At 45.9% G+C, this 71,821-nt stretch overlaps 1 protein-coding gene across 6 annotated transcripts; it reads left to right on the top strand.

Moving 5' to 3' along the window:
* The first annotated feature begins 28,490 nt into the window (after positions 1–28,490).
* FOXA2 (forkhead box A2) lies at positions 28,491–46,261 on the top strand. 6 transcript variants are annotated; one of them, XR_009183163.1, is made up of 3 exons: positions 28,491–28,680; positions 29,662–29,731; positions 46,039–46,261. XR_009183163.1 is itself a non-coding variant. In XM_023584226.2 (3 exons), the coding sequence occupies exons 2-3, from the start codon at positions 29,663–29,665 to the stop codon at positions 32,042–32,044; spliced, it is 1,368 nt and encodes a 455-aa protein (XP_023439994.2). In that variant the 5' UTR covers positions 28,491–28,680; position 29,662; the 3' UTR covers positions 32,045–32,732. The 6 variants fall into 6 exon arrangements, 2 of the variants coding, with proteins under 2 accessions (XP_023439994.2, XP_023439993.2); XM_023584226.2 differs by lacking the exon at positions 46,039–46,261 and adding an exon at positions 30,746–32,732; XR_009183162.2 differs by lacking the exons at positions 28,491–28,680; positions 29,662–29,731 and adding exons at positions 35,223–35,448; positions 45,374–45,726.
* Positions 46,262–71,821: the final 25,560 nt, after the last annotated feature.

The raw sequence follows: 71,821 nt of genomic DNA, 5'->3' as shown, positions 1-71,821 counted from the left end.
ACATCAGTAGGGCATAATTCAGACTGAGTTCCCTCCCCCTTGGTGGGCTGATATAAATGGACATTCACTCAAGCAGACACAGGAAGAGAAGAGAACTGGGTCATTTTTGGTCCTGCCATGTGGTAGAAAGGAGAAGGCTCAAACAGCTAAAGCCCGGGGAAAAGAGATGAGCTTTTCACCAGATAATTTGCAGCTAATGAAAACAGAGCAGCTGAGAAGGCCCAGAAGGAAACAAGCCCTATGCCAGCCTACGGCTGAATTAGGAAAGGCTGGGCCCATGGAGCCTTACAAGGAGAGACCAGGCAGAGATCACCTTCCATCTTGCTTCAACACATGGCAGCTGACTTTGATGAGAAAGTGCCTCTTACAGTACCTTGAGTTGAACTCTTTAGGGCCTTTTAACAGTAAGTTTCTACCCCCAAATAAATACCCTTTATAAAAGCCAACAGATTTCTGGTATCAACATCCCTTTTGCTGACTAATACACTACCAATGGTCAAGAATGTGTCCCTGACTAAGAGCTAAAAGCACTGACCAGTGAGCTCAAAGAAAGCCTGTGAGGTGTAGACTTTTAGAAAGCCCTAAGCACTCTAAAATGTCTTTGTTTGAACGTGTCTTCCTGTTACAGTAATGAGAAAGGTGTTGCCTTAATGATTCATATAATGCAAATTTTAATAATAGAATTAAGTTTTAAGTAAACAGTATGAAAACTCAAATATTAGAAACCCATTTCTTAAAAGTTTGCAATAGTGACTTGTCCCTGTACAAGGTGAGCTTAAGTAAGATCATTTCCGATTATGTATACAGTGCTGAATTATTTCATCTAATTATATTAACATTTTGTTTTCATTAGGCTTTTTCCTAATGCAAGAATTCTAATAAAATTATTTTCACTGACATCCTCCTAATGAGCAGGCCTAGAAACTGCATTAGCGGTTGACCAAGTAGCTGTTTTTAAAAGGGTGATGCCTCAGTGGGACCAACCCCACCTCCTATTGTGATTGGGCTGCCAAGAGGATTAAAGGGGATATTTATGCAGATAAAGCACATAGCTGAAACCCTGACGAACATTAAGCATTTTTTAAAGGCTAACTCATATGAGTTCCATAGCCATCTGCCATTACATCACCTGTGGCAACAATTATGCCAATAGAGGAGCAGTTGTCAAGCTCCAAACTTTGCAGCTCTTTTGTGATGTAAGCCTGACAGTTCCCAACCACTGACCAATGCAGATATGAGAGATGGGAAAGCAGCTCCCAGAATTCTCTCCTACCATCTGGACTGAGTTCCTGGAGGGTATCATCATCCAATAATTGCAGCATTCAACTCGGTAGTGAGGAGGGAGTCCTTAGATATTACCAAGGCAAAAGCCAGTAGCAATAGGATGGCTCACAGCCATAAAGACATCAAGAAAACCGTCATGAGAAATTATTGTTAGGCCCAGGGCAACGATGGTGAATCCTTCCCATAGAGGATTCATGCCCTGACTAATCCCATTTTTTCTTCCAAATGTTTACTAAATGCTTACCATGTGCCAGGAACTGTTCCAGATCCTGGAAATACTGCAGTGAACAAGGGAAAATATGACCTCTGCACCCCTGCATCTTACCCTCTAGAAGGAGAAGCAGACAGTAAACAAGAAAATTACCAAACCAGAGAAGTTCAGATGATGATAACTCTTATGCAGACAAAATAGAAAATGAGTGGCAGAGCAGAGGTGTAGGGGGGCTAGCTGGACTGGGTGATAGAGAAGGTGGCATTTGATCAAGGAGCCCTAATTACTCATTAATTGCTGTATAATCCCAACTTCCCACTACCCACAAGTCACTATCCTCCAACTCTCTGATTAGACAAGGGGAGGGGGGCAAAAATGGGAAAAGAATAAAATGAATCTTTCAACACAAGTTGACATCATCAGTCAAAGCCCAAATGAAAAGGAAATACAAGAATTAGGACAGGGTGGGTAGAAAGACCCCAGGGAAGTTGTAAGTGACTGGAAAGATGGGGACACTATTATGGAAAAATCATCTGTGGTTTTAAGACTATCCTGAAGGAGTTGGTCTTAGACTCCCTGAATGTCAATCATAGATGTCCATGACTGAAGACCTCCAATTATCCCCACCTCCTGGTAGTCAGGCCCTTACATAATCCCCTGCTCTGAGTGTAGGTGGGACATGTAACTTGCTTGTAACCAATAAAATACAGTAAAAGCAGTGTGGTATCCCTACTGTGATTACATTATCATTGCAACATTTGTCCTGCTGGTAAATCACAAGGCTCTTGCTTATAGACTCTCTCACTTGCTGGCTTTGATGAGCAAGTGACCATGTCAGGGAAGCCCATGTGGCAAGGAGCTAAGATGCCCTCCACCCAGCCACCAACTAGAAGCTGAGGCCCTCAGTTGAAGAGGCATCAAGGAACCCAATTCTGCTAACAACCACATGAGCTTAGGAGGGGCATTCTTCCCTCGCTGAGCCTTGAGGATAAATCACAACCCCAGGTAAAACTTCGATTTCAGCCATGTGGGAGATCCTGAAGCAGAGGACACACTAAGCTGTGTGTGGATTCCTGACCACAGAAACTGTGAGATACTAAGTGTGCATTGTGTTAAGGCACTAAATTTGTGATAATTCATTTTGCAGCAATAGAAAAATAAAACGATGATATTAATGAAGACAGGATTGCTGAGGTTTTTAGAGAACCCAGGATTAATCACTAGGGGTTTAAAATGTCAGAAGCAGAATCAGTCCAGTGTTGATTCACAGAACATTTATTTAATACCTTTTATATGACAGGGAAGACCTGAGCACAGAAACACTAAGATTTAATACTTGACCCCTATGCTTAAGGATTTCAGCCAAAAAGAGATTGTCAGAGAAACTGAGATGAGAATAGGCAGCATCAAGCGGTAAACACAAAGTGGTCTATATTAATTTAGTAGAGTAGAATCTTGGCCACAGCTGGACTTTCTGTTTAATAATTGATTTAGGCAAATTTGATTATACTAAAGGTAACACAAAAATATGACCTTTTAAAAACCAAAGTAACACAAAATTAAAAGTAAATTCTCTCTCCTCTCCCTCTCAGATGCCAGTTCCATATCTGAAAGATTGTTAGTTATTACAGTCTTATTGATTCCTTCAGAAATTTTCTGTACACATACATGCACATGTATACCTTTTTATCCCAATGGCTTTAAATTATATGTAGTACTGCATCTTGATTTTTAGAAAATTTCTTAGCATTATATCTTGGAGTTATTAGCTATCTCTCAATATCTGCACATTTCAATTAGCCCACCCTTTACGTGGCTGCATAATATTCCTTTGTATTTCATTTATGTTGCTCATCCCCTGTTGACTAACATGGAAGTTGTTTCCATGTGTTTGGTATTACAACAAATGCAATACATAGATCTTTGCTCACAAATATCTGTAGGATAAAAAACTAAACACGGAATGTCAAGGGTCAAAGAGTATATATTACCAAGTTGTTCTCAAAGGCTGCACCCATTTTACTCCCATGCCCAACCTCCAAGTCTGTGTTTTTAGATGAACTTTGACCAACTCTATATATTAACACATTTTGAAGTCTTTGCCAATTTAATAGGTAACAATGCTTTCTAGTTTTGTCGTTTTGCAATATCTGAACATTGTCAAACTCCTTACAGGCTAAATTCACTTAAAGGGTCCAAGATAAAGGTTAGATATTAAGAATGAAATCCTTAGGGGTGGAGGAAAAGAAGAAAGAATTGTTGCTTAAGAACATCTACTAAAAGATAATGTACCCAGCACCCCAAAAGTGATTGTGAACTTGGCAGACACGCCATCAAGGTTTAGAAACTTTCATTTCCCCCCTAGATTAGCAGTCGCTCTGCTTAGTTTAAGATTAGGATATTGCAGGAGAAGCAACATACATCAGGTACAATTAAACATACATTTGAGTACTTAACAAATGCCAGATATTATTGTGACCAGAATGTCCTTCTATGGAAGTCTTCAGGAAAGGAGAGTTAGGTTTCTCGGATAATTGCCATCCCACATGTGATCATCCTTGAAAGCAGAAAGAGCCCAGCTTCTCTCCCTCTCTTTCTAATTCTTTGGAGCTGAAGCTCAGCTCCACCCAATGAAAATGACTTAACAGGATCCCTCCACATAAACCAAAAGATGCTATTAAGAGAATAAGCCTCACGGATTTCTAGAAGAAAAAAAACAAAAACACTAAATTAACATGTTGAATTCTCTGTTTCCACTGTGTTCAAACTTTGAAGTAACTGATGAGCTCACTAAGCAGTGAGCTCACAGAAACTGCAAACACCCAGTGACAGCTAAGGGGCTAGTCAGGACTCTTGGTGATGGGAGAAACTATGCCAAAAGCTGGATTATTTTTTAAATCTATTTTTGCAGTGAAAGGAAGCCACAGGCATCTGAATTCTGGCTCTCCAGCCCAACACCTAATTTCTGCCAGGGCGTGAAGAGCGCCTTCTGAAACAGCACCTCTGGAATTTAGGTTGGTTGGAATTGAGATTTGAGCATTGGGCGGCTTTTGTTTTTGTTTTCAGTTCTCTTTCAGGCTGGTATTTCTTTTCTCCAAAGGACACTGTGTACTTGCCACACTCTCCTGGTCATCTCCAAACACAAATCCAGATTCATTTTTTAAAGACTAATGATTGAGGACTTGTCCTATATTTTTGTTTTCCCTCAGCTATAGTCTACCTGTGCCAACAAAAATGAGTGTATTCATTTATTTTTAAAAACCTCCTACAAACCTTCAGTGGCTCTTTGAGTATAAAATATTCATATCTTGACTTCAAATTACAGTTTGGAGCATAACCACTCAACGAGTACTTTCAGTTCAGGTTCATTTTAGATTCATACAAGCAGGGGAAGGAAACCTGTGGAATACAAAGTGTCCTTTGAAGGGAAGAAATCCTGAATGAAGAAATGGGTGGGAAAATACTGCCATTTCAAACCAACCTAAATGCCTATGCCACAGTTCCAGAGTTATTTAAGGTAGAGAAGCTGGCTTTGGCAACTAAAGAAGGTCCAACTAACCGCAGGGCAGGGACAACTGAATTGAGGATCTTCTTAAGCAATGAGCCGGTTTAGAGAATTAAGTGAGTCAATGCAACTTGGTGTCCCAGCTGCATCTACTTTAATCAAAGATTTTCATCATTTGTAGGAGTTATTTGGAGCATTTAGTCACATCTTCTCCAGACAGCTAGAAAGTTGATTTTACTATGGATTTGGATGCTGGGGAAAATGACCTAGGTATTCAAAACCCTACTTCTTGATTTCCCTGAAGTGCTACCAGATAGGTCTGGTTGCAAATCACTTTTCAAATGCAAATCCCATTTCCCAAAGTTTCAGGTTTTTTTCTTTTTAGTCTTCCTTGCCATTGTTTTAGCCCTGGTATAGATATTTTTAGATGCATAATGCTGCTTTGAGGTAAGCCTCTCAGACTTTTAGAAAGGAGGCATTTTGCAAATTGGAAACGATTTCATTTGACAGTGGTTAGAGGGAAATTTACCAGCATTTGTGAGGTGTGTGAGATTTTTGAGAGAGGCAAAGATAGTAAAAGGCAATTATTTCTGTAAATGAGACTATGCTTTGCTATCATGTTAGATAATCTAAATATATCCTTTCTGGGAAAAGCCACACCCCAAGCCAGAATCAGTCTGGTTCACAGCAGTACGAGCTTCAGGATCACATAACTGTAAGTCCAGAGGCTGGGAGTCTTTAGAGTTTATTTGAGCCAAGGGCCCAGTAAAAACATCATGGCCCTGGATTCTTTCTGTTTTTCTTGTTTTCCTTCTGTGTGGTCAGTTTTTTACAGGGTTTCAAATGGTAGCCAGCAGCTCTCACAAATACAAGCTTCTTCCACAACATTCAGGAAGGGAGAGTGGAAATCATTTCTCAGAAGAGTAAAGTAACTTTTTTCCCCAGACCTGTAAACTCCTACCTGTAGCCAGGAGGATAAAGTTGAGCTGATTAGTTCAGGCCCAAGCCCCCAAGCCACTTGCCAGAGCCAGAAGTGGCCTAGCATTCCCCAAAAAGCAAGGACCATCTGGAAAATGTATGGATACTCAAGATAAAGAGTTAGCAAGAGATCACCAAGGAAAGAGGAAATGGATATCATGGAGCCTGCTTGATTTAGAAAAAAACAGAGTCAGAGAGTGGGCCAGGAATTCTAATAGTTCCAAGGTCATCCCAAACCTCACCAGGTCCCAGAGTGGCCATTTGACTTCTGGAGCTGCTGGGAAGGCTGTGACAACTTCAGAGGGAGGCTTGCCTGAGTTCTCCCTTTTCACCCGATCCACCTGTGATCCAACTATAAAACCATCCTGGCCACCCTGTCTCCAGCTTAGACCAAAGACATTCCCAAAGAACCATAAGCAGGGCATGCATCCCTCTTTTAATAGCTCACTTGGTTGAGTCAGGCTTACCTAGGGTACTCTCCTTTTCATTAAATCAGAGTCAACTTATTTGGACTTTAATTACATCCGCAAAATCCCTTAACTTTTGCCATATTCTTTGGGTGGAAGCAAGTCCTGGGCCCTGCCTGTGCTCAGGGTATTATACTCAGCATGGACAGCAGTGGGTGGGGATCATGGGTACAATAAAAATTCTGCCTGCCAGAGGCTGCAATTTTTTTCTCTCTCCCTCCATCCCTCACCTAAATACAGCCGGCCCTCACCCCACCAATGTTTCTTATGTTCTGCCAGTATCAGGTACCTATTTTGGGATATGTTGCCCTGTATTCATAAAAATCAGGATATAAAGGGGAACTCAGTTGCCCCTATTTTCCATTCGCCTAAAGCCCTAATCTTTTATTATCTGTTTTCTTCCACAAGGATTCTGAGGCACTTAATATTTCCTTACCCTGTGCTTTCATGTGCATTTTGCAAGCACAGCAGAGCCTAGTAAAGATTTTTGACAATGCTTCATACACCAAAACCAGGGGAAACTGTAGGGCTTATGAGGTCGCCTATAGCCTCTTCTTTGTATTTCTAACTGTTCTCCAGATATCACGCTCCTAGACATAGATGGATTGGCATTGAAACAGAAGCCAACAATTTTCAAATAGGTAACCTTTGGAATTCTACTATATGGCAGTAAGAGCTAGGGTATTGTAAGTGATTATTGGAAAAAGTAAAATAGGGCTAAATAAAGCTTCTTAAATAATTGTACCTCAAGAACAGTATTGTCACATACAGTGAATGGACACAGAGAGCAGACTATGGGATAGAGGGGAGAAATAAATAAATAATAAATCTTAAAAAAAAAAGAACGGCATTGTCATCTATCAACGTAGCCCATAGGTCTATGAGTTTCCAATCATGTGACCCACAGTTAAAAAATGAAAACAAGCATGAATGCCCTATTGGACCTGTTGGTCTAAATACCATGGTGAAATAGAGCAAGTTAAGTAGAGCCCTACTTTCCCCAATCCTGTCCCTTCTGAAGTTCTTGTATTGTTAGCTGGACAGGCCCATGGGACAGCCCAACTACCTTACCTGGAGGCACAGGACCAAAGGTTCAAGGATCAGATTTCTGAGTCTTAACTCTGTAGGCAGAGTTGAGATAAAAAATCCAAACCAGAACACCTATTCCAGCACCCAGAGGAAGAGCAGAAATTTTTAGCAGTCAAACTCAGGCATCAAGAAATTGGAAAAGTTTCAGAATAAGGAACTGAGAAACCCAAGAGACTAGGGGAGAATGACTTGAGGTCCCATCAGGGTTTAGTTGATACATATCTATCTCAAAGTGCTAGAATGGGCAGAACACTACAACAGAGCCCTTATGCCAGCCACTCCTTGATAATCTCAATTCTTGCATCCTCTGAAGGACATTCACCTTTCAAGAACCACAAGACCCAAAGCACTATCTCTATGCAGTAGACTCTCAGCCAATGGGAAGATGAGATATTATAGTACAAATCCTGTTAGTCCATCACTCCATCCTGCTGTGCAATGCTGATAGCAACCAGCATGATGATTGTCACTCATTATTTTATCTCTTTCCCTGACCCACTAATTTCCTACCCACAATAACACTTTTTATCTAGATTCTCAAGGGCCGCTCTCTGAAACTGAGTTCTATTATAAATATGCTAATGATTCTCAGTCAGCAGAAGCAGTGAGGTTTATCCCAGTTAGTCTTAGAAAAGGCAAACACCTCTAGCTTTTTGCTCTTCCAAGCTTGGCAGGTAGCAATATCATGGGTGGGAGTCAGGTGCCAACCAATGTGGAAACATTTCATTTCCTCTGATAGAGAGGAAGAAAAGGCAAAGAAAGCGGCCAAGTCCTGAGTGACCTCTCTTCTCAGGCTTCTGGACCCCTCCCCACCTGGCCCCCTTCTTGGTTGCCTTGTGTCTGGGTAGCTGCAATGTCCTCCAGTTTTCCTCCTTCCAGTACATCCTTGCTCTGTGTCCTGGACATTTTTAGCAAATTAAGCTACACATTAATCACATGTTTCCTCAACTTAGAAAACGTGTTACTCCTCTGTTCCCCATTAAATAAAATCCAAGATTCTGAGCCTGGCATTCAAGGCCCAACCCAGACCAGTCCCTGACCTTTCTGCCCCAACTCCTACCACCTCCCTGTGCTCTGCCAGTCTTCAAGCCTGACGGTGAGATCTCCATTCCCAGAGTATGCCCTCACTTCCCCACCTCCACTTTTCACGCTCACACCATTTCTCCCAAATAAGATGTTCTTCCACTGGCCCTGTCCAAATCCAGCCTACATGCCCACCACCTCTCTAACCGTCCCCTCTGAACCACCCTAGCAATTTTAATGCTTCTCATCCGGCAGCCCAAATTCACCATATGCACATGGCCCTGGGTTGCTGGTCATTTTCTCCACAGTCTCTGATCCTGCCTGACTCACAGAAGACCCTCAGGCGATATTTGTTGAAGGGGTGAGCAAAGAAAGATTTACAATTCTAAGTCACCTCTTACTTAATAGAGCACTGTTTTAAATCATCATTCACTATAAAAGAAAGATACGTATATATAGATTATATATGCACATACATACACATCTCCTTGTTGTTTTTCTCAATAAACAGCAATGTACAAAAAGTACAGGTTAAAAAGTCTAGGCAAAGCATGAAAGCATGTGTATCACAAAGTTCAATTTTAAAAGACAATAAAATATCAGGTTGACTAATACTTGGGAAAATATGTATGCATAAGATATTCTGGAAGAAAATACACATGAATTAAACAGCTTTGTACTAAGGTGGTGAGATTTAATTTGTAACTTGATTCAATGATACTGTAGCAAGATTGATATTATACACTCTTCTTCCCAGGTGCCAAGAAAAATGTGGTTATTTCCTATCATTGAACTCAACTTCGCATTCTCTCCCACCCCCACTTCCATGAGCTCTCACAGCTTAGGGAGCCTGGCCAAGTTTGCTGACTAAAAGAAATGCAGTCTCCTCTATCTAAAGCAGCCTCTGTCAGCTAGTTACCTCATCTATTCCAAATCCATTTTTCCATCCAAACTGCTTAACCAACTCCTTCTGCCTCCAAGTTCAAGAAATGCTTATATATCCTCAGGTGTTGGGGGATGCCCCCTACTCCCTATGTAGGAGTTCCTCTCATTCTGACCAGCCTCCAGGTGAGGTACATCTCCTCACACTGATCTAGAGATATATCTCCTCATACCTGGTCTAGAGGTACATCTCCTCATGCCTGGTCTAGAGATACATCTCTTCATACCTGGAGTAGAGGTACATCTCCTCATATTTCATCTAGCAGCCTTAGTGCCACTGAGGCATAGCTGTTCCTATCTGCTTCTTTGGAAGGACTGTGAAACTTCTCTTAGCTGATATATCTGCAAAGCAAGTACCTGAATCGCAGCTTGGGGGTGGGGATCCACACACGTACTTCCCACTCATCTTTGGGGGGCAGTAGATCCACTGAGTACCAGCCATGAGCACCTTCAGTCCTCAACTTGAACTCCCCACCAAACACCTCACCCTCAACCTCACCACCTATAGCAGGCATGATGGATCTCAGCCCTTACCTCCTTATGCATCTTCCAACAACACCATGAAGGGAGCTGAGGGAGCTTCAAAAAACCAGGTCAGGCTGCTCCATCCAAAACCCATTTCCTTCCTTGATGTTCTACAGCTCCCCTGCCATATTGGAGGTAAGAGTGAGCAGGGAAGAAAAAAAAGCATGAACCCAGGTCTATGGAGTCTCAGAAAAGACTTTCAGTATGTTTCTATGTTTTTTCCTCTCTAACCTCTTAGTCCTATCCCTCTCCCTCTGACCTTCCTCTCAGAATTCTGGGCAGCTTATCATTCCCACTTTTTGTTTGGTGGGCCATGGTTTTATGTCAAAGGTTGCCATCTCTCTTTGCCACTGCTTGTGGTAAAGCTTGAGGTAAATCTATTGTCATTATTAATATGTAAAGGAAGATTTTAGAGTTTAAAAATCTTTTTTTTTTCTCTCCCCAAAGGTTGGCTTGCAACTGATTTCCTAGCTTATGGACTTCAGAAAGAGAGCTTTGAACCTCAAAGCAGGTCATTGCCCATTTTGTTCTTGGCCTTTGGCGCACCATTGGTCTCAGGAATGGACACAGTGGTAGCATCAGCATCACCTGAGAGCTTTCCAGAAATGCAAAATCTCACCCTGGAACTTCTGAATCAGAATCTGCCTGTTAATAAGATCCTCAGTTGACTCATATGCATAGTAAAGTTTAAGAAGCACTGGTTTGGAAGTGGATGTGGCTCAAGCAATTGGGCTCCCATTTACCATATAAGATGGCCAGGGTTCAATGCCCAGGGCCTCCTGGTGAAGGCAAGTTGCCCATGTGGCAAGCTGGCCCACACAGAGGGCTGGCGTGCGCAGAGTGATGGCCCACGCAGAGTACTGACCCCCTCCGGAGTACTGCCCCAGGCAGGAGTACTGCCCCATGCTGTAGTGCTCCCCTGCACAGGAGTGCTGGCCCACACAGACAGCTGGTACAGCAAAATGATACGCCAAAAAAAGACACAGAGAAGAGGTGATAAGAGACGTAGCAGATCAGGGAGCTGAGGTGGTGCAAGAGAATGACTGCCTCTTTCCCACTCTGGAAGGCCCCAGGATAGATTCCCAGAGCTGCCTAATGAGAATACAAGCAGACACAGAAGAACACACAGTGAATGGACACAGAAAGCAGACAATGGGGGGCGGGGAGGAATAAAATAAATAAATAAATAGAAAGAAGCATTCGTCTAGGAAAATCTCCTTTACCTTCCCACGTGGATTCATTTTCATGGTGGACAAATGGAAAGAGAATGTAATTTATAAGGGGACAGAGAAAGCATTGGTTTAATATTTCCAGTCTTAAAAAAAAGATTTGTTTCTAGTCATGATTAGCAGATGTGTACCATTGTCAAAACCAAACCCCTGGGAAGAGCCAAGTCCTTTTATGTCCCTAAACATGGTAACAAGTTTACAAGAGAAGCATTTACAGCCTTTCAGCATGCACCTCTCTATGTCCAGGAGCTCCAAGTAGTGGAGCAGCTTGGTAGAGCCCTTGCTCTTCCATGATCTCATGTTGTCTTCACAGTCTCTGGTCTGGGGTGGTGTCCTTGCCCCACTTTAAAGGTTAAGTTACTGAGGCTCTTTGAACCTAACCAACTCACACAGGGTCACCCAGGTCCCGAGAGACAGAACCAGGGTATTTGAGTCTATGTCCAATGTATTTCCCAAGTTTTGAGAAGAGAAGTTCCAGTAAAAACATGTTTGTCATGTTTTAGAAATGACCATCAAAGAAAAGAAATGCCTGCCCTGATCAGAACAATTGGATCTTTGCATCACCTAGAGCCTTCTGTGGGTGAATATGATTATCCTCCAAGGTATCAACTTCAAAAGTTAGGATGCATGTTTGTTTTGTAAGTTCACAACTTTTACTATACACTTAATTGCTTATGTATGTTCATATATAAATGATATAAAGATAATAATAATAGAGTGGGTTGGGGGAAAAATACTTTGGTTAGCAGTAATAATTTGACAATGCTCTTTAATCATTAGTTAAAAGGGTTTAACAATAGTGCAAGGTATTGGTGGTAGGGTGAGTTATGAGAGTCCTGTATGATGTTATATATGTTTGTTTTGTAAGTTCACAACTATTACTATGCACTTATTGTTTATGTATGTTTATGTATATGAGTGAAATACTTCGATAAATTAATTCTTTTTTAAAGTTAGGATTTCCTCTCACAGAATAATGAGATAGTGATGATGATGATAATGATAACTATTTAAACATCCAGTTTTGTGGGAGGAAGAATTAACCATCCTCAGAAGAAATATATCTTTCTCTTCTTGGAGCAGGGGGTCGTAAAGCAATACTCCAGCCTTGCCTGGATGGCAAAGCATCTCAGGACCCCCAAAGGGAGTTTCCCTTCCACCCCAAAGCTCATGTTATAATGCAGAATACTTCCAAATCCAGTACACATCCTGCAAGAACCAACATAGGTAAAAATCTTGCATTTTAATAGGTAAATAACTAATATCTATGCCAGACTTGCTGTGAGCCATCATTGGGGGTATAGCAGGCATGATTTCCACAGTGCTTGGAGGAAGGAACAGTTATCAGCTTCTTTGAGAGATGAGGCGATTGAGGCTTAAGGAGAGGCTCAAGCACCTGCCTGAATTTACCCAGCTCATAAGTGGCAGAATTAGAGACTCCAGTAGAGGTTTTTTACTTTTTTGGTCTTTATTTCTTTTTTTAATGTTACATTAAAAAAATATTAGGTCCCCATATACCTCCCACCCCCCTCACCCCACTCCTCCCCCCATAGCAACAACCTCCTCAATCATCATGAGACATTCATTGCATCTGGTGAATACATCTCTGAGCACCGCTGCACCTCATGGTCAATAGTCCATATCATAGCCCACACTTTCCCATGGTCCACCCAGTGGGCCATGGGAGGACATACAATGTCCAGTAACTGTCCCCGCAGCACTACCCAGGACAACTCCAAGTCCTGAAAATGCCCCCACATCACATCTCTTCCTCCCACTCCCTACCCCCAGCAGCCACCATGGCCACTTTCTCCACACCTATGCCACATTTTCTTCGATTACTAATCACAATAATTCATTAATAGAATATCAGTAAGACAACTCTAATCCATACTCTATTCCTCCATCCTGTGGACCTTAGAATGGTTGTGTCCACTCCACATTTATATCAAGAAGGGGCTTAGATTCCACATGGATGCTGGATGCAATTCTCCTGCTTTCAGTTGTAGGCACTCTTGCTCCATGGTGTGGTGGTTGACCTTCCTCACCTCCATGTTAGCTAAGTGGGTAAGTCCAATAAACCAGAGTATAGGAGTTGCAAGTCTGTTGAGGCTCAGGGCCTGGTTATCATATGGTCAGTCCAGAGATTCAGGTCCCCTGGGTATACACTAAACCCCAGCACCAACTACAGATCCATTAAAAGTAACAGGAGAGGCTTGTAGACAAAGATCACATCTGAGTCCAGCTCCATCACACAGAAACACAAACTCCAAAGTAGGGCCAACTGACATGGCACTGACCATAGAACCTGTGGGTCTCTGTAGCCCTCAGAAGAACCAATACCTGAGGTTGTATCTACTTTATCTGTCTCTGGGACTCTAATCAGGTGTGCATAAGGGTGACCCCTGTGATAACCTCCCGGCTCTTTTTGGAGACTCATAGCCATATAAACTCATTTGTCCTTTCCATTTCCCTCTTTTATTCAGGTCAAAAAGCATTTTTAACTCCTGGTATTATATGTAGATTGAGATATTCTGCTGGTCCGAGTTGACCCTTTTATTCAAGGTCATTTTCTAGTTGCATCATCAGCTGGTACTTGGTAGTAATCCCTCAGCACCAGGGAGGCTCATCCCCGGGAGTCATGTCCCACACTGGGGGAAAGGCAACACATTTACATGCTGAGTTTGGCTTTGAGACTGGCCACATTTGAGCAACATGGAGGCGATCAGGAGGTAACTCTTAGGCACCGTGCAGCTCTAGGCCTTGTCCTTATTTCAGGTGCACAGGCTCACAAGCTTAGTCATTAGTATCAAGGGCTCATTGTTGAACCTTCCTTCTTTTTTGGTCTTTGCCATTGCACTTGGGGGATTGTTGCTGTTCCTTTAGGAACTGTGATAAAGCTCCCCTGGCTAGGAACTCAGTCATTGCTTTTAATTGTAACCACTATGAAAATATCCAAACATTTTTATGTACCCTGGATATATGCCCTGTAGAACTCCCTGCCAACAATGTTTCCCCTGTCAGTAACATCCCACACCAGTATTCCTCCCCTGCCATTGATGAAACTCTCTGTGATCCAAAACTTCTTCAAAAGTGAAGCCCAATATATTGCCAGGTTCCATTAATAGTAAAATGGAATATAGTGATGAGTTTAAAGGTTAGATATAGAATATATATTAATTTAGAAAAATTAAGGTAAAAATAAATGGGGTAGAGGTCTTGATTCTAAAGATCGTGCTCTTTAACACATTCATTCATCAATTTATCTCTGTGTGCTCTTCAGGGAATACCTTTGGTCTAGACCACCTGGTAGGCTGGATGATAAGCCTTGGGGAGGAGCAGCCACTAACAGAGCCCTGAGGGAAAGGCCCACATGGCAGGGGTCTAATGAGCATCCACATGTAGAGAAGCAGAGTTCCCCAGACATCAAAGGGGGTCACTAACTGAGAAAGGCCTACCCACCATGTTGACACAGTTGCAGGGAAAGGGTCTTGCTGATGAGTAAGACTAAACTAACGCAAACCTGAGGTTTTTCCCAGTCTCCAGCTCCTTTCACACAATCCTCTGAGAAACAGTGGCTTTCAATATGCTCTAGTGGTGTGCTTTCCCTTGGCTTGCAAAATTCTAAATAAACTCAGCCATATAGCTAATCCAGGTACTGGCGATACGATGTAGTTTTAGCACAGACTGTAGAAATTTTTTATTAGAATTTCCCACCAATCTGGAAGTCAAAGTTTCCTTTCCGGGTCTAATTTCCATCACTTTCTATCCATGAGTAAAAGAGGTGATCCAAGCAATGGTCTTCACAGAAACTGATCCAGGTAGAACTGGGAAAGCAGATACCTCTGAGTTTTCACACCCTAGGAAAGACGGTGCTTCCTGATTAAGAGATGGTTTAGGGAAGGAAACAACCCCACTACCTGATCCTCACCACCTGCACGTGCACCACCTGTCCACCAGCCCCTCAATTCACCCTTTCCCGCTTTCCCAAATTCCAAACAGGATGGAATGGTTGCGGCTGAGCACCAGAGTCCAAAGAGCGAATCTGGAGAGAGCAGACCCTGCAGCAGACACCAGCAATGGGAATGCATACCAATTTCTTGGTGAAGACCCCTGGAGAATTCATTATGTGGGTTGCTCTTCTGAATGCTCCCTTAAACATGCAAATCCCTCAGCACTTCAGTACTTGTGATTGAATAGAATATGAATCAAAGGCTCAGCCCTTTCTTTTTATGCTCAGATCATAAAATCTGAAACATCTCAAGTTTGTGTGTGTGTGTTTTTACTAGAGGAAGTTGTCTTTACTTATTATGTCCAAAACGAGCTTAGTAAATGAGAAATAGTCCTCCAGATGCTATCAATATTTTTAAATTAAAATGATTAATGTCTAGAACATAAAACTCTTTATTATAGGAAAGGCCATTGGGATAGTGATAAAAATAAAAAGGGAGCTGAATTCCAGATAAATTTAAAAGGGTCTTGTGACTGATTTAAGGTCCCATTAACCTCATGGGGATCTAATCAAAGGCTTTTTGTTGAAAGTCAATCTGAGGCTCAAGAGTGAGAGTTCTTACAAGGATGGGAGAAATTCCATCCGTACTTTGTAGAAATGGTCTGGTCCTAAAAATGGGATGTCCCTTCTCACCCACAGTGGAAATTATCACAGTTCCTGTATTTTGCACAAAAGTGCTTTCCTCTGTGATCTATGCTCTACGTGCATGCCCAGGTATATTTTCCTTTCTGGCCTTCAGTGTTTAGGGAGCACCTAGAGACCCAGCCCATGCTATCAGAGTTTTCCATGAGGATATTATTTTATCTCAAGTTCCCATTCACTGCGAGTGAATCACCTCACCAGGAAGCTAGAAGCACTTTCTGTATCCGACAAAAACAAAGAAATACTTTACCATCTATTTAATAAGGAACAAAGTTCACCATTACTCAACCTGTCAGCTGACTCTTTCACCCACCACTAAGCATTGGAAATGCGTAGTTCTAAAACATTTCTCCTCCAGATATGTACCTTTATCTGTCTTCCAAGTAATGGAAAGGCCTTATAGCTCATGAGCCCTGCAGTGAGGACAGGGTTCTCAACCCTGCTTCTGGTTGTCTATGTTGTTGCCTGACATTGACCGCACTAGTCCTAAATTTTATTCCTCAAAAGTAAGGAAGTAACAAAACTCAAGAAAGAAAGGCGTCTTTCTAAGTAACCCATTTAATTAATCCAGGGGCAGAACATGATTTTTGGTGAACACAAGTGATAAATGTTCATAGCTCATGACTCTGAAAATTCAAACTCAGAAGGTTGACCTTATCTTGAAGGAGTTAGAGGAAGCTCACAGCCTCTCCTCCCTTGGGGAGGTGGATTCCAGGGTCCACAGCATGCACTAAATACTAATATTGTTATATGTCTACTTCTTTCTACCCTCTATGTCAGCCATCCTAAAGATATTATTTGATTATTAAAGCAAAGTCATATTTAAAACTCACAACAATTGTTTTATCATCACCATCTTTGTTTTAAGACTAAAAAATTGAAACTCAGGGAGAACAAGGCCTCTAAGCTCCTATAATTAAGAAAGAGACTTAAACAAATGATGCTTGGGCCCTGAATATATCCCCTAAGCCCAACTTCCACCTGCCAGCATCTGTGACTTTTAGCTTTGAGGACTTTTCTGACAGCAGAATTTAACCCACTCTCAAAGTGCCTAGAAAAGTAAGACCCCTCAGCAATAGCCATAAGTCAATGACTGACAAGAGTTGGTGCATAAATACCTCAGCTACCTCACCCCTTGCTAGGGAACTCTGAGATACGTACATTACCCTGTTTCCCAAGGACTCTAGTTGCACATAGTGGTAATTTTCTTGATGACTCTTTCTTCCTTGGCAGCATTTCCCTCCCTGTCTCTCTTCCCCACTCTCTTTCAGGTGTTTCTCAAGCCAAATACCCTACTTGCACTCAAATCCTTGTATCAGGGGCTGCTTCTGGGGGAACCTAAACTAAGAAATAGGCCTCCTGATTCCAGTTCTGTATTTTCCCTTCACCAGACACCTACCTGTCTGGGTCAGTTTGGATTTTAATGGAGAGGCCATTAAGAAATCAATGGTAGACCTCTCCTTTAGGACCTGACCTGTTTTTGTTATGTGTATAGTAGCAACCAGAGAGAATGCCATGCCCATAGCCACACCTGGGCTCAAATAGTCACCCTCCCTCACCTGGATTAATACTTTAACTTCCCAAGTGGTTGTCACTCAGTGGGCTCCTGGAGGCTGCTTCTAAGTTGGAGTTTAGCTTGCAGAGTTGATTAACGGTCAGGGGAATCAATGCCTGTGGAAGGAAAGGATAAGAAGCAAGGGTGGGCAGAGTGGGTACTACAGATGTGTGATACAGACCCAAAAACAGTCTTGGCTGACCCCATGGGGAGATCTGGGCTGAGATGGCCAGACCATTATACATTCTCATGGACCAGTGTCGGATGGGGGCTCTCCCAGGAAGGTGGTGACCATTGATGGGCTGGCCACAGAGGGCAGCCTGTCATCTGTGGCGCTAGCAGCTGGATAATGACTGATGCTTTACTGTGTCCACCAGAGTGATTATTTTCACTTCTTTCCTCACAACTCAGAAAATAATCATTCCAAACCGATGTCTGGGCTTTTCTCCCTTGCACAAAGCCCTCTGTGACTTCCATCCTACAAAGGAAACGTCAATCAAGCTCCATAGCCTGCAGGCTTTCCCATCTCCCACCAGTCAGCCACCATTCCCTGGGTGCTCCCTGCCATGGATTAAATTGTGTTCCCCCCAGAAAAGATGTGCTCAAGTCCTAATCCCAGTCCTGCAAATGTGAACTTCTTTGTAAATAGAATCTTTGAAGATGTCACTAGTTATGATGAAGTCAAACTGGATAAGGGTGGACCCTAATCCAATATGACTGGAGTCCTTATACAGAGAGGAAATTTGGATGGAAACACAGGTGATGGCAATGTGATGGAGGCAGAGGTTGACTTATGGATTGTGGGCAAGCCACCACCACAGGTTCCAGAGGAAGCATGGCCCTTGCACCTAGATCCAGACATCTGACCGCCAGAACTGTGAGACAATGAATTCCTGTTGTTTAAGCCTGTGGTACTTGTTACAGGAGCCCAGACAAACCAGTCATCTCTTCTGCAGCCCTAGCTGAGCTACTCACAGCCTTTGCACTAGCGTATCCTACACCCAAAGAGCAATTTGTCTCCTTTAGCCTGGCCAACTCTTCCTCTTTCTCTATGATCACCACCTTGGGCAAGAGAGTCCCTAGTCCTCCCATCCAAGGAAGAGCAGAGAATGTATTGTAAAATACATCACAAGGAATCTCTCTGTTTAAAATGCTGTAATCTTTCTCATCTGTAATGCTGAGAAACTGCAGGGGATACCCGGTAAAGGAGAACTAATGCTCATGGAATGCTCCCAATAGGCCAGGCACTGATCTAAGCTATCCTTCATGTGCTTTGACTCACTTTATCCTCACACAGCCCCTGGGAAGTGGCTTCTGCCCTTATCCCCCTTTCACAGGTGAGAAATCTGAGGCTTCCTTGCAAGTAGTGTTAATGTGCTCCCTGGCCCTCCAGCGTGCAGAGAATCTCAGACTTTGGGGACCAGAACCCATAGTAAAGGATGCAATTTGCCCCCTGATCCGGTATACACACATCTATAACTGAAACATGTTTTCACACAAGTACACATGCCTTTTCTATGAGAAAAACTCTGAGAACTTCTATCAGTCCTTTTCCTTTTCTTAACTAAGTGATGGTTTCAATGAACTATGTTATCGTCACAACTCTCTAATGGGCCATTGGCAGAAGTTTGAAAGCACTCACCTATCATTTGTCACAACCTGATTTTATCCCTCCAAAGTCAGTGTTCATGGTAAATTGTAGTTTTAAAAACATATTCATCTCATATGCATCTGTCCATCCATCCTCCCGTCCATAAACATTTATCAGCACAAAGAAATCGAACCCACCATAAGGTCTAGATTCCCCATTCCAGGAACCAACCAATGCTATCTCATCAACCCTACACATCCAAGGTAGCAAAACTCAACTCACCAAATCATGCAAAAACAAAACAAAACAATAAATGGCAGGCACTTGCCCTAGAAACATCCAAGGAAGCAATTATAGATGGTTCCAGGGCTAACATCTTGGGAGTGAATCCCTCTCCCACCAAAAATAAAACAAACAAACACTTCAGACAATAAGTCGGAAAGGCTTTACAAACAAAATGTGCAAAAAGATAAATAAAAGCAATCATTTGCTACACCCTTCTGAGATGCCTGTACTGGTGGTCTCATGCAGAAAAAAAAAAATGGAACAGGGAAAGGAAAAAAACTGAAATCACTAGACCATTCCCAGAGAGTCCTTACTTCTTGCTTTTGAATTTCTTGAGTTCTGCTAACCATAACCACAGGCTGTTTAAAATTATATCTTGCCTTATTTAATTTTCTTCTGAAGTCATAAATATTAATTAAGTTAAACCACAGAAAGCCTGCAGTTCAATCCTTTCACTTCCTAAGGACCATCAGCAATTAAAAGCCTCAGCAATTTAAGTAACCAGCCCATTCTTTAAGTTTTCCCTGTGACATGCATTTTCTTTCTTTTTTTTTTTAATTAGGTCAGATTTACTAAATCTTAGTGGTTTCTTTTTCCTTCCTAATTCTTCTGGCCTTTGGGTATTCCCATTTTGATTCTTTTCTTAGAAATATAACGTAAATTCTTCCTCCAGGGCAGGGAACCTGCTCATTTTTTCTGGAACAGGAGGAAGAGAAGTATATATTTACATGAATAATGATCTGAAATATTTGAGTGCAGTGTGTCAGCTATCCAGTGGTACCAGATCATACCTTTCAGCATTTGTTTGTTTAAGGTTGTTTGATAACCAAATCAGTACATGATATGTATAAAAAAAGTAATAATAAAGAATATATAAAGTAAAAATGTGAAAGTCCTCACTCAAACCTCCCAAGTTCCAACTCTTGAGGGTGTCGTTATTAGCCATTTGGTTTTTTTTTCCTTTGGTCTAGATTTTTCCTGTGCATAGACAATCAAAGTTTATTTGTACCAAAATGAAATTAAACTACACATATTCTGCAACTATTCAGCTCTTCATCCTGAAATAGATACACTTCACAGAGATTTTTCTCATTCTTTATAACTGCTGCATAGTATTCCATAATAAAGGCAGGTTATCGCTTACTTAACTATGTTCTTCTAGAGTTAAGATCATGGGAATGTAGGTAAATACCACTCACATATTCACACACACAATACCAATGAAAACTCTTCCTGTGATGATTTTTTTTCCTTTCAGCCTCCCTAACTTGGCAAACGAATTGTGCAAAAAGAAAGGAATGCTCTACCTTTAGAAAGGAGGAGAAAGAAAAGAAACGGGTCAAGGATTGAGCCAGAGCATCTGCGTGGGGGTGGAAAGGGTGGGCGATTTGAGGCAGCACCTCTCCATCTCCCACCTCCGTTCCCATGCCTGCTAAAGGACTTCACACCCCTGAAAGGCCTGGGTAAGCCGTCAAGTCTGATGACAATATTAGCTGCAGCCACGCCCACTACCACATCTTTTTATTTTCCCATAGCTGCTAAGTCATTTGTGGGAAAGGGGGTGAGGGGAGAGAGGGAACTCCTGCAGAAGGAAAATAAAGAAAGAAGTCTGTATTTCTAACTTTAATCTGTTAAAAGAGAGAAAAGAATAAAAAACAACAGGGAAGTTAAAATAGAGCTGTCATTAGAAAGGGAGTAGTTCTCTCTCTTTCAGATTTCTATGAATCCACGAGTTTGGGGGAAGCAGGTCAAGACAGGGAACTCTCCCCCTCCCAACCAGATGTTCCTCATCATTAGTATCTACTTAGCACTTAATTTTGAAGATTTAGCGGAATGAATTTACCAGGTTTTACTCTTTTTTTTTTTGGTCTTTGTTTATTTTTTTAATATTATATTCAAAAAATATGAGGTCCCCATATATCCCCCACCCCAGGTTTTACTCTTAAAGGGAACGATTAAACATTCAAAATTTTGAAAGTTGTAGACCTATTCATGTGGAATACCCTGGAGAATATTATGTAGCACTTATATCATACTTTTATATAATAATAAAATTCATCCATCTGAAGTCACATATTTTAATCTTTTGGTCCAACAGAGGCAATCTATGTAGTGATTTAGTAGCAGGGTGTTAAAGGGACCGCTGTAAAATATGTTTGTATTTTATTTCCAGTTCTTCCAGGGGTTGCAAAATATCTTAATACAATTTTCTCACCCACTTTATTATCTGCCAGATATAGGCAGATTAAATCTTATTCTAAATTTCTTGTTGTTTCTACATCAATTCTCCAAATGCATTTATAAATATGGCAGAAATAGGAATAAATGGCCTACAGGAAAAACATTTTCCTCCCTTTTAGTTATTCTTAGGTAGGGGGAGGAAGCCCTTTCTAAATGAGTACCTCATTTAAAATCTTACGAAGGAAAAGATAGTCTCGTCCTAATAAAATAAGCATTAAGGAGATGGTACGACTTTTTTAAGTCCTCTCACTCTTGAGACTCAAATTTTAATTCCAAAACAGTTCCTCTTAAATATGGGAAAGTGTGGGTGACACAACAGGGGAACAGCTTAACAAGGGGGTTCATTTTGTTGATATCTGTGGGTTGGGTTTTAATGACTCAGAGTAATATTATTTTCTCTTGTCAGATGACAGGAAGTTCCGGTTCAGGATAAGGTCAACCTTGATTCAAGAAAATTATCATTCCCAAGTGCCTTGGCAAAGGACCCAGATCTTTCCCAGGAGGAAGCCCATACCCCATCTGAAATTCAACAAAGAGGGTATTCTTGTCCTTTTCTCTTCTTCTCGATCGTTCGACTGGATTTTTCAAACGCACGTTGGGATCAGTGAAGAGGCTGGGGTGCTCCCCTCTTCGGCGGGTGCCCTGCTCGGCCTGCAGGGCCGCCGAAGGCCGGTGAGGTCAGCAGCGCCTGACGGTGAGCCTGGACCTCTGAGGCCTATTCCTTAGGAAGACAATTTAAAATCCATGGGCCTGGGGCGGGGTAGGAGAAGGGGCGCGTTTCCCGATACAGCCCGGTTGTAACCGACGCCAGGGCCGTTTTTCCGTGCTTGGAAAATGACAGTTTCCACGTTGCAAGCTGTTCCCCTCACCTCCCCCCATCCACCTGGGAGGTCTCTGTCTCCGGAAAACAAGGGCCCAGGAGGGGAGACGGGAGCTGAGCTAACAATGCTCAGTGGGGGCAGGGGAGAGTGCGAGCGGGAACACCTGGCAGGGCTCCTGCGCTGCGGTCACCTGCCGGCCCCCTCCCCTTCCTGTGAAAGGAGAGCGGAATGGACACGCTCTGCGCCGCTCAGGCTTCAGCGGGCCTGCGCATCACCAGGGGAATCGCCTTAAAATACAGCTCTGACTCAGTAGGTCTGAGAAGGTCTCTAGGGCTGCCAGGGTATGCGGGTGCTGCTGTCCCCAGGCCCCGTTTTAGGTGTCCTGGTCCTCGATCATTGTTTTTGCAAAGAGAAAATAATAAAAAGTTAAACCCTCTCCAACAGGATTGTCTTGGGACATCGACGGGAATTAGAGCCCCCGGGGTGGCGGTCTGGGGGAGGGTAGAGACCCAAACTTACCGCCACCCACCCACCAACCTCCATCAACGGCAGCAGGTGGAAGGAACCCGGCACAGGGTCTGAGGTGTGTGCGGAAAGAATTCTTGACGTTCATTCATTGACTAAGAAGACCGTCACCTGAAGGACCCGCAGACCCCAGAGCCTTTCCCTCGCCACCCTAATTTCGTCCACACGTCTCCCCCTTCCCTCCCTTCCCCCCACCCCTACACTCTTTCACTCTCCTCCGGATCTGAGAAGGACTAAAGAGCGGAAAGCCCCTTTCCAGCCCCCAGCGTGGTTGTCGGGGCTAGTTCTAAAACCCATGGGCTTGGGAAGATCAGGGAAGGGTCAGTGTGGCTGGGGGGCTGTGTGTGTGGTTGGGTAGGGATGTGCCGGAGAACTGACAGGAGTTGGAGGATGGCGCTACAACTGTCATTTGATCAAGTCACTTCTCAACATCCAGCTAGGGACAGGCTGCAAAATGTACAAGAGGGACACTTGCCATTCCACCTGCCTGTCAGGGGAGGGGAACCACAGCCTTCAGCATCAATCCCCTGTAACTTGGGGGAAATGCAAACTCTCAGACCCCTCCCCAGACCTGCCAAATCAGAATCTGCATTCCCCCCACCCCAGATGGCTCTCTCATCAGTTTGCTGTTGTTTTTGCTCATTGTTTGAGCATCTTGTTTTTCACTCTTCGTCTATTTGTTTTTTTCTTTAGGAGGCACCAGGAACCAAACCCGGGACCCCCACCCCCATGTGAGAGGCAGGCGCTCAACTGCTTGAACCACATTCATTCCCCAAAATCTGTATTTTAAGTAGATTGCCCAGGGATCCCCAGGCACAGAAAAATTGGAGGGCAGCCCCAGGCCTGGTTCATTACCCCAGCCCCACTGGGTCCCTGTTTGCAGCCATAGGGGGAACACCTCCCTCCCTTCAGCACTCATTTTTCAGGGACATCCACAGTCACTCCTCTGGGATTCCTTTTGGAAGTAATATCAACAAAGAGGTGATACAGACACATGTGTAAAAAACACTTCAGGGCTGAGTGCACACCCCACTTTTCTTTCTAACCCTTCCATGGCAAGATTCTGAAGTCAGCTCCCTCCATCATCACCAGTTCCCTGCTGCCCCCCCCCCCAAACTTCCCCTCTCTAAGCCAGAAACCTCTGCCATCCAAGGGACAGAAGGCTGAGACCAGCAAAGATGAGAAATGGTGGCAAGGCAGGATTGGGTTCTGTCACCCTCCTTGTCTGGCTGCACTCTCGCCTGAACATTCTGCTCGCTTCGTCATGACACCCTTGAGAGGAGCCAGCCCTTGGTATTCCTATCAATTGTGGGTTAGAATGGGCAGAGCTCTTCATTTTGGGTTTTTGTCCATCCCTGCCTGCAGAGGGACTATTTTTGAATGGCGAAATGAGGATTTCACTGCTGCATCCCCACCATCCAGAATAGGCTCATTAAATATTTGCTGGATGGGCCAGAAATATATAAACTCCCATTCACTGTCATGGTTTACTATAGCAAGGTATGTGTCATTTCCTGTGTACTATCACAGTGTTCCTGTATCACTCTGAAATGACTGCTTTACAAGCATAAGAAAGACTCAGGCCTAGTTAACACTTTCCCATCATCACTTCCCTCGCATGCTTTATCCTTACAGATTTATTGAACCTATGTTTGTTTATCCAAGTAAGCAACTGCTCTAATGGGTCCGATTCTTAATTATCTTGCCATGTCATGCAAAGGATTCCTAAGATAGATCGCAGTAGTCTATGACTGACTCTCTGTGACTCCTGTCCTTTACAAAACTTAACACTTGCCTTTTTGGCAGGAATAACGGGCCTTTCTCCCCAAGAATAACATCCAAATATATAAAATAGCTCCCACAACCACAAATGCAGATGCATCTAATTTAGGCATCCCTCAAAGAGGAGTTTATTCTGACATTGGCCCTGACTATTATTGCTCTTTATTTTTATCTCTTCCAATTATTTTATTTGCCTGCTGTCATTGTTCCACATGCCAGAAAAAGCCTAAACACCCTAGAATGGTGGACAGAAGACCAAGGATATACCAGATATATTTGTCAAACCCAGGACCCAAATGGGCAGAGCACTTGCCCTCTTCTCAAATCAGCACCTCAGTGGATGACCAACTGCCCAGTTTCTGCTGACTCCAACCTCTGAGAAAGTGCCTGATAGACCATCCATAACTAATCCCCAGCGTTCCAACAACAACCAAGTTATAGGCCTTGCGGGTCTGCAGGCCAAACTCATCATTGTGTTACCTCTAAGGAGTCTACCTCCCTCTTCCCCTCCTTCCTTTCTCTGCACAGTGTCCAGACAACTAACTGTGGTTGACAGGAACACTTCTTTTCCACCACCCTCAACTCAAGGCAGAGAATACTCCATTGTATGATGCAGGGAAGACAAAGAATATTGTTTGGTTTTTTAACACTCAAGCCCTTTGTCAGTTTGGGTAGAGGCTTTGCCTATCTCCTTTAAGTCTAAGATCTGAGGGAAATATTTGTAAATGTTAGTTATCCAAAGTGTCCACATCCATGAGGTTAGATCTAAATTTCTTGTTACATATTTTATCATAAAATAATGGGGACTTATTATTTTATAATAATAAAATAATCAATGCAGAAAATGTAGGTAGAAGCTATAATTGCACCACGCAAACATGGTGAGGGTTATTAGCATAGTATTTATTTTATTTTTACTTCATTATTATTTATTCCCTATGTTTTCCTGTACATCTCACACAGGATGGTATGGTATATTGTCTGCAGATGTTTTGTGCACTGAGCTTACAATGTTGTATCTTGCTTTTTCCCCCCACTCTAGTCCACACTTTCCAGTGTTTTCCAAAAGACTGTTTCTTCTTCATTCTTTCATATGAATGTTCTTTGATAAAATGTTCTTAATTATCTTTCAGTTTCCCTCTCTGTAAACATCTAGTGTTTTGACCATCATCTAGCTATGAAAGACAGCAATAGAATATTTGAAAGTGTACTCATTGCCAAGTAGAACAATTCTGGTCTGATTTTTTTAAAAACGAAATTTCATAAATAACACCATTTCTGCCATTCACAGAAAGTAAAATGTTGACTGCAGCCCTTGAAACAAGCATATGCCTTTTTTATTAAGACTTCAGATTCCCTTGGAAAATTACACCTGTGAATAAGAATGGCGTGATTGTCTTATTTCTGCCCACCCCAAAAAAAAACTTATTTGAAAGTAAAGTGTATATCTACACAAAACTTTGCCACCTTTCTGTCTCCTCTGCCTTAACCTCACCTACAGACTTCCCTGATAACTCCCCAAACACAGTCACTGGAAAACTCCAGGGAAGACCTTTTCTGGATACTTCAGCTCTGAAGAGCTGTAGGAATTGGAGTGTTGATTGTCCGAATAGGGCTTTTATTTTTTTTCCTTTGGTATTTTACCAAGGTGTCACTTAGGGAAGATGAGTTCTTTGGCTCATTGGTAGCCACTTCTGGAGGAGGTAGTTTCAGACGTCAAAAAGAGCTTTGAGAGGGAGAGGTTTTACTCGGGGATGCAGGGTCGGAACACGGAACGAAAAACGAGAGGAGGGAGCAAGCGGGCAAAGGAAAGCTTTGTAGGCCTCAGTCCCGGGAGGCGTTAAAAATAAACGGGGTTCAGGGAAAAAGGAAAAAAAAAAAAAAAAAGGATCCGTTTGCTGCTTGAGTGACCGGCGAACTTTTTCCTGGAGAGACGCTCCCGAAGCAATTTACAGCATTCCAGCTTGAGGCTTTCGTGCCAGACACTCTGAATAAACCTTTAGAAACCAAAGCTGCCGAGAAGGACAGGAGGAATGTGCAAGGAGCGGTAACGCCTCGCAGACCGCCGCGCTCGGAGAGGAAAGCGACCCCCAGGCTCTTGGAGCGGTCCTGGCTTCCAGCTCGGCTCCCGGCCGCCGGCAGCACCGCGCAGCTCGCCCTGGCCCTCCCTCGGTCCCGGACTCCTAGGGGGCTTCCCGGGCATTCAGACCCCACCCGAGCCCCCTGAGCCTCCCTCACGGGGCAAGAAGCTGGTTTGGGTTTGCGGAAAACTTCAGGGGTCTCCAAAGAAATGCCAACACCCCGGAGGCGTTTGCGGGTCCACGGACAGAGACCTGGAGAAGGGGCCCGGGGGGCTGGAGTTGCGCGGTCAGGAGCGCGAGGGTAAATATGAACTCGCGGCGGCCCCTCAGGCGCGCAGCCGACAGGGGGCGCCCTGTCACTGTGGAATCCGGTGCTGAGCGCGAGGGTGCCCCGGGATCCCGGCAGCGGACCCTGGGGCGGAATGAAGGGTGACGGGGACGCACAAGGTTCGCTTGTTGGGAAGGCAGCTCCCCCTCCACCCAGCCGTCCTCTCCTGGCCCCTGCTCGCTCCTTTTGCTGGTAGAATTATTTTACGATCAAATTCTCAACCAGAAGCAAAAGGAGAAAGGGAGGGGGCCACTCACATCAGCTCACTCTCACGCATACACACGCGTAGTCCCGCTTAACCAGAATATTCTTGTGCGTTTCCAATTGCGTGCACATCAGAAAGCTGCCTGTTTGTCGTCATTTCGCGGCTTCTGACGTTTCTTTTCTTCTGGAGGTGAAAAGTACCCTGTGTTGCGTAGAGGGAACACAGGCAATGTGTTTGCGTGTGTGTAGCTGCGTTTCTGCCTTGACCACAGAAAGCTTTGAAAATAGGCAACTCTTCTTTTGAGCTCCGCTGCGCATCCCTCTTTCCCAAGTCCTTAGGAGAGCGAGATTGTCCCACTCATACTCCGGGCCCGGGGAGGGGGGGGGCGGGAGACGCTGACTCCCGCGCTCATATAACCCACCCCAGACTTCCCCGTGCACCCGCGCCCTGGCTTTAGGGGCTCCGGCCCTAGCACTAGTTCAGTGGGTCTGGGTTAAACCACCCGCGCTGAGACAGAAAAGGGCACTGCCAACAGCTGCATCTTGGGTCCCATATGATACAGGCCCGGGAGGCCTGGGGTGGGGCCTGGGGTAGGGTGGGAGGGTTACCCCTGCATCTGTGCATGCCTTCCAGTCGGAAACTTCCAGTCCTCCTAAAGTTAATGCTCTGCTCCATTCCTGACACCTCCCCTCCCACACACCTGGGCAGGTGGACAAGTGCGGTGCGCGCTAGTTCCCTTTTTTCTTCTTCTTCTCTTTCTCTGAGGGAAAGGAGGGATAGAACTGGCTCTCCGTGACTCAGCCGGCCTTCCAGCACCAAAATAAGGCTTCCTATTTTGCCCTCTCCCTCGAACCCCACCACCACCACAACCACCACCAGTCTGGGCTCACTAAGGTGGCTGGTCTGGGACAGATGACAATATTTGAGCCCAGGAGTTGGAACGGGGACCAAACGGCACTAGACGGTTGTTAGGATTTCTCATTTTTATAAAACAGCCCCTCTGGAGGACAGAGAGGACAGAGTCCCTCCTGAAGTCAATTCCACATGCCCCAACTTCGATCCTGTATGCCCCTCTCCCCTCCCGCTCAGCCACCCCGCCCCCACCTCCTGTCCTGTTTGTTTTAGTTACGAAATGCTGTGGGCACCTCAGCTGTGACTGAGAAGTAATCTTGAAACACACCAGCCTGAATGTCAGAGACACGTCTCGGCCTCCCAAGCGTCAGCTGCAGCCGGTTGCCCGAGGCCGGGCTCGGGAGAGGCAGAAGCCGCTGAGGCCGGACCACGCGCGACCCGAGGCCGCCCCGGGCCTTAGGTGAAAATGGGAAGGGACGTCCCGGAGCCCCGGCAGGCAAGTTAAAGGTGTGTGCACTGCTTGGCTACAGAACAGAGGGCTTTGTAAACTGGCTCTGTCGCCGGCTTGTTTTGACAGCGAATGGAGCCCGGGGAGCGTGGAAACTCGGATCGGCCCATCCGGCTCTGATTAGGCTCAGAGCAGCGGAACGCGGCCCCGAGCCGCGCGCTGAGACGCACGCACCAGGGCCACCGCGCTTTGGGACAAGACGAAGCCCGAGTGCCCATCTGCTCTGGTTGGCTGTTCCAGACTCCATCCTCCGGGCGTCCCCGTGACCCTAGGAAGAATGCGGTCGCGACGTGGGCGCCCCTGCGCGCCTCCCGCGGTTCTGCAAGCGCTCCCCTCTGGCGGCCCCCGCCTGCCGGGCGGGTGGCGGGTGCTGGGGCAGGTGCGGGGCCAGCGCGGTTCCTCTCACCTAGGTGTGAGCTGATTATTCAAATAAGCTGCCCGGGGTCTGGGGATTGGAGGCCCGCGCCGGAGCGCCGCGCTATATCACCAGGCGCCCACGTCACTGCGGCACTTGTCCGCTCCGCGGTGCACACCTCCTCCTCCACCTCCACCTCCTCCTCCTCCACCTCCTCCTCCTCTTCCTCCTCCTCCTCCTCCACCTCCTCCTCCTCCTCCCCTTCCCCCGCCCCCGCGTCGCGCGCTTCCCGCCGCCTCCGGGCAGCTCCAGCACTGCCCACCTCGGCCTCCACCCGGGCAGCCAGCAAGCGCGGCGGGAGCGGTAGAGGCGGCGGGCGGCGGGCGCGCCCTGCAGCGGGGCTCGGCCTCGGCCCCCTCCTCCGCCACCCAGCCCTCCCGCCCACTTCCAACTACCGCCTCCGGCCAAGGGAGAGAGAGGGAGCGGAGCCGAGAGAGAGGGAGCGCGCGGGAGGGAGGGGACGGTGCCGTGGCTGACTTTTTTTTTAAGAGGTGGGGGTGGGGGGTGATCGCTGGTGGTTTGTTGTGGCTGTTAAATTTTAAACTGCCATGCACTCGGCTTCCAGTATGCTGGGAGCGGTGAAGATGGAAGGGCACGAGCCGTCCGACTGGAGCAGCTACTACGCCGAGCCCGAGGTAGGCACTCGCCGTTTCCAGGGGGAAGTGGGGCGGCGCGCTCGCTCCTGTCCCCGACCGCTTCCTTCGCCGGCACCCGCCCCCACCCCCAGCCGCTCTGGGCAGCCTCCTTTTCCTCCCTCCTTCGACTCAAATGGGTCTCTTTTTTATACGACACACTGTTAGCCTTGAGATAATATTAACTTTGTGATCAAATATTGACTTGCGGCGCCTCCAAATCCTCTTCGTGGCCGAGCCACACACTATCCTAACAGAGTTATGTTTGGCAGCGCGCGGCTGGGGAGGGGTGGGAGTTCGGCCGGCGAGGGGGTGGGGAGCTGGAGAGGAGAAGGTGGGTAGGAGTTGGGGGTGAGGTGGAGGCAGAGGCCAAGACGAGGGACAAAGAGAAAGAAAGTTTGTGGCTGCCCAGCCCAGCCGCGTGGAGTTCAGTGCGCGGTCCCTCGCTCTCCCTCCACTCAATGGCACGGGCTCGCCCGAGACTCTGCGCAGACACTGCATTCGGTGGCCCCCGGGGCCAAGGAGGGGGTTCCCGGAGAAGGGCCAGGCAGAGGGGACCCTGGGAGCATCTCCGCTTGAGGCCGCCCCGGGCGCCCTGCACGGTGTCCGGCAGGTGGCTCGCCGGAGGTGGCGTCTTGGGATTCCCGGGTGCGGCGCGGGCTCCCTATGCTGGCCGGAGGGTTTGAGGAAGTCCCGAGAGAGAGGGTCCATTTGGGGTGTCCAGTGAGGGGTCGATCCAGGGGATCCCTGTTTCAGAATAATCCGAGCGAGGCGCGGACGGGCTAGCAGTGGCCAACACGCGCAGAGCAGCAGGCAGCCAGCTCGCCACCTCCCCATGGGCGGTCCCGGCGCGCTCCGGGCGAAACGCACTCGAAGTACCGGGTGGTGGTGGCCGCGGCCCCCCGAACGCCTTCCCGGGGTCGGGGCCTGCTGCTGCCGGGGGAGTGAGAGGGTAGGGCATGCCGGAGCTGCTGCGGTGCTAACGCTGTGCGCCTCCCTCCCGGGCTCTGTCCGCAGGGATACTCCTCGGTGAGCAACATGAACGCCGGCCTGGGGATGAACGGCGTGAACACTTACATGAGCATGTCGGCGGCCGCCATGGGCAGCGGCGCGGGCAACATGAGCGCCGGCTCCATGAACATGTCGTCGTACGTGGGCGCGGCCATGAGCCCGTCCCTGGCCGGCATGTCCCCCGGCGCCGGCGCCATGGCGGGCATGGGCGGCTCGGCGGGGGCGGCCGGCGTGGCGGGCATGGGTCAGCACCTGAGTCCGAGCCTGAGCCCGCTCGGGGGGCAAGCGGCCGGGGCCATGAGCGGCCTGGCCCCCTACGCCAACATGAACTCCATGAGCCCCATGTACGGGCAGGCCGGCCTGAGCCGCGCGCGCGACCCCAAGACGTACCGGCGCAGCTACACGCACGCCAAGCCGCCCTACTCGTACATCTCACTCATCACCATGGCCATCCAGCAGAGCCCCAACAAGATGCTGACGCTGAGCGAGATCTACCAGTGGATCATGGACCTCTTCCCCTTCTACCGGCAGAACCAGCAGCGCTGGCAGAACTCCATCCGCCACTCGCTCTCCTTCAACGACTGCTTCCTCAAGGTGCCACGCTCGCCCGACAAGCCCGGCAAGGGCTCCTTCTGGACCCTGCACCCCGACTCGGGCAACATGTTCGAGAACGGCTGCTACCTGCGCCGCCAGAAGCGCTTCAAGTGCGAGAAGCAGCTGGCCCTGAAGGAGGCGGCGGGCGCGTCCGGCGGCGGCAAGAAGGCGGCCGCAGGGGCGCAGGCCTCGCAGGCTCAGCTCGCCGAGGCCGGGGCAGCCTCGGAGACTCCGGCGGGCACCGAGTCGCCCCACTCGAGCGCTTCCCCGTGCCAAGAGCACAAGCGAGGGGGCCTGGGGGAGCTGAAGGGGCCGCCGACGGCGGCGCTGAGCCCCCCGGAGGCGGCGCCTTCGCCGGGGCAGCAGCAGGCCGCCGCCCACCTGCTCGGGCCGCCTCACCACCCGGGCCTGCCCCCCGAGGCCCACCTGAAGCCCGAGCACCACTACGCCTTCAACCACCCGTTCTCCATCAACAACCTCATGTCCTCCGAGCAGCAGCACCACCACAGCCACCACCACCACCAGCCCCACAAAATGGACCTCAAGGCCTACGAACAGGTGATGCACTACCCGGGCTACGGCTCCCCCATGCCCGGAAGCCTGGCCATGGGCCCGGTCACGAACAAAGCGGGCCTGGACGCCTCGCCCCTGGCCGCAGACACCTCCTACTACCAGGGGGTGTACTCCCGGCCCATTATGAACTCCTCTTAAGAAGATGGGCTGCCGTGGTGGCCGGCTCCACAGCCCAGGAGCAAGCACCAGGAGAGTGAGGGAGTGGGGGCGGGACTTTGGGGAGGGGGCGTTGGAGGGATGGAAGGGGTGAGCAATCCATTCATGCCCCCTCCCTCAGGACAAGCAGTCTCCCCCCCACACACACACCCTCTGCAGCCCTTCCCTCCGGGAGAGCTGGGCCACACTGACACCTATCATTCTGTACCTGGAGGGCAAGGCGAAAGAAAGAGGAACAGTAAAAAAAGAAAAAGAAAGAAAAAAAGCCTCTGGTTTCCACTATTATGTAGACTCCTGCTCCTTTAAGCACCTGCAGATTCTGATTTCTTTCGTTGTTGTGGTGGTTCCCCGTTGCCCTTGTGGCAGGGAAGTCTTACTTTAAGATAATTTCTTTGTGTGTGAGTGACTTGGTGTAAAACCACGTAGTTTTAAGAGATCCAGAGAGTTGTACTATTGTTTCAAAAGAAGGAAAAATGATGTAAAGGTCTGTTGTAAATGACCAAGAAAAAGAAAAAAAAATGCATACCCATTCTTGACACGGTGAAATCCAGGTCTCGGGTCTGATTAATTTATCGCTTCTGTGTGCTTTATTTATGGCTTATAAATATGTGTTCTGGCTGCCAGGGCCGGAGTCCCACAAATCTATATTAAAGTGTTATTGCCAGTTTTACCCCTTCAAACTTCTCTTCACGGTTTTTTTCCCCCTTTGCCTGACAAAAAATAAATAAGTCTGGAAATGATTTAGAGAAGGTGGGAGGGAGGCCACGGCTGGGTGCAGGTTTTCTTTTTTGTGGGGGTGGGGCAAGGGGGGCAGGATTTGACTGTTTCTCCCAACATTTTAGTATGAAATTTTTCAGACACACCAAAGTTGAAAGAATTTTACAGTGAAGCACATTGACCCACCTCCCCCAGATTCCACAGTTAACATTTACTCTATTTGCTTTATCAGATATCCACCCTTCTATCCAGCCCTCCATTGAAAGCATCTTATTTTTTAAAAATGCATGTCCAAGTAAATTGAAGAATGGGTACACTCCCCCTCCAAACACTTACAGCAATCACATCACTATTGGAGCTCAGTATGATTCACAGTTACTTTTTAAATTTTGAGGTAAACTTTATACAAATGGTGAAAGCCACAGATCTCAGGTGACCATTCCATGGGTTTGCTGCAGATTTCTTTTTAAAGCCAGGAGGAAAACCGCTCTTCACTATCTCAACTTCACCTGGCGCATTTGAAGGTGCCCTGGTGTCAAGGTCTCTTGGAGAAGCTCCAGGGTTGGCTTCTCCCCAGAGAAGCCTGGATTTCATGGTTTTGCTTTATTACAAGCTTAGGCCTCCCTTCAAATGAGGAGGACTAGTTTGGATTTGTCAACTCCAGGTGCAGTGCTTCACCTCCGTCCCAGGCTCCCCTTGATCCTCCAGCGGAATTGGGATGTCACCTACACCCTCCAGCCTCAGACTGCTGTCTCTGCTCCATGGACTCTCTTCCCTCCTCACTTAGTTGTTCAGGGTGAACCTGCCGAGCCCAGGATTGGGGCACTTGGCCTTGAAAATATTTATAAGTTCTTCTGGAGTTACTTTTTAAAAGGCATAACTCCTAGTGACAATCCAAATTGCTCTTTTTTTAAAAAAAAAAGTATATTTGGGAATGGGCCAAGGTCAAGGGGGTTTGGGGGGGGGGGGGCTTGCCAAATGAGCGTGGCCCAAATGGCAGATCCCAGAGGCCAGGAGATTTACTCCCCATTTCCCCTCCCCTCACTCCTACAGCTCTTGTAAAGCATCCTGTTCTCTCAGGAGGGTCAGGTTGGCAAGCTAAAACTGCCAGGGTGAGGCATTTTGGAGACCAGTGACTATTCTGTGATCCCTAGAGGAAAATCCAAAATGATGGAGATGGACCCAGAGTCAATCCTTGTCAATCGCGCTGCCTCTCCACACAGTCCGCCTAGCCGCCTGAACTCGCAGGCCGTCAACGCCACCGGAAACCCGGAGAGGTGAAGCCTGGGTCCAGCGCCACGGGGAGCCCGGCGTTGGCCTTGCCCGGGATCTCTACTGGCCCGCAAGTGGGCGACACCTAGGATCTGCCAATGTGGCCCCGCAGATGCGGGAGCCACTCCAGCGCGCTGCGAATTTGGAACAGGTTAAGATTTGTCGCAGCGCAGGAGGCCAGGACTTAACTGCCGGCGGTCCCGTCATCGGTGCTAGATCTTGGAGCTTCCAGATTAACCAGAAGTGACGCGGTTGCGCCCTAGCCCTGGAGATCAGCTCCCTACGCACCCTCTGGCACCTTGGGGGGGCTCTACCCCGCTGTCCACCCCCTAGCCTGGCCTTCCCACGCGTTTTTTGGGGGGTGGGGGTTGCGCTTCGCCTCCGTGCCCCGCTTCCAAATCCCTTCTTAACACGCCACATTGTCCCGCAGAACACAAGGAAGAGAAATTGAGGGGTGGGGGGAGTGGGGATAGTCCGGAGGCCGCAGCCAGCAATCAGAGCCGTCTCTCCCCTGGGCAAGGACACACACGTCGTGAGCCCGGCCTGAAATGTGTTCCATTATCACATAAAAGGCTCCTGTGGCGAAAGAACCGAGAGGCAGGGCCGGGGGCCGAGCCGGGGACAATGGAGGCTGAAAGCGCTGCTCTAACCTGCTATGTTTCGTATCGCACGCCCATTGTGCCAGGGTCGTTTTAAACTACTTAGCGCGCCCCCCTCCACTGATCCCGGCCGATAAGATATAGTTCTGTCCGAATACATAAAAAGGATGTCGGGGAGCGGGGCGCTTTCGAAGGCTTTTCGGCGCTTCTGGTGTCTTTCACACGTACCCCACCCCACCCCCGCCGCCTCTGCCCCCTCCCCCAGCCGGGGCTCGCGGCTTAGGCGCTCCCAGACCGCCCTCCGCCCGCTTTCCCCACCTCCACGCATTGTGGGGTGCAGCGCTTCTTTTTTTCCCCCCTCACTCTTTTGCTTCCTTTTCCCCGCGCTTTCCGCACGCAGGTTTAAGCAACCGTGATCTGTGAATAAACAAAGTCAGTAAACAACCGAAAAAAAAAAAAACATTCTAGATCCGAATTCCAGGAGGGTAAACTTTCCATGCCACGTCACACCTCGGCAAATTTGCACAGATATTATATTGCCTCCCCCTCCTTTATTATCCTTTTTTTTTTTTTTTTGCCGGGATCCCATTGTACTTAACTGAATTTTATAACGCTGATCGATATCTTGGTAAAATATTCATTTTTAAACTAGCGGGCAGTGAAATCTTTGCTTTGTGTGCTAAAGTCAACAGTCGCTCGGTTTGAGCTCAAATAAATGCGGGGATGCCTCGGCTGGGAGCAGTCGGCCGCCTCCCTCAGTGAGCTGGACGGTCCGCCCGCCCGCCCGCAGCTCGGCAGGTAGGGAGAGCGCTCACCCCCGGGCCGCACCCGGGCTCCCCTCGCCAGCGTCCGTCCCCCACTCCCGCCCGCGCGCCCCCGCTCCCCGGCCAGTCCTTCCCCCTTCCAGGGGACTCGGACGCCTGGGCTGGGGTGGGGGTGAGAAGCAAAGTCGGTGAGGGAGCCTGGGGTTTAGGGTGTTGCTTTTTGGAGGGCGAGGGTGTCAGAGAATAAACGGAGTGGAAAAATGAGGGGTCGAAGAATTACAAACCCAGACTGAGTCTGGGCTCTGGGCCCAGGGAAGGGGCCCCACGGCTTAAGAGATGGCTACGGGAAGCCACTGGCATCTCTTGCGGGTTGGGGTTTCGACCCCAGCGCCGCGTGTTTCGGACGGGTGGGGAGGAAAAGGGCCTTTGGCCTCAGAGTCTGGGGCGAGGGTCAGCAGGAAACGGCCTGCTTAGGGCCGTGGTGGCCTGAGAGGCAGGGGCGCGGGCATGGCGAATCCCGCCCACAGCGCCCACGGGGTCGCGTGCTTCCTCAGGGCTGCTCGGGCCCAGGCGACGGTGGAGGGGGATCGGTGCCACGCGGGAGCCGGGGAGGGGCAGTGCCTGTAAACCGCGAGCGCATGCCGGAGGCCACTGCGGTTGGAAAACCTCCCTTTCCGAGAATCGAATCAATGTTCACTCCCGTCCCAGGCAGCGGCTCGCCAGCCGCACAGGCGCGCAAGGTTGCCGGCAGGATGGGACAGCTCCCGCGTTCAAAGCCTGGCTAAAAGAGGGAAAGGCAAAAACCGGTCGCGGGGTCACTTATCACCCCCTTGTCCCAGCAACCCCGTCGCCTCTTATCCCGAAGGCTCTCCTTCCGAGGCCGGCCGCAGGCAGGGGCGCACTTGGGAGCGCTGGCCTTGCTGGAGCACGCCAATTTAGGGGACCCAACGAAAGCATTTCGGCCGCCCGCCGGGAGGCGCGGCATCGTAAACTAGTGATTGCGCTGCCTGGTGCTGAAACCGCAAGTCCCTGGGCTTTTCAGGTCAGCGGAAGAAAAAGGTGTCTTCCTCCAGAGACCTATCAGGTGCTCGCCTGCCTCCTTTCACAATCTGCATTCCCCGTGGGTCTTTGTTTTTGTTTTTGCTTTAAAGGCATGGGTATCCAGCGTTGGGAGAGACCCGCGGCGGGATCGGTTTGATTCTGGGTCTCTCGCCAGTCAGGGAAGCGCGTGTGGTTCCCGGCTCCCCGAAATGGAACGCCACCCCCAAAGAGTGAAAGCGCTTTTTGTCCTCGCGAAGTCACCAGATTCGGAATGCAAGTGAGCCGAAATCGGCTTCGGTGATCTGCAGGGACAGTGTTATGAGGGCACCTCCGTGTGGGGAGAATGGGCGTGCCACCCTCCTTTTCTGGTGCCCGGGGCTTCTGCCCTGGTCCACCGCCCCCGAGGCCGGCCGAGGAGTGCGACCGCCTCCCTCCAGGCCCAGCTCGCGGCTGCGAGGCTGGTTATCGTCCCGGAACAAGATGGAACGCCGGCAGGACACTCGCAGAGGCTAATCGTTTTTAAATAATTAATGTCTTCCCGTTCCGCTGCTAACGCGCGGCCTCGAATCCGTCAATTACTTGTCATTAGACGAGTGTCGCCCCCACGGCCTTCTCTTGGGCCTCTGATGGCGCCTGGTCACCTCGCCCAGCTCACTCCGCGGCCGAATTCAAAGATGCCAGGCCTTGGAGAGCCGGGTGCCGAGTAGCCGCGGCCCTTAATTCAGTGCGAGTTTTGAAAGAAAGACCCTCGCTGAAGAGATGTAATCTTCCAAATGGCCAATTTAAACGTCTGATCTTTATCGCCCGCCTGCTCCTGGCTTTATAAAGAGAAGCTGGTTCTTCAGTGCTTTGGGCCTTTTCAATGTAGGCGGAATGGGGGAGCCGGGAGAAGCGAAAGATAACGCTTAACAGGGCTGGGGGGGGGGGGGGCGGGCGGAGGAGTTTACCCAAGGAGATACCTGGGTTTCTTGGGGGCAGTGGCCAGAGGTACCCCCGTCTGGGTGTGGAGGGTGTCGCTGAGAGAAAGTGGCAAGTCCTTTTCCCCTGGGGCTCTTTGCCCTGCAAGAGGAGAGAGGAGAGGGAACTTCCATGGTGGGTGCCCCCACCCACGACAGAAGTGGCTTGCTGAGGGGCAGGTGGATATTGACTAAATCCTCACCGACATGCAGGCACCAACTCTCCGACAAACAGAATAGAACCCCCTACCCGGAATCCAACACCTGCCCCTAGCACCACCAGCCTCAGTTTTGTTGCTCCCTGATGATAGCAAAGGAACAAGAGTTCAGATCCAAAATGCCTTTACTGGGTGGGGCCAAGGAACATCCCCACCAAGGGCCAATGCCACGGTTTCATTACACCTCTTGCTGCTTCTTTCCCCAGTGTCAGATGCACACTTCACAGTGAATTAGGATCCGAGGATCTGGAGACTGTATGTGCCCCCTTTTAAGCCAAACAACGTGTGCTGTCGTTAACCCTCGTTCACTGGAAGGACATCTTCCCTCTTGGTTTTACAGCAGACTTCAGACCACAGATTTCTTAGAGCCTCTATCCCCCACCCCCGCCAGGTCTGGTTATCCTCTGAGAAGAGGAGAAAAGAAGAGATGGGGGCAGGACAGACCCTGAAGAGAGTGAAGGAAACTATTTTTAAAATTGCTGGAAAAAAACTGGAAGCATGCCTGGGAGGACGCCTGTTTCCACCTTCCGCCTGTTTCAGGCTGTTGTTTCCACCTTCACCACAGCACATATCTGGGCATGCCACACCAATTTGGACTTTTTTTTTTTAATACCTTTTTGATGAGATGCATCGGATATGGGCAGGATTTACAAGCATAGAAAAATAGCCTGTCATAGATGCATGCCTCCCAACGGAGTTCAGTCGGGGTCCCCAGTGCTTGGCCGGCCTCTTCTCCCTTTAACAAAACTCCCAGTGGGCTCTCCACCCTTGGGCACCCCAGCGGTTGCCTCGGAAGCGTAAATCCTGGGGCTTCCTCCCTATTCTGTGCTGAGCCTTCTTGCCTACTCTCTTATCCTTTTCTCCTTTCTTCTTTAAAACAATCATGTGTGTCCCCCCTCGCTCCCTCCCCCCATTGTATTTGTTGATGACCTAACACGTTCACACCAAAAGCCACACACAGAAAACCAACAACGTGGGATGGGAGGAGAGGCCAATTATGACTGAGGCTAACAAGCGGGGAACACCCAAGTTGAGGCCGGCTGTCTCCTGGGAGACTGATCGAGGCTTATTTTACAAGCTGTAATTCCGTCGTGGTCCCTATTGCCAGACTGGAGGTGATTCCAACTCACCCCCTCCCCCTTAACCCCTGCATCCTTGGGACATATTCGGAATCCTTTGTATAGCCTCAACAGGAGAAACTGCCACCTTGTGCAAAAGTCACTCTCCTGGACAGGTAGAGAGCAGAGGGCTGCTTTACATAGCAGGGTCCCCACATTCAAGGCAAGGCACCATTCCCCCTCCCCCATCACCTTCACAACAGTGTGGTTATTATTTATTTATATTTTTAAACATTAATGGCCATTTCTCTGAGCTCAGTGCTGATGGGGCTGGTCAGATGTCATTGTCACCCACCCCCACCCTGAGGTTCACATTAAAAGCCATTGATTTACTTGCCCTTTGCATTTCTCTCCTCCCTCTCTCTGTCTGTCTTTTTCTCTCCCTTCATCCCTCCCTCCCATTCTCTCTTTCAAAAGCAAGGGGATATTTTACTGTCGGATAATACAAATGACAGCTGAGACTGCGGATAGAAGAAATGTAGATTAAGTAACACTAATTCAAGCAAAACTAGAAGTCTCACAATCTGGCGAGGTTGAGTGCCCAGAGTTTAAGCCTCTCTTGAAGCTAATTGGAGGCAGCAATACCCCCAGCAGTGGTAAGATACCATGCTAGCAATAACACTTTAAAATATCATTGAATTAACATAAGGGAAATTTTCAGCATGTGTAAATGTGTAAATGTGTGAAGGGGAAAAGACACAAGTATGGTGCATATTAGAACTTTGGAATGAACATTGTTTGCTGTTTTTAGTCTTAGTTCTATTTGCTTCTGGATGGCTCAACTTCCAGTTGCTTAAATTGTTGAGAACTAGATTTTCTTCACAGGCAAATCGGCTTCTCCATTGTTTCATTTATTTGAAAAGCAATTAAATACAGGTTCAAGAATAGGCAGGCCATTTTTGGACCAAGGTTGGTAGGGACCCTAGAAAATCAAAATAAGATTGCACGCATATAGATTGTGACTTGCTATTACATGAGAGATATGATCCAAATTCATTAGTCCATATCCTTTAACAAAGCAGGCATAATTATCTAATGGATTTTGTTGGGAAATTTCTGCTCACTTAAATAAAAGCATAAAATTCTTCATTTGAAGACAAGTATGTTAACAGGGTATCAGTTTGAAAACACAAAGAAACTGTAGTCTTGGGAAATGCTTGGGGATGAGGGCTTGGGGAGAGTGGGTGGGGAGCTGGTTAGGTGAGGCAGGTGACGATAATTTCATGAAATTTTCTGTGAAGGAGCAGGATGAAGTGTCAGCCAGAGCATGACCCGAATCAGAGAACAGTCTATATGGAGGCCAGGGACTTCTTCACAAAGAAAGCAGGATGTCAACATGCCCACACTCTGGTATAAAATATACCCAAGCTTTCTGCTTGTAGGACTTTCTAAAACCCAATCTAAGGAATTGAAATGGAAATAAAGGAGACCAATCCCACTATATGTTTCCCAGTTGGGCTGCAATTCTGAGCTATGCATATACCCAGAGAAAGAAGTGACTTCAAAGACCAGAGGCCTTGTTAGTTTTCCCTCTACCTAGAAAAGTGGGTCTGCTTCTTAATAAAATTTTTGACTTTTTTCCTTTCAGTTCTGTCGTCTCATATCATTCTATCGTCCTCATATTTCTCATCTTTGTCCCCACCCCCCTCCCATAGTTCCCTCCATCTCTTTTCCTTATCACTACATAGTCAGTCCAGACCCCTGTTGATTGGGTCCCCCTACGCCAGGTACCGTGCAAGGTGGCTGAACATGATCATATTTAAGCCTCACCACACCCCACTGGCAGATGTTAGAATTTAGTGGTGATGCTGGGGCTGAGGGAGGTTAGGATTTTATTCTAAGCTGAGAGCTCACTATTGAACTCAAATCTTTCGATGCTATGTTCTTGCAATTTCTCTTGACTTCCTATGATTGACCCACGTGCCCGCCCAATTCCAAAGCAGTAGGAAGGCTGTAGTCTGGGGAGTGGGCTGCTGTTGGTGGATGAGGAAACCTGAAGCATTAGGGGAAGCCTGGGGAAAAAAACAAGGAGGAGCCTAGGAGAGTGAGACCCCAGGAGAGCGAGAACCCAGCATCATTTGGAAGGAGAGTAGAAACTTCATCCACTTTCTAGAAGAGATTAGGAGGGGTTAGGTCTGGGATCAGGCTGCATTTCATATTTTCTTTTGGGGATAACCCAGACAGAATCTCATGTGACCATGGGTTCTCAAATTCAGCCAGACGTTCATTCATTCAGGCCTGGGCCTCTTCCCCATGGAAGCTTCCAGGGCCACCTGGCTAATGCTGGGAGGGGGGAGACAGAGAGAAACTTGCTGTCTAAATGACTATTACATTAGAATAAGAAAGATAAAATGCTGGAAGAGAAAACTGTCAAGAGCAGAGGCACTGATCTGACCTATGGGCTTAAAAACAACCCACATAACCAAATTATTTCACCAGGAAGAGCCTATCAGCCTTCTTCCTTGCTAGTGGTTTTGGGGAGGAGGGACTGTGAATATCCTGAGTGGCTGTTGCCTCTGACCTACCCCTACCCCATACCTGGGGTCTTGACACACAGGTGGCAGGACTGCTGGAAGGCATACACCGCCCACAAGCTAGGCGTCAGCCCCCACACCCAAGCTACTGACTCCTATGGCACATCACCCCCCTCCCCCCAACACACACACACAGATGCAGACCTGTGTAACTGCTACCCTGTGAACAGGATGCTGGCTGAGGCAGATTGGTCTGTATCTGTCGTGGACCCAGGGATGGCTAACCACCTGTTGGACCTGGGGGTACCAGCCTTCCTCCCCCAAAACTGGATCTGGACTTGTCTCTGAGGTCTCCTTTTCTTTTCCCATAATGGAAAATGCAGTCCCTGGACTACCCATTTTAGGGATGTGGGACTTTCTGGGAACTTGGTATCTTTCCTTTCGGGATGTTTCAAGGGTGGTCTAGACCAGTTTCTTCTAAGACCAGCTCCACATACTGTGACATCCAGTGTTGGGGATGACCACTGCTAGGAAAGATTTGAGCCACCTTCTCAGTTAGACCACACTCCCTGCTCCTAACTGGATAATCGAGGCATTGGACTAAGATGGGGGCATTGGGACTGACAGTGGTACCCCAATTCAGCTTGTGACCTGGGCCTTCTAGGCTGTGAGCGAAGGGTCTGTCACAAAGCAAGCAGTTTATGGGGGCCAGGCAGAGGTTCTTTCCATATTCTACTTCTCTTATTCTCCATTTTAATTCCTCCCCCCACCGCAGTTTGCCAATTAAAAGCCAATCTCTCTTAATTTCTTTGCTTTAAAAGGACATGTCGACTCACCCAGGCAGACAATTAAATCCCCCTCATGCCTCTCCCTTCCCAGAGCTCAAGAACAAGATGCCTCCCTATCTCTCCCCAGCATCGAGCAGGCGGAAGGAGTTGATCTCAGGTGCTAACCTGCGGTTATCAGAATGCCAGACTCATTTAAGGAGCTCAGCTCGGGAACCCGAGGCGATCCCTTCATTGATTGTGTAAAGCGCTGTTTAGATTTTGCCTTTGCTCAGTAAACAACTAAAAGTAACTGCGCTTATTTTCTGCTTGGCATCCAGCAGAATTCTCGCTCTCTTTCTCCCTCCCTTCCTACATCCCTCCCTTCTTCCCTTCCCCGGCTCTGAGATTCTATTAATCACGAAGGGACTATCAGACCACAATCCCTTCCTAACGCCCTCAGCTCTGCCCCCCCACCCCTTCCAGCAGTCTGATCTTGGGGAGGTGGGGGTGGAACTGGGTTGCTAATTCTCGGAGGACTCATTTCTTTCCCAATGGGCACACACTTTTAAATCCCTAAGTCTGTAGGGAGGGTTCCTGAGAAAAGGGTGTCCTTTTGGACCCCCTACCCAGCTGCCTCTGGAAGTCCCCACCTGCCTATCACACTTGCCTAGGATTGTCCAGAGCGCTTCCTCCTTTGCACCCTTCCCCCACCCTGGCCCCTTTGCCCCGAGTTTGATAAGCCTGTTTGCAACTCAGATACAGCTGAACAAAGTTGGGGGGTAGGGGCCGGATTTGCTGTCTGCAGTGCAGGAGAGCTGCTTCTGGGAAGAGAGCACTTTTGGGAAGGAGGGGGTTAAAGTGAATTCAAACGGCCAACTGACTCTCTGAGGATCAAACTTTTAAGGTCCTTGACGAGATACCCATTTACTCCTCAATTACGAACAGAGAAAGAGAGAAAGATGTTTTCTATTGTCAATATTTTGCAATTCTCTGAATAGACCGCTTGTTCATAATTAGGCCCCCTTCATTTAGCTCCATCTCTGGGAATATGTTTGCAAGGACGCGAGTGTGTTGAATGTGCACACTCTGCCGTCTATTTGTGTAAAATGAAATAGAAAGTCATATTTCATTTTACACAAATGCCAGTGACTCACAACAATATAAAATAAGAGAACCAACCCTAAACGATAGTAATTTTAAGTAAATTAAATACTTAGCCCCCCACCCCCACCGCCAGGACAAATAATGAAGAACAGTTTTCCCGGGGGAGGGGGTACTTTGACACACCATCAGCCTGCAAGGAGTGTGGTGTGTGTGTGTGTGTTTTAAACTAAGCAACTTTGTCTTTCAAAGTCGGCACTATTTCAAATAGAATTCCTTTTCTGTTTGCCTAAAGCCATTCAGTTGATAAAAGATATTTTTCAAATTAGATCACCTCAATTTAAAATACAGTTCCCCATTATCAGTCAGGCTCAAAAAAAAAAAAACTTTTTGAGAAGTTTCACAAATCTGATTCCTGGATCTAGTCTTCCCAAGATGCCAAGATTCTAATATCTTTTCATTGTTTATCACTAATCTTGTCCATCAGCTCTCCAATTTAAAAAAAAAACTAAAAATATTAAACAAACAGTAAATTGTTAACAAGATTTAGGATAGAAATCTCTTTCATAGTATTCAATGTTCCACAGTGACAGGCAACAAGGAAATAAATATTTTTGTAAAATGAGAGGTAGTTCTGGAAATTATAAAGCTACTTTATTACATAAGATACTTCGGGACCAACCAATGAAGTGTTGCCACTGCTTTGCTTCTTTCCATTTCTAGAAAAATTTTGCGGAGGGGAATAAAAGGAATGTGGGGTCTGATATATTTATTAGATGCCAATCTATCTGCACATTTGATGAAGCCCAACTATTTCTCTGTAGAATGTGTGGTCTATTTTGTACCCTGAGGAAATGAAAGTATAGGTTTTCCGTATTCATATTGCAGTTTTTGCTGTGGCTGCTGGTAGGCAGTTCATAGCACTCTACTTCCATTGCCATTGCTAGTGCTGTTTTGTTAAATAACTGCTTTGATATGAGTCATTAGTTATCCAATTTCACTTTCTATTTTCCTCTAAATTCCGTGTTTGATGAAATAGATCGATGGTGCTAACTACAACTCTCCTTACAAAGATGATTTCTTTATATTCCTCAATAATTGTCTTTCTAGTGATGAAATGTACATTTAGAACATTTCTGGGTTGGTAGTGAGACGATCATTTTTGGATTGTTTAAAACTTAATAAAACAAGAAAGAAAAATATTCTGGGCTGTATAGAATTGATTATAGGTTCAACAGTATTTTTGTCTCCTCCCATCTGTGCTAGCTCTGTAGTTTAGATATTTTTTAACAGTTCGCCACCCCTGAAGCGCAGGCCAAGTCGCGCTAAGCTTAGGAAAAAAATTCAGGAGAAACTTGCAGATAGATATTCCTGGAGTGCGGGCTTTCGCCTCCCAGAGCACTCTGAGGCAGGCGACATTCTGTTTAGTCCAAGGAGTGAAAAACAAGATCTAACGGTGTTTACCTGTGTATTCAGCCATGAAATTGAATATTATCAAAGTTGAAATAATGCAAATCAAATTAAAACCAGAGAAAATTGTCTTTGGAATTACTGCGACATGGAGCCCCCAGGTGTTTGCTTAAATCGAAGCACTTAGAAAATGAAAAACATCTAAATTGTTCCCCCTACCCCACTGCTCGCCCCGCCTCCACCCCCCTTCCCCCGGGCGTGAAAGTTGTCCTTTCGTTCTAATGGGAAATGTATTGAGGGTCTAAAAACTCGCGCTGGACATAAGCCAGCGTAGGTACATCATTTTTATTTTTCTTAAATTTTAAATGCTCCCCTTTACCTAAATGCTACCGGTCTGTCTCAGCAACAGAGCGGCATCTCCTCCGCCTCTTTCCCTCATTCCGAAATGAGCTTCCAGCCGCTCGCTGGTGGAGTGGCTTTTGCTCTCTGCCTGATGCCGGGGAAAGGTTTGCAAAAAGCTCGACCAGAAGCCACCCCGAGGGCGCGTTCAGGCCGAGGCCCGCGGTCCCGGCTCCTGCGGAGTGCGGGGTGCTGGGCGGCCCGGCGTGGCCGAGCGAAGGGGCGAGCGCCGGGGTGTGCGAGCGGCGCCGGGGTCGAGCCTCGTCCTCCGCCCTCGGGGTGCCTCGCGGAGACCAGCGCTGGCGGCCGAGAGGCGCGGGTCTCGGGCGCGGGCGGGGGGCCGACTGTTCCTCCTCGGCGCTCGACGCTCACCGCGCTACAAGGGTTTCGGTGCGGAAGGGCCCGATAGCAATTATTTGGGGGTGGGGGAAGAATCTAGGCCGAGGGGTGGTCATTCTTGACTTTCTCCCTCCAGCACTAGGGCGCAGAGAACCGACACCCCCCGAAGGCACCTGCCACCCCCAGTCTGCACGCGCGCTGGAGACTTCATCTCTCTCTACCTCTCCCCCTCTCCTTCCCGTCTCGCTGAAATCGAGGGAGGCACCCGGCTCCTCCTGCAGGTGCAGGACCAGCCAGCTCGGCGAGAGCCGACACGGCCTTGGCTGAAGCGCGCAGGTGCCGCGCAGCCCTCGGCACGGAGGGGACCTGCGGTGGACAGGCCCTGGCCAGGCGGGGTACCACGCCCACCAGGCTTAACTGGGACCGTGGGACGCACTGGCGTGGCCAGAGAGGGAAGCTCCTCGCCTTCGGTGACCTCTGGATGCTCAGGTCGCCCCGCAGCCTGCCTTCCTCGCCTCTCACGCGGTCTACCCGTCCCACCCACGCGGCCCCGTCTGCTGGCGGGAATCGAAAAGGGCGCTCTGGTTTTTGCTCTCATGGGGAGGGAGGGGAGTTGGTGGCCTCTGCCTCATCCCTTCCTCTCTGCTCGGCTCCTCTTCGGCCCGCCTCGATTCGAAAGGGAGTCCCTGTTGTAGAAACACAAGCAACTCGCGTGCCGCTAGCTCAGATGCGGGCTGCGTGGCGCGTAATGGAAGTCTTTTTTTTTTCCATTTGAAACATGCCCTTCTATTTCTTTTCCAGGAACCCCTGGATCAAGACCAGCTCAACTACGGCCAAGACAGCAGACCCATTTCCCCCAGAGTTTTGAATCTGCCCGCCTCTCCCGCAGACACTATAAGTCTTGGTCGCGTTTTGGAAATTCAGGACCTCGTTTCCGAGGAGCGTTGTGGGGGGACATATTCATGTTTGTTGTTTTCCAACCCCAGCAAAGGAAACAGCAGCCAATTAAAATGAAATATTTTTATTTGCCTCGCACGTTGTCAGTGATTTGTCCCTGGGGAGCCACAATTTTCCCAAGCCTGTTAACCGGTGACAATGAGTGAGTGTCTCGTGTAATTTAATTTTCCTGACACACTAAATAGAGCTACATTGTCAACCTTAGGTCGGCTCTTGCTGATAGGATCGCCTTGTTTTGCCATTTGCAGCATAAAGACCCCCAAAAGGGACACTGTATTGTGACCTCTACTCTTGAATTATTCAAGAACTTAATGACATTTTCCATTTTAAAAAGGGAACTAATTGCCATTGATGCAAAGCATGTGACCTTCTCTGGGTACCCTGTATGAGAATGTAACCCTCTGTAGTGAATACAGGAGTTCTAAGCAGCAGGTAAAAATGTATAGTGGAAAAATGTAAGGATACATGAGTTGAAAGTGGGCCCTGAATTAAGCCTATCATTTAATTCCTCTCTCCCCAAGCATCGTCATGTAGCTCCATAAAGTTCTCTTTACCTGATTTAAAATCTGTATAAAATTTCAGACCAACTCAGGCCTGTTGTTTGGACAGGACTTGACTTTTTTGCTAGACGAGGAATATTTAAAATTTTGAAATCTGGTACCCCTTCATTAATGTGAAATTATTTTGCGTGATGTGAAGCAAAATATCCACTTGTCCGTCCCCCTCCTTTTCAACTTTTGTTAATTTAATTGCTCCCTTATTCAATAGGAAAAAGAACCCCACTTTTGTAATGAAATTGCACCCCGGTATTTGCTGTTTGAATCAGTCTTGAATTTCCAGGAAAGCTGCTATTGACATTCTTCACCGCCAGAATTCTCACTCTTCAAATTACTTGAAATTGGATGCTTATCTTTTTTCAAAGTAAAAAAGACTCCTGGTGTATTTCCTACCATCCTTCAGCTCTTTCCCCAGAGCCCGCAGGGAAGCAAAAGGAGAGAAAATGGGCTTCTCCCAATGTTGTTTGGCTTCATAAATTCACAGATCAGTCTACAAGGATGTTCTGATGCTTTCCTAATTTATCTAAGTCCACAGCCAATTTTAACCATTTTTAAAGTGTGAGTGGAATTGGGAAATTGGGGAGCAGAACACTTTGCCATGCTGGACTGTGGATACTCCTTTTGAACTTTTAAATGGTGTTGGAGACATTTCAGCAGAAAATGGACAGTTCCTTTATAAATGACACTATCAGAAAACACGCCCTGGCTTAATTGATGAACCAAATATCCTCTCTGTATTAAGCTAACTCATGGAATTTCTGGAAAAGAAAATAAAGTACATTTGAGTACCAAAATCAATTTATAGTGAGTCCCACATTAAATCAACATATTTGATATAGTTGCTGTAGCAGCCTGGAGTCATGTGGAAAGAGAATGTCCGATTTCCATTTATGGAAACTTATTAAATGTGATTTTAAAGGCGATTGACATAAACCAGTTATTACCCAAGTTAGGTTATAGAGAAACTATCACTTTTCTTTAAAAGAAAACAGTTGGTATTATGTGTATATAACAGGGCAGAAGAAATTCTACAAGGATACATAGTTCTTTTTGTTATACAATAAGGACTCACTTAAGAAACGTATTTGAAAACATTTCCAAGGCAAGAAAAGTTGGAATGTGTACGGAATGAATTCCAATCCTCTTTCGTGCATGTTTTCTGTGATAAAATTAATACCTTATGGGTCAAAGGTAAAATTTAGTTTTAAAGGTTTTTCATTTGGTTCTCCACATTAAAAAAATTAAAGCACTTGATGCAGTCTATATAAGAGAAGAAATTATGTGTAATTCAATAAAGAAATCTCATTTCATAATTCGGTTATTTTTCTGCAGTGATGCAATGCGTTCAAAATGAAAATTTCATTAACTTTGTGGAAAGTGTTGTAGCACCTTTAGGGCAGAGCAAAGACCCCCTCTCGGCCAGTCCACCAGCTCTCACTCCCTTCTGACTGAATTTCTGTGTTGCCAATTCAGAGAGCCAGGAGGAGGGGTTTTAGCGTCAGAGAGCTCAGAGTGAATGGTTCTAGAGGGGTGTGCAAAAGATTTCTGACTTAGGGCCAACTCCCATCCCCTACCCACAAAAACAAACAAACAAACAAACAACAACAAAAGCAAGGAAAGAAAATAAAAGAAAAAAGTCCTTTGGAAAGCATTTCCACTTGACCTTTATAAAGTACTAAACAAAATATCTCTCACACAGGGTAGCAGGGTAGAGATGATATTTAGTCTCCTTATCTGTGAAATGGGTTCTTAGTTATGCACTGAGAGCTCAGAGTGAAGGGGCTTGCTGGAGCTATCTTGTGGAGGGGCCCACGTTTCTTTGGTGGAGTCTAAGAACACTCCTTACTTAGATTATTTTTAAAGATGCTGTGCACACATTGGAAAGGGAGGGATGCAGTAATTCTTGGAGAGGAAATAATTTAACTTAGGATACAAGGCAGATAGGTTATCAGGTCAGACTATATTTATTGATATATAATTTCTCCAGTTTTCCAGGTCCTTTTAAGTGTTCAACCAGCACAAGATGCAGACAGCGTGGGAGTCTTGTCTTTGTCCATTATTTCACTCCCAGCCAAGTGGATCAATATTTGCATGTTTCCAGCTTCATTTCTGAAATATTTAAAGGCCTTTGTCTCCTCCTTTAAAGATTTTTGACTACTGCTATATGTTTTTTTAAATGCCAGAGCCAGCAAAAATTGATTACAACTCTGTTTAATTATATTTATCTGAATGAATGTGTGTGTGTTTGTGTATGTGTATCCAATATATATTTAGAGGATTTCTTTGACTGTCTAGTTTTCTCCCTCTGGGAAATGACATCAAGATAGCTCAACATTGACACTGTTATGAAAAATACCTTTCTAAAACATTCAGTTTCTCCTGTTCAGTAAATATTTTTTATGACCCCAAATCTATGTCGGATTCTGCTTGTACATGGAGCATTGTCCCAGGTTAAGAGGTTGTGATGTCATTCAGCAATTAGGTTTTCCTACGTGAGCAATTTGAGCTGTGGAAGTCAGAGCATCCTCTTCTGGTGAGTTCTCTTTCCTCTGGGGTGGTCAGGGGTACAAGACCTCTAAAGGAGTTTCTTTATGATGGGTGAAGCTCATGTGTTAACATGTTGGTTCTCAAGGATGTTGCTTAATAGTTTAAATCATAGAGTAATTCATCTACTGTTAAAATGTACTTTTGAGTTTGCTGGTGCAGGACCTAGCCATTGAAGGCATTTTTCTTTTTCTTTTTCTTTTGTGATGAGAATATAGGGGCTTCTCAAAACATGTCATCAGGGTGTATTTCCCTTTTTAAACAAAATTCTACTGATGCACAACTTTCCCCTCTCCTTTCCTGCCTTCCCTTTCTTGTTTCCTCGCCACCCCCCCACGCCCCCCCCCGTTCCTACACTACTCTTCTTGACCACATTCTTATATTTTCTATAGATGGAGCAGCCACTGGAGCCCAAAAGGGTGGGATGGAGGCAGGGAGTTTGTTTTCTTAAGGGCCCCACGTGATGGAAAGCACATGAGCTTTCCTCTGGACTGGACTTTGACCATCACAAGCGTTTCCTTGCTGTCAGATTACTTCTGGATTCTTTCCTCTGATTTTTAAAATGTGTTTCCATGAATATAAAATGAGGAACGACACCTGAAACCAGACTCATTAATAGACAGCTGATGTTCTAAAGTCCCGATAGGTATTGTCTATGAATGTGGAGTTCTCAGGGTAAGGAAAATGGAAACAAAATAAAATGGAGACTTGTACCCAGCCAACAGACCAGCATCTGTCAGCATTGTCAACACGTAGATGCTAAAATATAAAAGTGTTGGTTTATCCTGTGACTAGATTGCAGCTGTGACATTTAAATTGCCCAAGTAGAAATTTAACATCCCCCAGAAGTTACCAAAGCTTATAATGAATACACAATGATAAGTGGCTTATTTTTAGGAATTCCTGGCCAAAGACAGAGCTTATGATGAAAACAGTACTTTTTTAATGACCAGAACTCAGAGGGGTTGTTTGGGGGTGAAAAATGGCCCATTACCCATACCTCCTGGACCTTTCTTGGCTGGCCCATAAAACATGGGAAATGAGCCCCCTCATCATGGGAAGGTGAGTAGTGCAAAGCAGTGAAACAGGTCGAGTCCTCCCGGATGTGTGAGATGAGGCAGAGAGGGGTGCACTTTCCCCAGCGAGCCCTGAACCCAGACAGAGCAGGCGACAGCCCAGGTTCACCCCCTTGTTCATATACCCACGGAGGGACACAGCGGCCAGTGACCATCCACTGCATGGCCAGTGCGGGGGTGGAGGGAGGAGGGTGTTTGCTTTTCTTAACACCATTTCAAATTATTGGGATGTGGAGAGACGTGAACGGGATAGCAACCCAACCTGGTGCAAGTAAAGATGTCCTCTCCAAGTCACTCAGCTCCATCTCTGCTTCTCTTCTGAAGGCCGAGTGTTGTCCACAAGCTGGGTTGTGGCTCCATGGGCTTTGCAAATATAATGTGATTTTCCAGGGGGTTTGGCCTCTGAGAAGAGGCTTCAGAAGGCCCTTGAAGTCCTTAACCCTAAATAATCCATGCTAATAGGGAAGTCTTTCCCCCCCCTTTTTCTTTTTAGGGGGCCATGTGGTTGGGAGAAATATTGACCCAGATTGCACTCTGGGTAAACTAGGGCAAAAGACCTGGTATCTGCAGGTACTTATTAACCACTGTTCATTTGCGGAATCAATATTTCCAGCAAAGGAGTCAACCCTCAAGATACAGCGCACCAACTTCGCTTTTACCATGACACAACAATTTATTTTATAAATGCATCTGCTGGAGAAGAAAAGGCAGTAGGAAGGACTGTGTCTTTTATCTCTGGGATATGCAAAGCGCGTTTATTTTCAGCTTTTATCTCCGGAATTGTATGTTGATCCCATACATATAGATTGATTTTGTTCAGGTAGATAATGAAAAGTCAAGTGGAAAATTACACAATGGCACTCGTGATCCTCGCCTTATAGTGGTATATAAATTGGTTTATTATTTCATTCGATTAAAGAGGCTTTTTTTTTTTTGGTACTGGAAAAACTTCAAAATACATTACATTGTCAGCACCACTGAATTTTCATTTGGGGAGGGAGGCCATTTCTTTTGCTAATTACATTGGCTAAATTAGCTTGCACAGAGGGGTTTCCTTGTGGCTTTTTTGCGCTCCCCATCCTACTTTCAGATCACGACCTGCAGATTCTGTAACCCCAGCACCTTTTGAGTTAGAACAAAGATGTCTGTCATACACATCTGTTACCTAGGTGGTTATCCCCACCCCGCAGGAAATTTAAAATGTGGCCACCACGACTAAAGGGGGCCTCCCCTTCTCCACCCACCCCCCCATGAGCGCCAAGCGGCTGGGGCAATTGGGAGCAAAGCAGCAGGATCCCTGCCACCACCCAGGGACAGCTTGGAGCCATGATCCTGGAGGAAAAGTTATTAATAAACATCTTCTGGACATTTGGTAGCCCGTGGAGCTTGCTCCAGCTTAAAGCAATTAATTCAGGACACTGACATAAACTCTCCAGGTCTTTGACAGCTTGAAGCCGAAATAAAAATGCTAGTTCTCCAGGGAAGAGGAGAGGATGGCTAGCTCTTTTCTGGACTGTTTGCTTATAAGCCCAGAGAGCAACCTTCCTTGCAGAATGAAATGCAAGGGCACAAACAATGTACCAGGGAGAGAATAGGAGATGGGAATGAACAGTTTGAACTATTTGCTCAGCAGAAGGGCAGCCACAATGCTGGGCAGCGGTTTTTCCCATGCAGCCACTGTCGCTTCTTTGGGGCCTTTTGTTGTCCTTGCCGTCTCCTTGCCTGGACAAGAGCACAGCTGCAGCACTGCAGCTAAGTAAGGTCACATTGATCCCCTCGAATCTCGGGGTACATTTACTGTAATGGGTTAGTCTCCTCAGCCCTTTATTTTACAAAGGGATGGGGGTGGGGGAGAAAATGAAGAATGGAAGTAGGGGGAGGGAGAGAGGCCTCTGTCATCTCCGATGTCTGGTTCGGGGGTTTTCCCCTTTCTTTCTTAAATCAAAGCTGTGATCAGACACAATCTTTGTGGGGCATTTAAATGGAAGGGTTCAGTGATTTGTACTGGTTGCCAGGCCAAAATGCTGTCTTTCGGTGGGAGGTAAGGGGGAGGGGAAGGTGTGTGTAGAGGGCTGGGCAAGGAGCTTCCAGGCAGACTTTTTAGTTGAAATATTATACTTCTCTGGCTGCTGAAAAAAGGAGAAAGTGTTGAATTGTTAGCTTAAAAACTGCTCAATGATGACTTTCCACCGATGAAAATAATTTTGACTCTTCCTCTTCATACTTTCTTTTTTTTTGGTTTTTGTTTGCCGGCATCATAGTAAAAACAGGATGAAAGTACATAATAATTGCCAAAAAGAACACCTATAATTAGGGTCAACGTCACCTAAAAGATAATCCAAGTGTTCTTCCAAATTCGCTCTCTTAAAATCAAGAGCCTCTTTTAAATGGCATTAGAGAAAGAAGACGAGCTAGCAATATAAAAGTTAGCACAAAGTATGGTCTACATGAGGTTGATTTTAGTGAAATCGAACCCAGGTTTGCACCATTTGGAGGGTTCTAACAGTGGGCTCTGCCACTGGCGCTAGTTAAGGGAGTCAGGCTACGACATTTAATTCTATTGTAATAAGGTTGATTTTAGCTTGAACGGTTTTATGAGGTGAAAAGGCAAAAAGTTTAGCACCGAAGAAAATTAATGGTTTACTATGATTGCATTAAACATTCACAGGCCAGAAGCACACCTGCGGGTAATACAAAGTTTCAAAGCTCTTCCCCCCACCCCCAACAAAACGCGCAGGAGAAAAAACAAAACAAAACAAAAAACCTTCTTCTATTTTTCCTGCTGGGTGGTCAGAAGGAAAGGCCACGAAGCCCAAGGCCTCCCATTGTGAGGCTGCTCTGGAAGAACCGACCTCACGTGCCGCCGCCAGAGAAGCGAGCACCTGTTTATCTCTGGTGGTGGCTGCGTGCGGGCTTGCGGGCGCGCGTTCCGCTCCGGGGACCGGGGCTCCCCTCCCAGCTCCCAGCTCCCAGCTCCCAGCTCCCAGCTCCCTGTTGCAGTCAGGGGAGAGGGGCTCTGGGCAGCATCCCCGCCCCCCCGTGACAGTCCCAGGTCTAGGACAGCCCGTGAAGGTCCACGTGGTGTCAGGCGAGCTGCTAAGTAGTTTTATTGCCAGTGAGTGTTCATTTCGGTAACTTTGGTTAAATGTGTGTGTGTCTGAGCCTGTGTGTGAGTACAAGGAGAAGGGATGGAAAAGGGGGAAGGGCTCTGTTTAGACATTTGCAAATGTTTGATGGTAGGACGAAGAGACCAAAAAAAAAAAAAAAGGGGGGGGGGGGCGGAGTCCTATAAAAATATATTGTCTTGCTGTACTTTTGTATAGACATGTTCGGAGATAAGTTAACCCTTTACCCCCCATAAGGAATGTAATAAAACTATCTGGTACAATTTGTTCTGCATTTCTTTTGCAAGCACAAATTTTAAATTCTGTATTTGGCACACAATTACTATCGTGTAATAAAGGAACACTTTCATTCCCCCTTGATTAGGTCCTTAAACTAAATGTACTTCATTTTTATGAGAACTGATGCCAAGGTGGAAATTGTAGCTCTGTCTTGGTGAATGTGTAATTTTTCTCTCTGTCATGCTTGACAAAAAGAAAAACTTGTACAGGGAAATTTTTCCAGCTTGGCATTTTAAGACTGTTGTAGAAATGATGTTGAGTCATTGACGATAACTCAGGGAAACAGATGGGAATGTCTTCCACGAAAAGATTTTCTTACTTTTGAAATCATGGGTTTCTCAGAGATGGGAAATGTTTTTTTTGGTTGCATTTCTACAAATTATACACATGCAATTGGTATGCAGTACAAAGCTGCACGCTTTGGGGAAGCTTCTGGGGGGAAGGAATGTTACAGGGGAGGGTAGAAGCACAAATAATGAATCAAGTTTAAAAGACTGTGGTCAAATGCAAGGAGCAAATGATACTGATCTTATATGTGAGAGGGTTTGGACATCACACCAGCTGCCAAGGGGTTTGATTAATGAGGCATTAAGGAGATCGAGTGACACTTACTGCTAGTTACTTATAGTGCTAATTTCAAAACACTTTGCAATAGACAAAGAGACTCTGCTCATAATGCAAAGTAATTTGTGGTGTGTTCCTGGCGAATGCATTTAGCGAAGCAAATATAGTTATGCAGAATTTAAATTAAGGTTGACACTAATGTAAACAGAGCCCAAGAAGCACTGTCCAATAATTTGATGAGGACACAGGTTTTAATCAAGCCTCTCCCACTAAAATAGCAATTTAAATCCCTATCGTTTAAACTGGATAAAATGCTTAAGCCATGAAGGTTGGGAGAAAAATAGAAATTTACTAGAAAAAAGAAAAAGCAACATAGTATCCTTGCGGTAACAGTGATTGTGCTTTGACCAGGACAAAGGGGCTTAAATATTAGGTTGATTTCAAGGCCAGATTACAGATCTTTGAAGGTATTTGCCTTTTTTTTTTTTTTTTTTAAGTTAAGGTTTAACACTTTCTGGTAGTACTGATCTCAAATGAATACCATCCTGGTAATGAAAAAGTGGAGACTACGCTGATTCAGAGGCCCCGGAAGTATTTATTTATTAAAAGGAGACATAGCCCCATCAACTGATTTCTATTTGACTCCTATTTGAAAAAAGAAATTAAAATTGACTCCTTGGTGTGTGTGTGGGGCGCTGACTATGGAGTGTATCTGGCCATCCAGAGGGCTTAGATCTTGGAGGGGGCTACGCTTGCTCACACACGTGACTTTTTTCTAGTTTGCGTTATTTCCCTTACTAAAAATCACTGGGGGAGGGGTGGGAGGGGTCAGCGCGGGCATTAACATTAATTAAAATGCCAGCGGCCTCGGTTCCTTCGCTGGGAAGCCTTGTAAAGCGGGAATCAGAACAAAACAAAAACAAAATAGCAATGCTTCCTGTTGCTGCTCTTGGAAAGAGAAGTAATTAAAGATCTGGCAGCTTCCAGTCAGTATTCGGGCTTCACTGTTGTCAAAGGCCTGGATGGGAAGGTGCAAGGACGTTCTCGATTCCATTCTCACTTCTCCAAATCACTCCACTGGGGGAAAGAAGGATTTGTGCAATGAGGTGTGTTCCGAGAACACACCTAGTTGAAGACAAAATTGTTTTGCTTTGAAGGTAAAGCGCTCTGAAAAATGCTCCTGGTGTAAGTTTCACGGTCACCACGTTAAGGAAATTGGAGTCAAGAATGAAAGCGAAGGGGGAACTGGAGACTTCCGTTTGGGGGAAGAGAGAGGGGTCCGTTACGCACTGAGCATTTGCCTTTTTTCTACGACTGTGGTAAATGGGATATGTACTAGCTCCATCTTATGCCGGACAAACCGATGCCAAGGAAGGTTAAATCAGGTCCCCCAGCCAATAAGGCAGAGCCAGAATGTTCCGGAATCCGCTGGTTCTTTGCTGTAGCGCCCCCAGCATGTCCCGCGGCTGCGCAGGAAGGAGACGCCCCCCTCCAGGTCACCCCTCCACCCCCCTTCTTCCTGGTCCCCTTGGCTGAGTAGTTTTTAAGTGGACGCGTTAGCATTGCTTTGGTGTATTCAGGTGTATTATCCGAAGGAAGCTGACATCTCAAACATCCTTATTCCAAATAACTGGCAGAGGTATTGGGAAATTGGATAACATCGAGCCCTCTGGATTTCAAGAAAATGAATTGAAAATGCGTCTGCGGTTAATTTCAGCTTCGAGGACAGGCGTTCTGAAAGCACACGCTCCACGTTGCTCCCTATGTTCTAGAAAAGACAACTTTTTTGACATTCCAAGGTTGGAACCTTACCATCAGAGGTGAGTGAAGACAGGGCATCTTTGCAGTCCAGTGACTCCAGAGAGAGCCCAGGGCAGGACACAGCTGGGGAGTCACCTCCCGGAGCCGCAACGCTGAGGCTTATGCACCTGAGAGACACTTCTTCCTCCCTTCTGCTGGGGAAGAGCAGCAGAGAGCATGGTGGGAAGTGGAGGTGGGAAGGGGGAGAGTGGAATGAGGAAAATGTGCAGGGCTCACTTGGAATGTCACAGTATCTTTGAATGTGGTAGGCCTCTGACTCCAACTCCAGGGAGGGGTGTGTGTGTGTTTTGCAGGAAGTATCATGCAAGGATGACTATTTAAAAACAACAACAACAACAAAACAGATAATAACAAGTGTTGGAGAGAATCAGAAGTCTAGAGCATTGTTGGTGGGAATGTAAAATGGTGTAGCTGTTGAGGAAAGCAGTTTGGTGGTTCCTCAAAAAGTTAAATGTAGAATTACCATATGACCCGGCAATCTCATTTCTAGGAATATGCCCAAGGACAGTGAAAACAGATACGCATATACCAGTGTTTATAGCAACATTATTTACAAGAGTCAAAGGTGAAACTAACCCAAGTGTCCATCAGCAGATGAACGGATAAACGAAATGTGGTACAAACACATAATGGAATATTATATGGCCATAAGAAAGAATGCCATTCAGAGACATGTGGCCACATGGAAGAACCTAGAAAATATTTTTTTCAGCAAGATAAACAAGACGCACAAGGACAAAATGGTTTGATGGCACTTACTAGAGATCTCTAGAAATAGATTTACCTAGACAAAGTAGATTAGAAGTTTCCAGGGGATAGGAGAGGGGGGAAGGGGTGTGTAGGCCTGGTAGATATGGAAAAAAGAAACAAGGAAAGTAAGGCAATTTGGTAGGTGATGACTTTGGGGTCTTCCAGGTGTGGGGATATATCAGGTGCCTCTGTGCTGCATCACACCTCCTCGTCTCACTTCTGATTTCAGCTATGAACATGAGAACAACTCCCCAGGGGCTGTGACCTGATTTTAGCTATGAACATGAGAACAACTCCCCAGGGGCTGTGACATTTGGTGCTGACAGAATTTTTTTGGTTTTCTGTGCTGGAGAGGTGCCACCCACCTGAGCCCCACTGTGTGTACAGGTAAGTATGTGGCAAAGCCACTGCTCCTGGCAGTTCCCAAGCCCTTGGAGGTCAGGGCTCAGTGCTCCTCCTGGGAACAGTCTTGACAGGCATTCCACTTGGCTACCCAGGAGGTTCTGGTGGGATGGAGCACATAGCTGTCCCTAGCCCCTCAAATGGCCTTCAAAAGAAACCACATGCACACACCTCTGGTTTCCAGCTGAGAGGATTGAGCTACATGCATCTCCACATGCAGTCTTGTCAGTATTTAGGGAGAAACTTGGGAGAATCACCAAGCTCTGCCCCTCATTTTATCATCCAGGCCATTGTTCTGCAGACATCAGGCTCTGAAAAGATGTCTTAAGTGCTCAGGAAAGTCTTTTCCTTATGCAGGTGTGGAGTTGACTCAAGGTGATTGTGTTTTCATCCTGGTTGCCCCCTCAGCATGGTTGGCACTCATCTTTTTGCCTCAATTTCTCTCTCTCTCAGAAGGATAAAAGCAAACAATCTATTTCATAGACTATTGCAAAAAAAGTAGTTCACTTTGCAAATTATCCTGAAATTGAATGACATGAGTGATGTGTTTTAGTCCCATTTCTTGCTGTAGAAACAGAGGGCAGAATAGGGTGTAAACAAATGCACAGTCAGAAGCTGGCTCTTGAAAATCGACAGAGACGTCCTCACATTCCTTTGCCTGCACAGTGAAAGAAATCGAAACCTGTTTCTCCTGCCCTACCTCTCCACATGGAATCTCAGCACAAATCCCAACATCAACAAGGTTGCTGTGGTTTTTTATGATTATCTTAAGAATTTGTCTCAAGTGAGGCTCAAGTACCATCCGTCCAGAGAAGTGCTGGGATCCGATTTGCTAGCCTGCTGCCCTTGGCATCCATCACAGCCTTTTCTCCCTTTTTTCTGCATTGCAAATGCCACTCTCTGTGGTGCAAAGTCTACCTTCTTACAAGACAGTTACCGGACATTGTATGTCCTCCCATGGCCCACTGGGTGGATGTCGGAGAGTGTGGGCTATGGTGTGGACCATTGACCATGAGGTGCCCCGGTGCTCAGAGATGTGTTCACCAAGTGCAATGAATGTCTCATGAGGAGGTTGTTGTTATGGGGGAGGAGTGGGGTGAGGGGGGTGGGCGTATATGGGGGCCTCATATTTTTTGAATGTAACATTAAAAAAATAAATAAAGACACACACACAAAAAGAACCAAGATCTGCCTTATAACTCTGGGTCCCAGGTAACTACACTGATTTCCTTTTTTTTTCCCTTCTTTATTTTCTTTTAAATGTTTCCTTCTTTATTTTCTTTTAAATGTTAAAAAAATATAAGATCCCCATATACCCCCCATCACCCTTGATTTCCTTTTAATTAGAGAAGAGTTTACTTAACTAACATCACTATAGAGTGTTCCTTTTTTTTAAAAATTATTTATTTATTTTTAAAAATTACATTAAAAAAATATGAGGTCCCAATCAACCCCACCGCCCCCACCCCCCACTCCCCCCACAGCAACACTCTCTCCCATCATCATGACACATCCATTGCACCTGGTAAGTACATTTCTGAGCCTCACTGTACCCCATAGTCAATGGTCCACATCATAGCCCACACTCTCTCACGTTCCATCCAGTGGGCCCTGGGGGGATCTACAATGTCCCGTAGAGTGTTCCTTGATCACAAGAAATACTGACCTCATTCACGCTGCATCACAAAGACCTCCTGGATAAAGTCCATCACCCCTGACCAGCAGACTGACTCTTCAGAAGTTCCAGGTCATCTGGGGAAGGCTTGCCCACTCTTGCCCAGTCACCCCTTAGTTCAGGGAATGGCACCGTTGACATTCCAATTAAGTTCTGATTCTGCATGCCTGTTAGGGTTGTCCTTGTCAAGAGGACAATTTTACAATTTCCCAATACCAGCGTCTCTGTTGGGTTGTTTTCTAAATATGTCACTGGGAACTCCAAGACCATTGGTCTGCAGCAAAGGTAATATTGCATGTAGATGGGTGGGAGTGCATTGGTAGATTTTTTTTGGTTTGGGGATGTCCACTGATAAATAAGTTGGGTGGCAGGGACTGGAGAATTTGTTACTGGAATCTTAAAATGAACTGTTGACATTCCAATCTTTGTTCCAATATACTGCATCAAACAAGCATTGTCAGGGCCAGTTCTAGGTTTGGTGGTTTCTCGTAGAGCTTTATTTTTAGCTGTCACCATCTCCTCTCCTGATGTGATTCCTGCACCTTCTGCCAGTCTTCATGCTTCCAAAACACCAGGCTGTGCAATGTGCTGAATAATTAACATGAGCATGTAGAGGGGCTCACAATTTTTACTTTTTTCTACAGAATTATCTCTATGTGCTGGAGCTGGAGCACTTCCCATACCCCCCAGGGTATTTGTTTAATCAATTTGGGTGATTATATTTGGGTATTTTTCAGATAAGTAGGTTAGTATTTTATTCCCTTAAATGCTGTTTTGCCCATGACTTTGCTCTTTAGAATGTCTCTGAGTAATGGGTCTGCCTGTTATTTATTAGCAGTTTTCTAAGAAATGTTTAGAGAGAGGGGGTGGACTCTAATGGCTTAGGGTAACTTATCTTGTTATCTGAGTACACTAGTTCTCAGACAGGTCAGAGCAATAACCAGTGAGATATCTGCTGGCTTAAATCAGCAGGACATTTTTGATGTTCATGTGAAATTTCCAATGCTCATTCTTTTTTACTTGAGAATCAGTTGGTCAGGGGATTGGTGATGTCTCAACTCTCCCTTTCTTTAATTATTTACCAAATCCTGTCAATTCCCCTTTCATAATATTATATTTATCAATTATTTTCCTATACTTCTGCCAGCACCCTAGTTCAGGCCCTTTGTGACTAGAAAAGTCTCTTTGAGTCATTGCCAGCAACCTGGCTGTCACCTTCCAACTCCACCCTGTATTGTCACCAGTAGTTGGTATCTAGAGGTCTGTGTTAATATCTGCAAAGAGGGTTCATTTGTGCAAGTTGCTTTTCTCCCCAATTGTCATTGTACTTTTTATGAGACTTTCCACACCTCTCATTCCAATTTCAGTGGCAGACTACATTCTTATATTGTCATATTGTTACCTTAGCTTATTTGACCTTAGTGGAAAGAATTCTCTAAGCCTGTGAGTTTTTTTTTTTTTAAGGAGTGTGACTTTAAACCAGTGTCCATCCTTTCTGGTGCATTTTAAAATGAAGATAAACCCAACTCGGATGCCCATCTGGCTTGGTAAATCTTGGCACTGTACCTGGGCCATTGGAGCAAGTGGATATGTATCTTTTAAATTTCATATATACCTCTTCTCTCTTGGACTAATGCACACATTTTAGGGTAAGTGCTGTCTCATTTACCCTACAGCCTTCAGTTCTCAATACAGTTTTGAAGATAGAGTGTTTAATAATGATGGTTGAGTAAATGAATCTTTTGAGTTCTTAGTCCCCTGCCCAATCTTAAAACCAAATCCCCCTCCTCTCAGTCATACATATTAAAATACATGTGTGCACACACCTCAGTCAGCATATTTTCTGGGAAATACCCAATTTCATATTCTCTGTCATTTTTCCCCAATAGGTGCATTTAGACAACATACTTGAATTTCTTTGTTGAAGTAGGTCACCAACTGGTGCCCGCTCAGGTTTGCATGAACAGAACTTCTGCATGAGTGCCATCACTGGCCTAGGTGACTGGAATGGGTGTGGAGCCCGTAGGTATGGTAGGGCAGGTGGGTGCTGAGACAATGCCTGGCTCCTTGCTCACAATAATGAACATCCCTGCCCCTTCACCCCCCACACCATGTCCCCAGCACATCTCACTTAGGCTGCCTTTTCCCTTTTCAGATATGCTTTGAAAGATCATTTCTAAATTTACTTTTATATTGTTTACACATTAAAACAGATATTTCACTCCCACAATATTTTTCAGTTAACAAACATATTTGGAAACTGCCTTGTGTCAGCAACTGTGATAAGAGCTGGGTGATATAAAAGTGAGGATGATATTCCTTGAGGAGTTCCTGATTCAGTGGAGACATGGCCAAGCTTCCAAAAGCAAATTCAGCTTCCTCTTTTTCTACATTTTCTTGAACCATGTGTAATAAGTGGAGAAGTATAATACCTTTGGGGAAAGAAGAAAGAGAAAAAAAACCATAATTTAAAATTCTGTACAATGCTATTTGATCTTGGGCATTTCCTTATCATCTCTGAACCTATTTCATAAAGTATAAAATTAGGATATCAAAACCGCTCTCACAAGTGTTGCTGTGGGGGGAGTGGTGGGGTGGGGGCAGTGGGGGTGAATGGGGACCTCATATTTTTTGAATGTAATATTTTTTAAAAAATGAATTAAAAAAAACCTCTCTCGCAAATTTGTTGGGATGATCAACTGAGTTAAAAAGATAGAGCCTTAGCATCTTGCACATACTAGGTATTCAATAAATAAGAGCTGTTGTTAAAAAGCTACAAATGTACTATATACACAATTTACATACAATTGCAATCTCAATGATCTGTTTTAATTTAATTTTATCTTTTTAAAATGTTATTACTAGGGAAGCAGATATGGGTCAATTGGTAGGGCCTCTGCCTACCATATGGAAGGACCTGGGTTCAATCCCTAGCGCCTCCTGGTAAAAAAGAAGAGGAAGTGTGCTTTGTGGCAAGCCAGTGCCCATGCTACAAGCTGAGTGCTTACATGGCGAGCTGAGTGCCCACATGGTGAGCCCAGTGCCCATGCAAGTGCCTGCATGGTGAGCCAAGTGCCCACATGGTGAGCCGAGTGCCCATGTGAGTGCCCCTATGGTAAGCCAGTACCTGGGCAAGTGAGTCACACAGCAAGATGATGACACAACAAAAGAGAGATGAAGGGGAGAGTCAAGGTGAAGTGCAGCAGAGAACAGGAACTGAGGTGGTACAATTGACTGGGAACCTCTTTGCACATCAGAGGTCCCCAGATTGATCCCAGTGAACCCTAGAGGAGATAAACAAGAAGAGAAGACAAAAAGAGAAATAGATACAGAGGATCATACAGTGAATGGACACAGACAGCAAAAACAGCAGGGTGGCACTTGACATAGATGTGCAATGGACACAACCAATCCAATGTCCACAGAGACAATGTGGAATGGGGGTGGGAAGGGTAGCCATGGTGGCAGCTGGGTTTGGGGAATGGGAGGAAGAGATGAGATGTGGAGGCGTTTTCGGGACGAGGAGATGTCCTGGGTGGTGCTTCACAGACAATTACGGGACATTGTAGATCCCCCCAGGGCCCACTGGATGGAACATGGGAGTGTGTGGGCTATGATGTGGACCATTGACTAGGGGTGCAGTGATGCTCAGAGATGTACTTACCAGGTGCAATGGATGTGTCACAATGATGGGAGAGAGTGTTGCTGTGGGGGGAGTGGGGGGTGGGGGCGAGGGGTTGAATGGGACCTCATATTTTTTGAATGTAACTTAAAAAAAATAAATAAATAATTAAAAAAAATAAAAAATTAAAAAAAATAGAAAGAATAAAAAAAAGAATAAAAAAAACAGCAGGGTGGGGGAGGGGAAGGGGAAGAAAACATAAAATAAATGTTAAATTAAAAAAGTTCTAAAAAAAAGAATTTCTTTAAAAAAAAGTAAGTACTTAAAAATGTTATTGCTAAAGAGATAGCATGATTTATCTGGAAAAAAGTGGAAATATATTTATTTTGTTATTCTGTCTCATTACATTATATTAATTATATTAATTATATTAATATATTACATTACATTACATTATTTTAACAAAGCCTAAGGTGGGAGTAGATGAGAAACAGATTGGTATTTCAACTATCTCTGTCTTCCTTTCTTTTCTCTAGCTATCTCTGTCTAGCACCTCTCTCTCTCTCCCTCTCTCTAATTTATTCATCATCTCTTATCACCTACCTTTCAGCTCTCTGTGCCCCTCAGTGCACAGAGTCTCTTTAGTGATGGAGATACCAAGATGGGGAAAACACATTTTTTCAGTTTTTGGAGTTTATAGTTTTGAAAAGAAGTTCCGATATATACCCAGATAGTTTTAATTATAGAGTGAAATGTACTATGATAGAGGGATGATGGGGTGCCTGAGAGAACCAAAGGGGGAGCATTCAATTCAAGTTGGAAGATCTCATAAGCCTGCTGTTGGTAATTATTATTTGTAACTTTTTGAAATAATTTCAAACTTAAAGGAGAGTTGCAAAAACAATACAGAACCCATGCAGAGAACTCCAACATAACCCCCACCCAGATATCCAGATATACCAACTTTGAACATTTTGCCATATCATTCCATCCATCCATACATCCATATATAGATCCATCCATCCATACATGGTGTTGAGTTTTAAAGCTGCCAGGGGCATCACAAAGCAGGAATCCCAAGCAATATAATAGCAACATGCACCACAATAATAGCTGACATTTAATGGCACTTGCTATGTTCCAGGCAATATGCTGAATGCTTTACATGCTATTTCATTTAAACTTCACAAAATTCTGAGGCATCATTCCCACTTCACAGAAGAGAAAAGCAAAGTATGGGCCATCTGCGTGACTTCCCTATATGGCAGCACTCGGCTTCCCCCTACCTCATGAAATGAGTGCCAAGATTGAGGAAGGGTCCCAGGGCAAAACAAGCTGGAACTTGATGCCTGAGGCAGGCATTAGGACAGACACTGGGGATGTCAGTGGAAGGTGGAGTCTGAGGAACAACATGGTCAGTTGTGCATTCCAGTGCTTCTGTATGGTGGATGGATTAGAGGGACAGGTTTGGGGCCAGGGAAATCGGGCGGAGCCATTTCAGTTGTCCTGAGGGCATCCTGGAATGGTTGGTCTTGGTGGTCCCCTACAGAGGGTCTGCAGGAAATGACTTCAGCAACATCTCTGCTGAAAGCTGCAGGACCAAGAATGAAAGATCCAAGTGCGACAGGAAAGCATCCTTCTGACCGAGCCATGGAGCATCCTGCTCCATGCTCCTCCTCCTTTCAGGAGCCGCTCCCTCCCCCCATCATGTCCTTTGGGTGCTCATCTTAACTCCTTAGTTCTTGCAGTCTGGGAATCTGCCTGAGTTGCTTCCATGGGTGTTCACCAGGCTGAGGCTCGATACTGCCACAAGTGACGGGAATCTTTGGAGACTCACCTGACACTGATGAGTTGAGCAAGTACACGCTCCATCTAGTTACATAGTCTTTAGTTTTATTTGTGCTCCTCCCCGTCAATAGATACCTTTTTCTTATGAAGAAAATTGCATGCTTTGGGGAAAAACTTTGGGGAGTCTCCAGGCTACCTTCAGTCATGACTGAAAGAGAAACTGGGTGGGGCCTTGGGTCTTTACAGAACTGGCTGCAGCCCACAAGGATGCTCTCCAGACTCAAAAGGTCACGTGGGTCCCTGAGCTTCCTGAGGGCTAAGCGCAGTCCAGCCTCCACTCTCCCTGCCCCTCTGACTTGATTTGTTTTTCCCAAAGCACTTGGGACTCTCTAATTTGCTTCTGTATTTTCTTATTGCCTATATCTTCTCCTTAGTGTCAACGTTCCCTGAGGGCAAGGGATTTTAGTTTTACTCTGTTGTAAAAATACCTGCAACATAGTGGGCAGTAATTGCATGTTGCTGAATAATTGAGTGGATGGCACTTGTGCATGAGTCTATTTTTGCCTCTGGTGGGTAGCAGGGCAATTCTGTTGGGTCAGAGCTGAATTTTTTTTCAGAAGCGAGTGCCATCCTAACCCGTGCTAACACTGTCTCAAGTGCATCCACTACCATGGCTAAGCCCTTTCCCCTGGGATGAGTCTGCCCCTCTTCTTTGTCATATACACCCAAAAGTCTGCTAGCTATTGCTGCAGAAGTCATTTTCAGTTTGAATGGTGCCCTTGCTGGTCAAGTCAATCTTATTTGACCTGAATAAAAACACACCACTTCTTAAATGCCCAGGAGTTTTATACTCCTGGCAGCATTTCATCTTCCCAGCAACCTGAGAGCCAGGCTTTCCTTTACCTGCTTAACAGGTAAGAAGGCTGAGGCTCTGAAAAGTTGATATATTTCTTCAAGGTCTCATGGCTTAAGTGGGAGAGTCTCAATTCCAATTTAAGCCAGCTTGACCCCAAAGGCCATGTTAAATCTCCCAATGCCCTGGACCCAACTACACTGCTGCTCTAGTCCTAGAAATGAGGGAGAAAGGACAAGGACAAAGGTCGACCAGGTGACTCAGGGGCTGTGGTTCAGGGAGTTCAGGTGGGGAGATGGATGGTAGTTGGTCCTTCATCTTTCCAATGGTTGGAATGAAATCATGAGTTTCAACAATAATGTCGCTATGGGACAGATTTTGTACTTAATAGCAACGTGATGGCTTCAACAAAACATCCAAGAGAAATTCCCCCAAGCTATTGTAATTATATAAATGTTCCTTAACTCATGAAATCTTAGTTCTCTGTGAAGGGAATTTCCAGAGGAAGGAGCAAAGGTCAATGAGAGAATGCGGAGCAAGTGTTCAAATTGTGGGAGACGGGGTGGTATTGAAGAATGAATAGGAGTTTTCTAGGCAAGGGTGAGGAGAGAAAGGGCATTCCAGGCAGAGGACAACTTATATGACATCTCTTAGTCCTGGGTTTCCTGTTTTTGCTAAGGGAACCATTTTCTATTACAAAACCTGGGTGGAAAGTGCACTGCCCTCCCCCCCGCCCAGTAGTCACTCAATGAATCCTTGTGAATGTTGAACATATGGCATCCCTTGTGCCTAGAAGTGCCAGGCTGTAGGAGGAGCCACTTTTTACTCTTCTCAGTTCTTACATTGTCACACTGTTTGCCTCTGTTTCTGCTACTGCAACCTTAGGTGAGATTCTTATTATCAAAGCTAGAGCAATAGTACTGTAAATAATTTCCCAGCTCATGTCTCTGTTTGCTCTGATGACTCTACCTACTGTTGTAAACTGGATATTCCTGATAGCAGTTGGAATACTTTCTTCCCCTTCTCAAAAAGCATCAGGAGCTCCCCAGTACATAATGCACTGCATACAAACTCCTCATCTTGGCTTTCAAGTTCTATCACAATATGACCACTAAACTCTCAACTTCACAACTTACAACTTACCTCGTAAGATCCATGCTCCAGCAAAATTGAAGTACATCCTGTTCCCCAAATACACTCCCTATTTCCTCACCTCTAAACCCTTTTGTCATATAGTTCCCTTGGCATGGAAGAGCTCTCCCTCTCAAATATTCCCATTGAGATCCTACCCCTCACTCAAGGCCAACCTTGAGCACCACAAATCCTCCTAACTCTTTGTATCTTTCTTATCATGTTTACCATCTCCATCTGGGAATTTTATTCTCCTTTCTAATGTTTCTATCACAGAACCTTGGATAGAGTAGGCATTCTAAGAAACTTGCAGGATTGGACTAAAAGGTAGGCTTCTGAGGATGCTGTGCCTGAAAGCATGAGCAATATTTTGCAAATCCAGAAAAAGTATACACATTTGCAATAGTGTAGAATTGATGACAGCGATGATAATGGCAATCCCCCCTCTAGATCTATTCTTTGTCCTCACCCTACCCTGTGTTCTGAGAGGCTGATACCCTTGGACCAGACTCTCCTGTTCTCTGGTTTCTTGTGTTTGGCTAATAGGAACCATGGGTGGAAAATCAATGAGTGGGAGGAGAGAGAGCTTGGGTATATCTATTCCCGCAGCTGACTCTCTGTTTGACAGGAGTTCCATTCTGAAGACAATAGCTCATGCCAGCTAGTCCCTCTCCTACAGTTAGAGGTTCTGTCAGATTCTAGTAACCTCTTCTCTCTTAGTCCATTCCAGCCTAGGGTTATAATGGCTCCATGTTGTTGACACTGCCAAGGTGTGTCACTATTAAGTTTCTTAAACCTATTCCTTTTCAGGAGAAATTATGGCATCTGTGTTTTTTACTGAGACCCTGATGGATACAAAATCTGTGGCTGATGATGGTGGTGATAGTGGTTGTGGTGATTTTTCTCCCAAGTAGCAGTCTGAGAGTCTTCATTTAAGAGAACTGTAGCAGAGGTTAGCATGAGGCTCACTGTATTAGTTATTGTTACCTAACAAATTACCCAGCAACTTAGTAACTTAAAACAATAGTAGTAATTTATTATTTCTTAGGGTCTTTGCAGGTCAGGAATTCAGAGAGTGCACAGCAAGTAGCTTGTTTCTGCTCCATTCTGTCTGGGACTTCACCTAGAAGACATGAAGGCTAAAAACTCATTCACGTACATGTTTTAGAAGTTATCATGCTTGTTAGCTTGGAAATAGATGGGCTGTCAGCTGGAACATACATGTGTGGTCCCCAGGTGGCCTGGGTTTCCTCACAACACAGTGGCTGAGTTCCAAGGGTGAACACTCTAAGGGAAGGGGGTGGAGGGGGGGGAGAGAGAGAGAGAGAGAGAACACATCAAACTGAAGCCATATTGCCTTTTATAACCTAGTCTTGGATGTTATGAAGTATTGCTTGCACAGTATTCTCCTGGTTCAGGTAGTTGTAAAGCTCCACTCAGGTTCAAGGGGAGGCATAGCAGTTTGATATTGTTTATGAATTAAAAAAAAAAAGATATTGGATTATGTTTGTAAACTGGTCTGTATCTGGGCATGATTAAATTATGATAAGGGCTTTGATTGGACCACATCAGTAGGATGTTGAGTCTCCACTCCCTTGGTGGGCAGGGACTCACAGATAAAACTACAAAGCAGAGCAGAGGAGTTAGTTGGAATTTTGATGTTGGAGTCTTGATGATGGAGTTTTGAGCTGGAACCCGAGAGGTAAGCACACAGAGGAGCAGAGCAGCTGAAGCTGGAGAGAATCAAGCTCTGGGAGAAAGACAGAGCTGATGACCTGATAATCTACAGCTGGCCTTGTGGAGCGAGGCAAAGCCTAGAGAACCTCATAGTCTACAGCTGACCTTGTGGAGAAAACAGAGGAGCTGAATCTGGAGAGAAATGAGCCCTGGGAAGAGAGGAACCCAGAAAGCCTGAATCCTGGCAGACGTCGGCAGCCATCTTGCTCTAACATGTGGCAAAAGACTTTGGTGAGGGAAGTAACTTATGCTTTATGGCCTGGTAACTGTAAGATAAATACCCTTTATAAAAACCAACTAATTTCTGGTATTTTGCATCAATACCCTTTTGGTTGACTAATAGAGGAGGTAATGTAGACTCTCTTCTTGATAGAAGAGTGTCAATGTAACTTTGGATAATGTGGCAAAAGTGATTTAAGCCATATTTAGGCCTAAGTATATATTCTATGCATCACTTTCTCTTTCTTTCCATGCAGTGGCAAATGCACAGAATTCATGTTGAAAATGACAATGACATAAGAGGCAAGGAGCCTGGATCCCTGAGTCATCACTTGGAGGTGAGCCACCCAACACATATCAACCTTTGTGAATGTGATAATTAAATTTTTATTGTGTGAATCCTCTAAGATTTGGGGATCATTACAAGAATAATCTTATCCATACCTCTAAACTTAGTCTAAGCCAATGTATTCCTCTTCCTGTGTTGATAGCACACCTGTTAGAACCACAGATCTATATCAAAAGCAAGGAACTGGGATTAATTTCTTCATTCTTCATATAAACTATGCATCCCTTTCACTCCTGTCCCCCACCCCTCAGTGTTAGTGAGTAATAACATGACTGCAGGAAAAAGAAGAAGGAAATCTTGGGACTGCCTAGGCCACCTACTAACAGAACTCTTGACTGTATCCAAAAAGCACTTGGCCAAGCCAAACAATGGAAAAGGCAAAATGTTAACATGGATGTGGTAAATATTCAGTCCTTGTTTTCAGGGAGTTGGGGAAAATGGAGATTGCTATGTTGGAAATGATTGGCAGGCCCGTGTCTGCAGGGGCTTCATCACACCGCAGAAGACGTTGAAGGAGAAAGTCCGCCTCACATCCGTTCCAATAAAAAGCCTGGGAAAAACATCTGTCAAGTGATATTTAGAACTGACATTTTCATAAGGATCCAGTCTATAGAGGGTTTTTGCTGGGCTTTGAAAACCACATTTTTCATTCTTCCACATCCGCATCTTCTGTAATTAAACAGTACTGAGTGGTGAATGTAAGTTTTCTATTTGATGCTTTAAAATGACATGATTGAAGGGCTACATTTAAGAAAATTTTTTACTTGGAAATAATTTCCATAATAATATTATAATAATTTCCAGAAATATTTCTGAACCATTAGAGTAAGTTGCACACATCATATCCCTTTATCCCTGAATACTTCAGTGTATATTTCTTTTTTTTATTTGTATGTCTTTTTTTTAAAAAAATAGATCACACAAAATGTTGCATTAGAAAACATAAGAGGTTCCCATATACCCCACTCCCCGCCCCACTGCTCCTCCCACTTCAACATCCCCTTTCATCAGTAAGGCACATTCATTGCATTTGGTGAATACATTTTGGAACACTACCACACCGCATGGCCCATAGTTTACATTGTAGTTCACACTTTCCCCCTGTCCATCCAGTGGGTTATGGCAGGATATACAATGTCTGGCATCTGTCCCTGCAATGTCATTCAGGACAACTCCAAGTCCCGAAAATACCCCATATCACACCTCTTCCTCCCTCTCCCTGCCCTTAGCAACTCCCATGGCCACTGTCTCCACATCAATGATACAATTTCTTCCATTGCTAGAGTCACAACAGTTCTATAGTAGAATTCCAGCAAGTCCACTCCAATCCATTTTATATTCCTCCGTCCTGTAGACCTTGAGATGGTGATGTCCACTCCACCTCTAAGTTGAGAGGGAGCTTAAATACCACATGGCTGATGGAGGTGCTTCTCCTGTGTGCAGTTGTAGACACTCTTGGTTACCTGGTGTGGTGGTTTTCCATTGTCACCTCCCCATCAGCAGACCTGGGGAAGTCCAATGAACTGTAGAGTAGATATTGCAACTCTGCTGAGGATTAGGGTATATTTCCTAAGAATAGGGATAGGGAAGTGGATTTGGCTCAATGGATAGAGCATCTGCCTACCACATGGGAGGTCCAGGGTTCCAACCCAAGGCTTCCTGACCCATGCGTAGTGCTGATGCACACAAGGAGTGCCATACCACACAGGGGAGTCCCCTGCATAGGGAAACCACATGCCCAAGAGTGCACCCTCTAAGGAGAGCCACCCCATGTGAGAAAAGTACAGCCTGCCGAGGAGTGGTGCCACACATATGGAGAGCTGATGCAGCAAGATGACCCAAGAAAAAGAGACACAGATTCCTGGTGACTCTGACAAGAATATAAGTGAACACAGAAGAACACACAGTGAATGGACACAGAGAGCAGACAACTGGGGTGAGGAGAAGGGCAGGGAAGGGAAGAGAAATAAAAATAAATAAATCTTAAAAAAAAAAGAATAGGGATAGCCTTACACAACCATAGCCCACTTACCAACTTCAGTAATTTTAACATTAAAACAGTATTTTTTCTAATGTACCATCAGATTTCCAATTTCATCAATAATTTAACACTTTTCCCCTTCTGTCCAGGCTGTCATGGCTCTTTAGTCTCATTCAAGCTGGAACATTTCTACAACCTTCGTATTTTATGATTATTTTAGTTTCCTGACTACTGAAACAAATATCATGCAATGTGTTGGCTTAACAACAGAATATATTGGCTTATGGTTTCGAAGGCTAGAAGTCTTACTTCCTCCTGGGGTTGGTATCTTCTGCCTGGCTGGCAACCTTTGGAGTTATTTGGTTTTCTGTCACATGGCAGTGCACATGGCAGTATCTTTTCCTTTCTTTTCCAGGTTCTGTTGATATCTGGGTTCTGGTTGCTTCCCAAGACTTTCTCCATCGGACTTTCCCTCTGCTTGTAATAAAGGACTCCAGTGATCTGATTAAAGCCCAACCTGGTTTAGTTGGGCCATCTTAACTGAAGTCACATCCTGAAAAGATCTTATTTACAATGGGTTCATACCTACGAAAATGTGGACCAAGACCAAGAACTTGCCCAAATGGGGTAAACAATTCAATCCACATCAATGATATTGACAGTTTTGAGGAATACAATCCTTTAAAAAATAGACAGTTCTTTATTTTTGGTGTGTCTGATGTTTCCTCATGATTAAATTCCCAAGTTGTACATCTCCTGGCTGGAATAGTCCTCAAGTTAGGTCATGTCCTTCTCAGGCAGCACATCTGGGACACATCCCTTTTTGTGTCGGTTACATTCGTAAAGAGCAATGGCTTCTTTAGTAAAACCCTTCAAAAGGGAGGCCTCTTGATGGTATAATTCCCTGAAAACTATTTCCCAAGTTCAAGCTGATGCCATTTCAGTTTCTAAAAATGAACTATTGGATGTGAGTGGTTTTCCTGATGGAATAAAGTAAAGCAACTATGTTCCTAACTCACTCATTGGGCTTTTTTGGTAAAAGATTGATTTTTCTTTATTTTTCCCCCTCCCCCACCATTGTCTGCTTTGTGTGTCCATTTGCTGTGTGCTCTTCTGTGTCCACTAGCATTCTTGTCAGTGGCACTGGGAATCTG

Source organism: Dasypus novemcinctus, chromosome 24 (assembly GCF_030445035.2).
Source record: "Dasypus novemcinctus isolate mDasNov1 chromosome 24, mDasNov1.1.hap2, whole genome shotgun sequence".
Lineage (NCBI taxonomy): Eukaryota > Metazoa > Chordata > Mammalia > Cingulata > Dasypodidae > Dasypus > Dasypus novemcinctus.
The sequence above is the reverse complement of the archived record's forward strand: the minus strand, read 5'-3'. Positions and strand labels throughout refer to the sequence as shown.

Coding starts and splice junctions, on each gene's coding strand:
- FOXA2 (XM_023584225.3), top strand. CDS start 29,645: ATGCACTCGGCTTCCAGTATGCTGGGAGCGGTGAAGATGGAAGGGCAC. Junction 29,732..30,745: donor GCTACTACGCCGAGCCCGAG/GTAGGCACTCGC, acceptor CTCTGTCCGCAG/GGATACTCCTCGGTGAGCAA.